The 72,089-nt window shown below is 34.7% G+C and overlaps 1 protein-coding gene and 1 pseudogene across 1 annotated transcript in view; both read right to left on the minus strand.

Moving 5' to 3' along the window:
* Nucleotides 1–3,977: 3,977 nt before the first annotated feature.
* LOC133765258 (ankyrin repeat family A protein 2-like) lies at nt 3,978–52,623 on the minus strand (annotated as a pseudogene).
* A 12,150-nt stretch (nt 52,624–64,773) lies between these two features.
* The window catches only part of PCDH10 (protocadherin 10), a 19,846-nt gene continuing 12,530 nt past the window's right edge, over nt 64,774–72,089 (minus strand). Inside the window, exons 4-5 of the mRNA XM_062199082.1 lie at nt 71,587–71,892; nt 64,774–64,814 (exon numbers count right to left, since the gene is read on the minus strand). Coding sequence (XP_062055066.1) covers nt 64,774–64,814; nt 71,587–71,892 — 347 coding nt within the window. The remainder of the gene's footprint in view (nt 64,815–71,586; nt 71,893–72,089) is intronic.

A 72,089-nucleotide genomic window follows, 5' to 3' on the forward strand; every position in this document is an offset into this window, starting at 1 on the left:
TTCTGTCCTGGTTGCTCCTCTTCCAGTCCAGTCCAGCTCTCTGCTGTGGCCCGGGAGTACAGTGGAGGATGGCCCAGGTGATTGGGCCCTGCACATGGGAGACCAGGAGGAAGCACCTAATTCCTGGCTTCGGATCGTAACAGCGTGCCAGCCGTAGCAGCCATTTGCAGAGTGAACCAACAGAAAAAGGAAGAGCTTTCTCTCTGTCTCTCTCTCTCACTGTCTAACTCTGCCTGTCAAAAAAAAAAAAAAAAAAAAAAAGAAGAAGAAGAAGAAGAAGAAGAAGAAGAAGAAGAAGAAGAAGAAAGGTTAGTCAGCATGTCATTGAATTGGAATACTATGAAATGTTTTAAGATATTTAAAGCTGATCTTGAAAGGTTAGTGGAAGGGGGAAAAAAAGTAGGTAGGGCAATTAACACATACAACAGGATGAGGAAGTTATTGAATCATGCAATAGAATTCCATAAATCAAGATAGTGATTGTGGAGATAAGGAATTTATTTCAAATTTCAGCCTTTGAAATTTGGGGACAGACACTCATTCACCAGGAGATACTGAAAGTAAGAAGTGACAGAGACAGGTATAACCAAGTTGGAATGTCTAGTGAGATGGGCAAACCTGGAGGAAGTTTGAAATCTAATCTTCAGAGCTTTATTATATCAGCAATCATTTGAGATATGACCAGAAATATAATAACTGAGCAAAAGTAAAGAGAAACTACTGTGAAGTTAGAACCTATGGGGAAAAATTATTATAGAGGAAAAAGAAAATGTGTATGAAACTGAGTAGAGATAGAGAGAGTTAAAAAATACAAGTGTGAGAGGCTCCAATGTTGTGAACACTAAGGGAGAGCATTCTAAGTGGAGGTAAATTACTACTGGCAGATGGCAGGATTGTAAATTTAAAAATTGGAGCATTTAAAATAGATTTTCATACAGTGATGTAAGATGAAGGGAAGTAATACCATAATTGGGACTGGAGTTGTGGTGTAGCAGATTAAGCCATTGCCTGAGATTCCAGCATCCTGTATGGGCACTGGTTCATGTTCTGGCTGCTCCAATTTCTATCCAATTGTCTGCTAATGCCCTGGGAAAAGCAGCAGAAGATGGCCCAAGTGTTTAGTCTCCCACCATGTGTGTGGGAGACCAGATGAAGCTCCTGGCTCTATCTATGGCCGGGCTCAGCACTGGCCTTTGCAGCCATCTGGGGAGTGAAGCAGTGGATGGACTATCTCCCTCTATGTTTCTCCACTCTGTCTCTTGTAACTCTGACTTTCAAAATAAATAAGTAAATCTTTTAAAAAAAATATCTGGGGCCAACGCTGTGGCATAGCAGGTAAAGTTGCTGCCTGCAGTGCCAGCATCCCACATGGGCAATAGTTCGAGTCCTGGCTGCTCCATTTCTGATCTAGCTCTCTGCTGTGCCCTGGGAAAGCAGTGGAAGATGGCCCAAGTCCTTGGGCCCCTGCATCCACGTCAGAGACCCGGAAGAACCTCCTGGCTCCTGGCTTCAGATCAGCACAATTCTGGCCTTTGCGACCAACTAGGGAGTGAACCAGCGGATGGAAGATCTCTCTCTCTCTCTGCCTCTCCTTCTCTCTCTGTAACTCTGACTTTCAAGTTTATAAATAAATAAGTAATAAAAAATGCCATATTTGTCCAGCTATCATTTGAAGTAATAGTCAGAATTTTGCCAAGATATTGCATAGATTATTGAAAAGTATAATCTTTAGCAAAGATTTGAAAGAGTTAAAATGCATGCATAGAGCACAGGTATAGAAAGTGGAAGAAAACAGAGACCTTCAGTCTACAGAAAGTGTGACTTAATGGAGCTCCTCAAGTAGTCCCTTTTAAGATGAAGGACTCTCCAATGGAGAGTCTCCTCTGAAACAAACCCTTGGAAGTCAGGAAGTTGAGATCAGAGTATTTGATACCTGAATATAGGTATTCAAATTCAGAAAAACAGAGCAAGATGTAAAGAAAAAGAAATTCTTATTTCAACCAGCTTGGTGTGGGAAGCACTAGGGAGGAATTATACAGACACATATTATAGAACCTAAATATTTTTAAAGATCTTATTTTCAGATGAAATAAATATTCATGATTATGATTGCAAATAACTTTAGTGTAGCATTTATTCATTTTTCTCTGATGCTTTTTTCATGTTAATGTAATATTAATACAAAGAGAACAGATTCAATGTAGTTCATTGATACAATTCTAAGAATATAAATATATTCCTTTCCTCCCTCCCACCTTTCCTCTCTCTCTCACTCTTTCTTTTTTAGTTTTTGAGATAACATATTTTTAATTAACATTTCAGTTAAGAGCTCAATGGTCAACAAAATAAAGAGATCCAAAAGTAAGAAATAAAAAGACCCTAGTTCAGTAGTAATACAAGGGCTATAAGTAATAATTAAGTAGAAGGGTGACCATTTCACTCTATACAGTAAATTTTATAATAACCACAGTTTATTAAAACTATGGCAGTATAATATTCTTACCCATTGGTTTGACAAAGATACCAAGCAAAGTTTGAGAAAAATTTAACAATATTGATACACACAGGCATTTATTTCTTTGTTCTTATTGTTTTTGTTTTATAATTTTTTTCTTTTTTACTTTTAGTTCCCCCATACTTGGGAAAACATGCACTTTTTGTCATTCTGTATCCAACTTACTTTACTCAACGTAGTGTCCTCCAGTTGCATCCGTTTTGATGCATATGATAGAGCTTCATTCTTTTCTATTACTTAATAATATTTCATTTTGTATATGTACCACATTATTTGTATCCATTCATCTGATCATGGATGGCTTGGTTGATTCCATATTTTGGCTATTGTGAACAGTGCTACTACACACATGGTGGTGCAGGTATCTCTTTGATACACGTTTTTGTCTTTTCGGTATACACCAAGCAGTGAGAATGCTGAATCATATGGCAAGTCTATTTCTAGTTTTTTTTCTTTAAGAAATTTCTGTACTGCTTTACACAGTGACTACATTAATTTACATTCCCACCAGTGTAGAGTGAGGTAATATCTCATTGTCATGTTATCTGCATTTTCCATATGGCTATTTATGTTGAAGATTTTTTCATATATTCATTAACCATTTGTGTTTCTTCTTTTGAGAATGGTCTACTGAGGCCTTTTGACCACTTCCTAACTGGATTGGTTGTTTTTTTCTTGTTGAGATTTTTAAGTTGCTGATATATTCTGTATACTAATCCTTCATCAGATAGAGAGCCCACAAGTATTTTTTTTTTCCCAATCTTCTGGCTGTCTCTTCACTCTTGATCATTTCCTTTGCCATGAAGAAGATTCTGAGTTTGATATAATCTAATCTTATATTTAGTTTTGCTTTTGCTGTAGTTGCTTCTTATCTAAGAAGTCATCCCCTACACCATTGTCTTGGTGTATTACCCCTACATTTTCTTCCATCAACTTCATAGTCTCAGATCTTAAATTTAGTTCTTCAATACATCTTGAGTTGATTTTTGTATGTTGTGAGACGTATGAATCTAATTTCATTCTTTAAATATATACATCCAGTTTTGAAAGCACCATTTATTGAAGAGATTAACCTTACTCCAAAGTATGGTCTGAGCAATTTTGTTGAAAAATCAGTAAGCTGTATGTATGTGGGTTAGTTTCTAGGCTTTCTATTTTGTTCCACTGAATTGTTTGTTTCAAAATTACGACACTTGATATAACCATCTACATAATAAAAATGTATATGCCATGAAACATTAATTTATAATTTTAAATATCCAGTGTACACATTTATAAAAGAAAAAGCATCCACATTAACTGTATTATAAGCCAGTGAGTTATTCAAGGAATATTTATTAAAATTTACTAAAAACAGTAAATATTGCAACTGAGGTAAAAATTGATAAGTAAACAAAAGTATCATTTATAAGAACCAAGAAATAAACAGAAGGGCAGAAGACATTTTCTGAGGGCTGCGTCGTCACTCCTTGATATGTTGAAGCAGCTTCAACAAATGAGACTCAATAACCTGTTGGACACTTCTATAGCCCAGGGCTACAGCCAAATCCATCGAATTATATCCAGAGTCAGTTTCAATTGTCGGGTCAGCTCCATTTTCTAAAAGCATCTTACGCACTTCACATGATTTCCATGGACAGCATACAGCAGAGATGTCCCTCCATTCCAGTCATACTCGTTGACATCAACTCCACAGTGGAGAAGCATTTTGACAATGTCTGTGTAGCCCTTGCTGCAGGCCAGTGACAGTGCACTTTCTCAACTTTTTTCTAAAAGTTGAGAATCGGCACCTTTTTTTTTTTTTTTTTTTTTTTTTTTTCCAGGCAGAGTGGAAAGTGATAGAGAGAGAGAGACAGAGAGAGAGGTCTTCCTTTGCCATTGGTTCACCCTCCAATGGCCGCTGCGGCCAAATAGAGCATCTCTCCCTGAGCTGCCACCTGGTGAACAGACAAAGAATTTGTTAACAAAGATGTGGTTGAGACCTCATTTCCTGTGTGTTTGTTGGTTAAGGTGGTTTACTGTTTTATGGGTGAGAAATGCTTCCTTGTCGAGGGAGTGTAAACGTGCCTTACTTGAATTCCCAGAGAAGCAGATGTGTGGATATTGCATTTGGTTTTAAATAAGACTTTAAATAAGCTTTAAATAGATGTCACTTCCAGGTCAGAATTAACTTGGTCTTGAATATTTTTACTATCTTCTTCACTTACGAACCTCACAAACCAGAGAACGCATGTTCATGTCAAATCGGTTTGGCAAAATTTCATTCCCATGGCGACACCCTGAGTGGACCTCTCTTCTGAATTTGGGTCCAGTGGATGTTCTAGCTTAATGTCTAGCATGCTCGGGAGAGTGTAACTGCTGGGACACTCTTACACTGTCAGCTATGCTCCAATATCCAGATTTGTGATGTGGCCATGTGGTTTTCATCACTATTTCTTTGTAGTATGTTTTGAAGTCAGGTTTTGTGATACCTCCAGCTTATTTTTTTTCTTCCTCAGGATCTCCCTGGATATTCTGGGTCTTTTGTGATTTCATATGAGTTTCAAGATTCTTTTTCTAACTTTGTAAAGAATGTCATGGGTATTTTGATAGGGATTTTATTGAATCCATAGATAGCTTTAGGTAGTATAGATATTTTAATGATATTGACTCTTTCAATCCATGAGCTAGGAATATATTTCCATTTTTGTGTTCTTGCTGATTTTTTTCATCAATGTTTGATAATTTTCATTGTCAAGATCTTTCATTTTTTGGTTAAAATTTTTCCTAAATATTTGATTGTTTTCTATGGCTCTTGTGAAAGGTATTTCTTTCTTTCTTTTTTTAACTTGCATTTAGCAAATATAAATTTCCAAAGTACAGCTTATGGATTACAATGGCTTCCCCCCCCATGACTTCCCTCCCGCCTGCAACCCTCCCAATTCCCACTCCCTCTCCCATTCCATTCACATCAAGATTCATTTTCAATTATCTTTATATACAGAAGATCGATTTAGTATATATTAGGTAATGATTTCATCAGTTTGCACCAACACAGAACATAAAGTGTAAAATACTGTTTTAGTACAAGTTATAGCATTAACTCACATTGAACAACGCATTAAGGACAGAGATCCTACATGAGAAGTAAGTGCACAGTGACTCCTGTTATTGACTTAGCAAATTGACACTCTTGTTTATGTCGTCAGTAATCTCCCTAGGCTCTTGGTATTTCTTTCTTAACTTCTCTTTCAGTGAATTCATCATTAGTGTATAAAAACATCACTGTTTTTATATGTTTATTTTGTAAACTGCAACTTTACAGAATTGGCTTACCAATTCTCACAGTTTTTTGGTGGAGTATTAAGTTTTTCCATGTGCAACACCAGATCATCTGCAAACCTCGTTATTTTGACTTCCCCTTTTCCAGTTTTGATGTCTTTTATTTATTCTCCTTTTAGCTCTTGCTAATACTTCCAGTATTATATTGAATAAAAAGTGGTTAAACTGGACATTCTTGTCTTTTTCCAGATCTAAAAGGAAATGCTTTCAGCTTTTCCTCATTCAGTATGAAACTGGCTGTTGGTTTGACATATGCAGCCTTTATAATTTTGAGGTATGTTCCTTCTATACCTAATTTGTGGATGGTTGTTATTATGAAGGAGTGTTTAATATTATCAAATGCTTTCTCCTCATCTATTGAGATTATGATCTGTTTTTTGTTCTTCATTCGATTTCACTTGCGTTGTTTCCAAATAATTTTTCCCATTCTGTTGTTTGTTTCTTCACTTTCCTGAGTGTTTTTTTTGCAGTATAGAAGCTTCTCAATTTGATGTAATCCCATTTGTTGATATTGGTTTTGATTGCCTGTGCCTCTGAGGTATTTTACAAGAATTCTCTGCCTGTGCCAATGTCTTGCAGTGTTTCCTCAATGTTCTCTAGTAATTTGATGGTATCAGGTTGTAGATTTAGGTCTTTAATACATTTTGAATGGATTTTCACGTAAGGTGTAAGGTAGGGGTCCTGCTTTATACTTCTGCATGTGGAAATCCAGTTTTCCCAGCACCACTTGTTGAAGAAAGTGTCCTTGCTCTAGGGATTAATTTTAGCTTCTTGGTCATATATAAGTTGTTTGTAGATGCTTGATTTGTGGCATTTCTATTCTGTTTCATTGGTTTATCTATCTGATTTTGTACCAGTACCAGGCTGTTTTGATTATAATCTTCTTGTAATATGTCTTGAAACCTTGTATTGTGATGCCTCTGGCTTTGTTTTTGTTATATGAGGTTACTTTAGCTATTTGAGGTCTCCTGTGTTTCCATATGAATTTCAGCATCATTTTTTCCAGATCTGAGAAGAATGTCTTGGTATTTAGATTGGTATCACATGGAAGCTATAAAGGGTTTTCGAAAGAATGGACATTTTGATGATATTGATTCTTCTAATCCATGAACATGGAAGATTTTTCCATTTGTTTGTATCTTCTTTTTTTCTTTCTTTAATGTTTTGTAATTCTCATTGTAGAGATGTTTGATATCCTTGGTTAAATTTATTCCAAGATATTTGATTTTTTGTAACTATTGTGAATGGGATTGATCTTGAAAATTTTTTCTTAGCATTGGCATTGTCTGTGTACAAAAAGGCTATTGATTTTTGTGTATTGACTTTGTATCCTGCTCCTTTAAGAAGCTCTTTTATGAGTTCCAATAGTCTCAATAGTTAGTGGGGTCTTTTGAGTCTCCTATATATAGAATCATGTCATCTGCAAATGGTGAGAGCTTGACTTCCTCCTTCCCAATTTGTATCCTTTTGATTTGTTTTTCTTGCCTAATGGCTCTGGCTAAAACTTCCAGTACTATATTGAATAGCAATGGTGAGAGTGGGCATCCCTGTCTGGTACCAGATCTCGGTGGAAATGCTTCCAACTTTTCCTCATTTGGTATGATGTTGGCCATGAGTTTTTCATAAATTGCTTTGATTTTGTTGAGGAATGTTCCTTCTAAATCCAATTTGCTTAGAGCTTTCATCATGAAAGGGTGTAGTGTTTTGTCAAATGCTTTCTCTGCATCTATTGAGATAATAATATTGTTTTTTTTGTCCTTCAATTTGTTAACATTGATTGATTCATGATATTGAACCATCCCTACATATCAGGGATAAATCCCACTTAGTTTAGGTGAATGATCCTTCTGATGTGTTGTTGGATTCAATCGGCCAGAATTTTATTGAGGATTTTTGCGTCTATGTTCATCAGGAAAATTGGTCTGTAGCTCTCTTTCTCTGTTGTTTGTTTTTCAGGTTTAGGAGTTAAGGTGATACTGGCTTCATAGAATTTTGGAGCATTACCTCGCTTTTAATTATTTTGAAAAATTTGATAAGAGGTGGAGTTAGTTCTTCTTTAAATGTCTGGTAGAATTCATTAGTGAAGCCATCTGGTCTTGGCCTTTTCTTTGTTGGGGGGGGTCTTTATTACTGATTCAATTTCCATCTTTGTAATGGGTCTGTTTAGGTTTTCTTTGTTTTCATGGGTCAATTTAGGTAGGTTGCATGTGTCCAGGAATCTACCCAGTTCTAGGTTTCTCAGTTTGTTGGCATACAGCTCTTTGTAGTAATTTTTGATTATTCTTTTCATTTCTGTGATGTCTGTTGTTACATTTCCTTTTTCCTCCTTAATTTTATTGATTTAGTTTCTCTCTCATTTTTTGGTTAGTTGGGTGAATGGTGTGTCAATTTTGTTTTGTTTTTTTTTAAATCAGCTCTTTGTTTTGCTGATATTTTGTACTATTTTGTTTCAATTTTATTGATTTATTTTCTAATTTTAATTATTTCTTTTCTCCTACTAGGTTTTGGTTTGATTTGCTGTTGTTTTCCTACGTCCTTGAGATGCGTTAAAAGCTTATTTATTTGGTGAATTTCCAATTTCTTGATGTAGGCATCAAGTGTGATAAACTTTCCTCTTAACACTGCTTTTGCTGTATCCCATAAGTTTTGTCATATTCATATGTTTTCAGAAATTTAAGAAATAGGCCAAGGACTTAAACAGACATTTTTCGAAAGAGGAAATCCAAATGACCAACAGTTACATGAAAAACTGCTCAGGATTTCTAGCCATCAGGGAAATGCAAATCAAAACCACAATGAGGTTTCACCTCACCCAAGTCAGAATGGCTTTCATACAGAAATCAACAAACAACAAATGATGGTGAAGATGTGGGGAAAAGGTACTCTAATCTATTGTTGGTACAAATGTAAACTGGTCTATCCATTGTGGAAGACAGTATGGAGATACCTCAGAAATCTAGTTCTGGACCCACCATATGACCCAGTCATCCTACTCTTGGGAGTTTATCCAAGTGATATGAAATCAGCAAATAAAAGAGTTATTTGCATCCCCTCAATGCTTATTTCAGCTCAATTCACAATAGCTAAGACGTGGAATCAACCTAAATGCTCATCAACTGAAGACTGAATATAGAAATTATGAGATATATACTCTATGGAATATTACATAGCAGTAAAAAAAAAAAGATGAAATCCAGTCATTTGCAACAAAATGGATGAATCTGAAATACATCATACTTAGTGAAATAAGCCAGTCCCAAAGGAACAAATACCATATGTTCTCCCTGATCTGTAATAACTAATAAAGCACCTAAAAGGAAATTTGTAGAAGTAAAATTGACACTTTGAGAAGCATTGACTTGAACAGCCCATGTCTTGCCCGTCACGGAACAGATTTTTGTTTTTTTCTTAATAGTGAATAGGATGGGGAATAGGAGAGGGAGAAGGAGGTGGGGTGGAAGTGGGAGTAGGAGGGCGTATATGATGGAAGGAATCACTATATTCCTAAAGTTGTACTTATGAAATTTGTACTCATTAAATAAACAATTTATTAGGGAAAAAAGAATATAGGTCTGTAGTTTCCTTGTCATGTTGTGTCTTTGTTCAGTTTTGACTGGCCTCATTAAATGAATTGGGCAGAGTTGCATCCTATTCAGTATTTTGAAAAATTTGGAAAGTATTGAGGTAAATTTCTCTTTAAATGTTTTGTATAATTCAGTAGTAAAGTCATCCAGGTCCTGAAGTTTTCCTTGATTGAAGACTTTGAGTTGTTGCTTCAATCTCACTGCTTATAATGGGTCTGCAGGATTTAATGGAGGTTGAACAGGTTTTGCTTCCAATTTATGAGTAATATTGTTACTTTACTAATTCCTCTAAGGTCTCAACTGTTGATGCAGCTTGGTTTCTAGAACAACCATGGTAAGCACAGTAAAATCTTGCTTTTCACCTTTGATGACTTTTGAAGCTGGAAGGTATTGTAAGCATTATAATCATTGTTTAATATTTATTAGTTGCAGTTCCCATACCCAGAAGAGTATATGAAGATTGAAGCCATAATTCAGTAACAAAAGTAAGTATAAAATTTCTAAATTATTTTTGTAATCCAAGAAAATAATGTAAATCTAAATTAGTGTGACAATTATGGCTTATTAAGCATATTTATGGATCTTAACAGAATGAAATAGCAAAAATGTCTGCTTATCTTTATATAAATACTATGTAGAGTGAGTGGTAGAATAGTATATTTTAGGGAGATATGATTGACCTTTCAAAAGTAATGGTTTGTGATTTATAATTTTACTTCCTATTATAAAAAAAAGGACTGTAAGAGAATGACAGATACTTAAAAGAAATTGAGGGTCTTCCTCCTGACCAAATTTACAATGACTTTACTATGCTTCCAAGAAGGAAAAGGATATCTTCAAGAATGGTCATCCTGGGTATAAATTTAGCCATTATTGATTATATTATTCTGTAGCTGAGGTAACTAATCCTTCAGCTGATGGCAAGTGGAAGTAAAGTGGTCTGATTATTTCACTTTGAATTTAAAAAGGCACACTGTCAAGTTTAAACTTAGCCAGCTAAAAATAAAATAATGAAAAAAGGTGTTGTCAGCTAACAACAAAAATAGAATTGTTTTCATTACTTAAAAATAATGAAAATATATTTTAGTAAGGAAGAAATCAACCATCAATTATTTAATAATATTTTGGAAACAAATCATAGAATGATAATTTAAGAATAACAGATGGAAGACAGAATTTAAAAATTAGACTTTCAAAATAAATTCAATCTTTTTATTTATTTAAAAGACAGATGCAGAGACAGTGAGAGGTATAATATACCATGAAAACTAACGCCATGTTTGTTAGTATTTATTAATTAATCAAAAGTCTACTAGTGATCCTTGGCAGGGCTTACATAGAAAAAAGTTAATGCATGTGTGTTTGTGTGTCTGTATCTATTTGTGTGTGTAATTTTAAATATATCTTTACCTCAATGAAGTGAAACGGAAAATGGAATTTTTCAGTTTTTGTAGATCTAGTATCAAATCACAAAATCTTTAAGTGCTATAACATATAGTATGATACTGATTTTAATCAATTATTGAATATTATAAACTTTTTCACTAATAATTTTCTGTTATGATTATAAGGGAAATTAATGCTAGTATCTTCCTCATTAGAATTTCTATTTGTATTTTAAAAGAATTCTAAAGAACAACTGCAAAGAACAAACCTGTACCACCTGATGTGAGATGCAATTGAATTGGCAATTGAACATATGGCCCTTGAAAATAATAAAGCCAATTGTTTCTTTTCAGTTCAATATGATAGAAGTTGCATGCCATCTAAATCAGGGCTAGTGCATTATATATTTAACGTGATATATTGGTAAAGGGGTCATTTACCTGAATTCAGTGTCCAATTTCAAAAATCAATCTGTAATATTTAATCAAAAGCTGCTGAACTAAGTTATTTGTGAACTTTTCACAGCTATCAAACATGATCAATACTCCACAGTTAAAACAATTTATTAAGCTATTTTGATAATGGAGATCAATATACCAACATATTTTTCATATGACACATTTTGCAAACTAGAAACAAATAAAAGAGAAGATCTTAGAATTGAAGTAATTGACAATTAATAGTATACCTTTATGGTATCAACTACTATGACTAACCCTAGAGAAATCTAGGCTAACATGATTATCTGATAGTCATCAGATTATTCGGACTATTGGTGTAGGCTCCTGAGTAAAATTCAAGCTACTTATAATAAAAGAAATTGCAGAGAACTTTGATATATTTATGTAAAGTGTTACCCTTAATTTACTCACTTAAAATTAACTGTTAGAACTATGCAAGACACTTAGAATAAAGAAAAGCATAAAATGTTGTTTCTGGACTGGAGTAATTAAATATCCCAGGCAGAAGATAACCATTTCAATCCAAATATTGTCTCTGAATCCATGATATAGCATACCCATTTTTTTCTCACTCTGTCAGGCCACAACAGGCTACTTTTATTTCTCAGATACCTCACCTTTTCTGTTTTCTTTCCTTTTATTTATTTATTTATTATTTTTGACAAACGTACTATGAATTCTTTCCCGTCTCTGCGAATTGCTTTTACACTCTGTGGATGGTGTCTTTTGAAGAATGAAGTTCTTGTTTTTAAAGCACCACAAATTACTATTTTCATGTATTATTAGTTCCCTTTCAGAAATTTTATCTATTCCAATGTTATAAAGGCACTGCCTAATTTTTTTTCTACAAATTAAGTTAATTTGCAATTAATTTTTGTCTATGGTGTGAGGCAAGAGTTAAGACCAGAATATACCATCCTGAAACCTACTACAGAAAGTTCATTACAGGGCCATCGCTATGGTGTAGCAGGTAAAGCTGCTGCCTGCAACAGCACTGGTATCACATATGGATGCTGGTTCAAGTCTTGGCTGCTCTACTTCTGATCCAGCTCCCTACTAATGGCTTGGGAAAAGCAGCGGAAGATGCCCCGAGTGTATGGGCTCCTGACATTCATGTAGGAGACCAGGATGAAGCTCCTTGCTGCTGGCATTGACCTGCCACAGTGCTGGCCATTGCGGCCATTTGGGAAGTGAACCAGTGGATGGAAGATCTCTCTCTCTCTCTCTCTTTCTCTCGAACTCTGCCTTTCAGATAAATAAATAAATCTAAAAAAAGAATGTTAATTACAATGTGATACAGAAGATCACGTGATAAATGTTGTTAGCTAAAAAGATTCAGAAACAAGATACATACACAAAAAAAAAGAAAAAAGGAGGTTGAGGCAGAGGCTAGGAGGTAGAGAATGGAAATACAGAAAAGAGATGTATTTAGGGGATTTTTTTTAATAGGAAGTGGAGCTTGCCATATAATGTAAATACTCTTTTCTCTACAAAAGTTTCTAACAATACCCACTTAATAAAGAATGCTACTTTGAAAGGATACTAAGCTTTTCATTTGGATATGCCGTTTATTTCTCTCATATGTCCATCTCCATGAAAGACTTCACTTCATGGATTTATGTCACTTAAGTAGCCCCCGTAATATACATCCTATTATGTTTCATATTTGCTTGCCAATTTAATACAATGTCTTACATTGTAAAGAATTTGATGTAAGATGACAGAAATAATGTCAGGAGCAAATTTACATGTTCTATTTCAGCAGGTTATTTTGTCCAACATAACTGCCTATAACTTATTAGATGGATTAGGGTATTTTTATAGCAAATAAATGCAAAGTATTAAAATTACATTGCTTAAAGTGTGCAGATCAAATGATATTGATGGTTTATGTTATCTGCAATATAAAAACACATAAAAAAGAAATATATTTTCAAAAATTAAATCTGACTTATCTTTGACAAAGGAGCTAAAATCAATCTCTGGACCAAAGACAGTGTCTTTAACAAATTGTGCTGGGAAAACTGGATCTCTATGTGCAGATGTTTGAAAGCAGATCCCTATCCTTGAACAAAATTCTCAAAATGAATCAAAGACCTAAATCTATGGCATGAGACCATCAAATTACTGGAGAACATTGGGGATACTTTGTAAGACACTGGCATAAGCAAACACTTCTTGGAAAAGACCCCAGAAGCACAGGATATCAAAGCCAGAATTGACAAATTGCATGACATCAAGCTGAAGAGCTTCTACAGTGTAAAATAAATACTCAGCAAAGTGAAGAGGCAACCAGCAGAACGGGAGAAAATTTTGGCAAACTATGCAACTGATAAAGGGTTAACATTCAGAATCTATAAAGAGCTCAAGAAATTCAACGACAACAAAATGTCCCATGTCTACACAGCACTTACGTTATTGCTGCTAGCATAAGATTGTGGGAACTTAGGGCTGGCTCTGTGGTGCAGCGGGTTAACGCTCTGGCCTGAAGAGCTGGCATCGCATATTGATGCCAGTTGGTTCCTCTTCCGATCCAGCTCTCTGCTATGGCCTGGGAAGGCAGTGGAGGATGGCCCAAGTCCTTGGGCCCCTACACCCATGTGGGAGACCTGGAAGAAGCTCCTGGCTCCTGGCTTGGGATCAGCATAGCTCAGGCTGTTGTGGCCAACTGGGGAGTGAATCAGTGGATGTAAGACTTTCTCTTTCTCTCTCTCTCTCTCTCTCTCTCTCTCTCTCTCTGCCTCTACCTCTCTGTAACTCTGCCTTTCAAATAAATAAATAAATAAATCTTTAAAGAAAAAAACATTATGAAGAGGGCTAACCCTGTGCCTGTGGCACTGGCATCCCATATGGACCCCGGTTCTAGTTCCAACTGTTCCTCTTCCAATCCAGCTCTCTGCTATGGCCTGGGGAAGCAGTGGAAGATGGCCCAAGTCCTTGGGCCCCTGCACCCACATGGGAGACCTGGAAGAAGCTCCTGGCTCCTGGCTTCAGATCAGCCCAGCTCCAGCCCTTGCAGCTATTTGGGGAGTGAACTAGAAAATGGAAGACCTTTCTGTCTCTCCTCTCTGTCTGTAACTCTACCTCTCAAGTAAATAAATAACATCTTTAACAACAACAACAAAATCATGAGACATACTATGCACTTGATGACTGAATGAAGGAATGCCACATCTCTTAAGATGCAACAGCATGATTTGAATATTTGTCCCCCCAAACTCAGTAGTTTGGTTCCTCAAATCTTTTTTTTTAAGATCTATTTTATTTTTTGAAAGACAGAGTTACCTAGAGAGTTAGAGACAGAGAGGTCTTCCATCCACTGGTTCACTCCCCAGATGGCTGCAATGGCTGAAGCTGCACCAACCCAAAGCCAGGAACCAGGAGCTTCCTTCAGGTCTCCCACATGGGTGTAGGGGCCCAAGGACTTGGGCCATCCTCCACTGCCTTCCCAGGCCATAGCAGAGAGCTGGATCAGAAGAGGAACCAACTGGCGTCAATATGCGATGCCAGCGCTTCAGGCCAGGGTGTTAACCCGCTGCATCACAGTGCCAGCCCCAAGTTCCCACAATCTTATGCTAGCAGCAATAGCATAAGTGCTGTGTAGGCATGGGACTTTAGAGAGGTGCTTGGTTTAGATTTTATCATTAGGATTGAACACTCATGATAAAATTCTGATAATTTTTTAGAAGACAAAATACACATTCTCTCTGTCTCTTGCCGAGTGATGCCCTGTGCTATCTTTAACTTTGAAAGAAAAAAGACCATGATCAACCTGAAGCAATGGGGCCTGGCCAGTCCTGGACAGTGAATGTTCAAAATCATGAGCCCAGATAAACCTCTTTACTTCTAAAGTCAGCCTGTCTCAGATAGTTCATTGAAGTTACAGAAAGCTCACGAATACAGCACTATAAGTGTGTATATCTTTTGACATCCATGTAGAAAGGATATTATTCTACACCATCTGATAAAAGGAAATAGTGAAAATTTCAGGCCAGATGGAAATATTTCAGTTCTAATTAGTTCATATCAAAGTATTCTTCACAATTATAGAAAACTTGCACATAATAAGAAAATTAGAAAATGATATTCTAAACACCAGAACTATCTTATTCATCATTGTATATCATGGTCTTAGTTCAGGACTTGCTGTGGTTGCTTGCTTAAAAATCACCATTGCTTACAAGTCATCAAGAAATGAAAGATGAATAGTTTCCCCAGATAAAAAAAGTGACCAAGAATACTCTACACAAAATTACTATCAGGTGAAAGTTCAGGGTAACAGAATGGAAAAAAATGCTTGTTCAGTTGGGGAAAACACAAAACAGGGTTTGTAGACAGAGATTTTTGATCCAATATTAGAAAAAAATAGTTATAGATGAGAAATGAGAGAATGAACAGAAATAATTCATATTTTACACAGTGAAGTAGTAGAGTTCAAATGTTGTTGGAAGTGAAAAGGTTTTACCACATTGTTGGGGGAGTGTATTTTGCTTCATGGTTGAGCTGTAGGTTAAGCTGTCAGATGCCTACTTCCCACATTACAATACCTGGCTTTCATTCCCAGCTCCAGCTCCTGGCTCTAGGGTCCTGCTAAGGCATATTTAAGAAGGAAACAAGTGATGGCTGTTGCAGTTGGGTTCCTTTCACCCATGTGACAACCTGGATTGCATTCCAAACTGCTGTCTTCAGCCCTGGCCCAGAACTTGCCATTGCAGGGCAGAGGGGAAAAGATTGGAGAAGTAAGGAAGAGAGCAAGGCATGCAAGGAGGTAGACAAGAAAAAATAGTATTAAAAGCCCCAATGAATGGGTTAGCCTTGCAATTTAAGAATTAGTCTTCTCATTTGGATCTGTTAAAAAACTCACACAGAAATCTTTCAGTTAACTAAGGCAATGCTGTCCTCTCTTAAGCCAGGGTGAATTGAGTTCTGTTGCTTGCAACCACAAGAATGCAGTGTATACTTTTCTGTTAAGATTTATTTATTTATTTGAAAGTCAGAGTTACACAGAGAGAGAAGAGGGAGGCAGAGAGAGAGAGGGAAAGAGAGAGAGAGAGAGATCCTCCATCCACTGGTACACTCTCCAATTGGCTGCAATGGCCAGAGCTGCATGGATCCGAAGCAAAGAGCCAAGAGCTTCCTCTGGGTCTTCCCATGTGGGTACAGGGGCCCAAGGACCTACGCCATCTTCTACTGCTTTCTCATGCCATGGCAGAAAGAAGGATTGTAAGTGGAGCAGCCAGGAGTCGAACCGGTACCCATTTGGGATGCTAGCACTGCAGGTGGTGGCTTTACCCACTATACCACAGCGCTGGCCTCCCAGGAATTTATTTTAAGATAGAAGGATGGGTTCAATGATGGTGAATTTATGAGATTTTTAGAGGATGGTATAGGATCATTTCTTATGTCTAAATTATTTTTCTGAACTGGAAAGTGCAATCATGTATTGCAAGGTATGACTTAACATTGCAAAGGAAGGGAAAGAGAATGAAATAAAACAGGATTTCAGAGCAATGTTTACTCTATTTGATAATTGATGTGTTGAAATCTGACTAACTATAGAGGATAATATCTGACAGGTTATCAAGGTCACTTGAAATCATTTCTTCAACAAAATCTTGGATTTTTTTAAATGTATTTTTATTAATTTCCATATCATTTGTTGCTTGAATTAGGAAAATATACATACTAGTATTATTAAAACTTGAAAAAGTTTGTTACATGATCTGCTATTACTGATAATTGTTCACATCAAATATTAATGAGGTAAATCACGTTAGAAAGGCTTCCTGTAAGAAAAACATCATCATTTCCTCCAATGCTTATATTAATTCCCTTCTCTCCATCAAGGTGTTCTTTCAATCTCCATCTTAATTAAGAATCAGTAATGAATACAATTTGTCAGTGTCTCAAAGTGTTCCTTATTGGCCTTACTTACAGCAAATTGATTACTAATAATGTGTTTTAAAACAAAGAGTATTATCTTCATATGACTTCTGAAGGAAGATTGATATACATTTAAATCATTAGGTAAAAGTCTATTAAGTAACAAATAAGAATATTTAGATACATAAAAGATACTTGTGTGTGAATATATGTATGTACATACAAATAAGCACTTAATACATGTGCAATGTGTGCACAGCATAAGGGCATATGCTACCTGAATACAACTTTATTAAATGTATGTGAATGAAAAATTGTACTTTCTGATGTTGTACATCAAGAGAGTTAATACATATTGATAAGTGTGAAACAAAAGTAAATCTGTGCCTACTTTTACTATATATATATATATATATATATATATATATATATATAAAATACATTATCCCATAACAGTTTTCCAGATACTAAAAGTCAATAAAAGTGTTTTATTCATATTTGGAGAAATAAAGGCATTTAGTTTTATTTTTGTCTACGCTATTGAAAACAAATAGTTTAAAATGACTATTTTTGATAGTTCCAAACTTATACATAATTCCTTCACTAAAAGCTAATTTACAATTTTTTTTAGAACTTGACATTTATTTTTCTACAGATTTAATATTATGAGTGTGTTCCAGAGTTTCCTGGCTATACCACATAAAGGCCATTTATTCTACAAGCAGTTGAAATTGTATACGCAGATAAATGAAAAAAAATTTATAAAAATATTATTATAAATAGAACATTTATTTAAATATGTTACTGAATATTACATATATAGTAAAATGTACATAACTGATTTCAAATATATATTGTTTATCATGTGATATGAGGAGCAGAATTGGGGAATTGAAAATCATCAATATCTCCCTGAAAAAAGTATAATAAAAACAGTTTTTTAAGATGGTTTTACCTGCAATAGCTGGGCTGAGCCAAATCAAAACCAGGAGTCAGAAACTCAATCCAGGTCTCCGTCTAGGTGGAAGGGACCTAACCTCTCAGGTCACTGTCCTCTGTCTACTAGGGTATGCATTAGCGGTAAACTGGAATAAGACTTGGAGCTGGGACTGCCAAGCTCTTTGATATGGAATGTGGATACCTCAACTGATGGCTTAACCACAAGACCAAACAGCAGTTCCTATTTTGTTTTCTTTTACTTTTAAATAACACATAAAAATTGTACATGTTTATTGAGTACCATGCAATATTTGTATACACATATGCATTGCATAATGTCCAATCATGGTAAACAGCATTTCTTTATGGTGAAAACACCTAAAATATCTTCTTCCAATTGTTATCTTTAATTTTTAGAGAAATTTACATTATCATTACAATTAAGATCATTTTGTATTCTCTTCTACAATAAAAGATTAACAGATCATTTTTCTTATCTCCATATACATTTAACAATCCATCTCCTTCTCTTTAATATTATTCTCTAAGAAAGACTTCAAGTAAGAAATACAAAACATCACTGACATCCATTAAGTTCATGATAAATTATCTGATTAACTTTGACTTCAAGAAGATAAATCATTGCTGTGTGCGGTGATGAGGACCAAGAAACATGAGTTTTAGCCTCTTATTGTATGCTGCAGTTTGCAAAGGGACTTTTATATAGTCCTCCAACAGCCTTCGCTTATGGCACCTGCTGCCCCATCAATGATCTTGTCAGTGGCTTCTCCAGAATTTGAACCAATGTGCAGCAATTACAAAGCCATGTCACTGTGGTAATTAGGTCTCCCTGTTAGACATGCAATTATTATAAGGCAGTGGCCAAAAGTTTCCTTCTGCTATATCAAAGTTTCATAGAAACATACAGATGAGATACTAAAGCTCTGTCTGCAAACTTAGGTAAATATAAAAAAAACACGGAACCTATAATACACTGCGATGTTTATTCTCATTTATTCAATAATCCATCTAAACCTATAACACACTACAACTGGGAGTAAAAAAGATCATCATTCTATGCTATACTTATTATATGGCATATTTAATATAAATGTAATAAGCTTTAATCCATGAAATGTGTCAAGAATCTATTGAGGAGGACCAAAATTCTAGTCCTAAGTAAACAAGAGAAAAAAGGCACAGTCTGGTTAAGTGATTTTTCAGATGTTACACAGATTTAATGTTTTAGAATATCAATCTTAACACAGGTTGTCTAAATTCACATCTGGGGCTTGATATATGCATGATATTTTCTGTCTGTGATTTTCAGTTGCAATTCTGATATTAGTTTGCCACATTACTTTAAGGTACTCTTCAGGGTCCAATTTTCATTTTCTGCAGATCATATGGAAGGAAAATCAGCATTTCCCAAATAATGTGCCTCATAATTCTTATTTTGAAACCCTAATTTTATAGAAAAAGATTTCTGTGGCCAGTGGTTAGCAATACTAAGCTAAAATGGATTAAATAATTTTTTGAGTTAATGGGCTCCTGAAACACTTTTAACAATTCTGAAATACTGTAAAACCTTCAGAAATTGGATTAGCATGCAACATTCATTTGAAAATGGAAAGAATTCCTCTATTTTTCTCTTTCCTGTTCACTCTCCAAATAATGGAACTTTATGGTACACATGATGGGAAATTTTATTTTTTTAATTTTTTAAGATTTATTTATGCGCCAGTGCTGTGACACAGCATGTTAAAGCCCCATCTTACAGTGCTGACATTCCATATAGGTGCCAGTTTGAGTCCCTGCTGCTCCACTTCTGATCCAGCTCCCTGCTACTGTGCCTGGGAAAGCAGCATGAGTGGTCCAAGTCCTCAGGCCCTTGTGTCTACATGGGAGATCCAGAAGCTCCTGGCTGCTGGCTTTGGATCAGCTAAGCTCTGGTCATTGAAACTATTTGGGGAGTGAACCAGCAAATGGAAGACCTCTCTCTGTGTGTCTCTACCTCTCTCTGTGACTCTGTCTTTCAAATAAATAAAATAAATTAAAAAAAAAACTCAAATGAAAATATTTTTAAAAAGAACTATTTATTTATTTATTTGAAAATAGAGTTACAGAGAGAGAGGGAGACACAGAAAGATCTTACATCTGCTGGTTCACTCCCCAAATGGCCACAATGGGGACTGGGCCAGGCTGAAACAAGAGCTTCTTCCCAGTCTTCCATGTGGGTGGCAGAAACCCAAGAACTCGGGCCATATTCAGCTGCTTTTGTTGGGGAATGTTAGACAAAGAGATCACTACATTTCATTTTACTCTAATATACTCTACTGTATTTTATTCTATACTATTTTATTTATTTCCAATACAGTTATCATCAATTCCTATCCCATTTTTGCTTCTCTCCCAGGAGCATTAGCAGGGAGCTGGATCAAAGAAAAATCAGCTGGGACTCAAACCATCACTCCTACATGGGATATCTCTATCACAAACAATGAATGGCTTAATGCCCTGCACCACAACAGTGGCCCTCTTACTTTATTTTACACACACACACATATACACTCAATATAGTGAAAAGTACTGGCATAGTTTGAAGATTTAGGACAATGAATACAACCTATCATTTAATCCCTAAAGCCTTTTTTATGCTTTCTATTACTTGCACTATAAACTGTCTTTTTAAATAACACAGCCATCGGTCTAAATGTAGAAGAAATTTGTGTATCTAAGAATAGATTCTCTTCAAAATGCACTATATAGGTTTTCTATTTTAGACCTTTCTAATGAAAGCTTATTTGATGGACTGCTTCATTTCATTTTAGCTTCTTCCCCATACTATTTAAGGTAATTAATAGTGGGGGTCCATAGGTCGTGGGTCACCACCCAGTTCTAACATTTACATAAAGTTTATGTGCGTCTCTTGGCTTCATTCATCATCTGTGGATATACTGAATCTATCTTTTTGTGATGACTGAACAGTATTTTTCACTGTATTTATCACTCAATAAAGATTTGCTTTCATGGTAACTGTAAAACGATCAAGTTTTTGGGGCCAGCGCTATGGTGCAGTGGATTAAAGCCCTGGTCTGCAGCACCGGCATCCCATTTGGACACTGGTTCAACTCCCAGCTGCTCCACTTCCCATCCAGCTTTCTGCTATACCCTGGGAAAGCAGCAGAAGATGTTCCAAGTCCTTGGGCCCCTGCACCTGTGTGGGAGACCTGGTTCCTGGCTTGGGATCAGCTCAGCTCTCGCCATTGTGGCCAGCTGGGGAGTGAACCAGTGAAAGGAAGGATGGAAGACCACTCTCTATAGCTCTACCTCTTTCTGTAACTCTATCTTTCAAATAAATAAAATGAATCTTTGAAAAAAAAACTATTAAGTGTTTATTTTAAGTAGATTCTTTTTTTAAAGATTCATTTCATTTATTTGAAATGCAGAGTTACAGAGAAAGAGAGAGGTCTTCCATCCGCTGGTTCACTCCCCAAATAGCCTCAAAGGCTGGGACCAGACAATACTGAAACCAGGAGCCAGGAGCTTCTACTGGGTCTCCCATGTTGTGCATGGGCCCAAGCATCTGGGCCATCCTCTGCAGCTTTCCCAGGAGCATTAGCAAGCAGCTGTATCCGAAGTGGAACAGCCAGGACTTGAACCACGCGGGATGCCAGCATCAACTGCAGCAGCTTTACTCTCAGCACCGCAACACCGGCCCCTAAGATGACTTTCATTCGATTATCTTGATTTGTGCCATAGTTTGGTGTTGTATTAAAAACAACTCATAACAGAGATCCTCTTTTATTATCTCTATCAAAAATAAATGACTAGTTATGCTTTCCAATGTACCTGAAGCTAGCATTTCCCATGACTTAGGGACCAGTGTTGTGGTGTTGAGGGTAAAGCTGCTGCCTTTGATGCTGGCATCCCACGTGGTTCAAGTCCTGGCTGTTCCACTTCGGATACAGCTGCTTGCTAATGCTCCTGGGAAAGCTGAAGAGGATGGCCCAGATGCTTGGGCCCATGCACACACATGGGAGACCCAGTAGAAGCTCCTGGCTCCTGGTTTCAGTATTGTCTGGTCCCAGCCTTTGAGTTCAAGCCTTATGGTTCAAGTCCCAGCTGTTCCACTTCTTATCCAGCTCCTTGCTAATGCTCCTGGGAAAGCTGCATTTCCCATGACTAATTTTGGAGATTCCTTGTTTGTTAGTTGCTTTTGCTGCTTTATTTCTACCCAGAACTTAGACTAACCACAGATTTCCATGAGTGGTTGAATATGCCTCTGAGATCATAAAATACTTTCCCTATAAAGTAGTGACTGTTTTATCTAAAATCCCAATTAAAATTCAATTCATGACCCTAAGTTAGATATGAAAATACATTTGAGTCTCCAAGTTAACTGCAAAACATTATCCAAGCCATATGATTTTAAGTAGCAAAATTTAAGGAGAATCCAATTTGGACTAATTTGAGTCATCATGCCATCCATTATACAGTGTCTATATTACCTTAGTATCAATTAATGAAAAGTCATACAAGTCCAAAATATACATTAACTGATATGTTTGAAACCTTTGAATTATTTTAAATTTACATCAATTATTTCATAAAAAGGATTACTTAAAATACTGGTATAATTTTTAAAGAATTGTTTCATTAGAGCTACTTAGCAATTATATGTTTTTCCAGCACATAATTTCCTTCCACATATAAGTTATAGATTAATACGTAGGGAACTCTGCAAAGTGCCAAACATATTGGAATTTACAGCCTCCATTGATTATATAAGAAAGCATTCTCTCCAATGCAATCTGGGTTGAATCTACATTAGTTCCAAAGCTTATTCCTTGTTCAAAAAAAATTTACCACATTGTATTGATTTTGATTTACCAATTTAATGTTGGCACACTCTGGAAACAGCAGAATGTAAGGGATCTTTTCACTTAAAATTTTTAAAAAGATTTATTTATTTATTTGAAGGGAAGAGAGAGGAAGAACCAGTGAGGAAAAGAAAGAGAGCTCTTCCACTTACTGGTTTATTCCCATAAGCGTAACAAACAGATCTGGACCAGTCTAACATCAGTAGCCAAAAACTGTCTCACAGTCTCTTACCTGGGTAGCAGAGACCCACATACTTGGGCCACCATCCACTCCCTTCCTACGCACTTTAGCAGGAAGCTGCATAGGAAACAAAGCAGCAAGAACTTGGATCGACGCTCTGCTACTGGATGCAATCATTGCAAGTGGTGGCTTGGCCTGCCGTACCACAACACTCACCCTATTTAATCTTAAATTTTGAGACATATTTCTCCTTATTAGTGAATGTCTATGCAGTGAATATTATATTTTTGGAAAGATAACTCAGAAGAAAAAAATATTCTTTATGTATAGCAGATGCAAAAGTTCAATTCTAAGATATATTTAACTTAATTCAAAACAATAAAGTAATTGCAACATTAAAATTTAGATGAATACACTTTTTCAATATAGTTAATTCTCTAAAAATTTATTTTTGTGTATTTTTAATTTTTTAATTTATTTGAAAAGCAGAGCAACACAAACACACGAGAGAGAGAGAGAGAGAGAGAGAGAGAGAGAGAGAAATGTTCCATATACTGGTTTTTTCCCCAAATGACCACAACATCCAGGTCAGGAACAGGTTAAAGCAAGAGCTAGGAATTAGATCCTGGTCTCCCACATGGGAGGCAGGGGCCAAGTACTTGGGCCTTCCTGGATGCCTTCTCACTTTCTAGAATTGATTTTTAAGTAAGCATAGTGTTAGCTTCAAGTTTTGCTCATGCAAAAACCCATCGTATTCGTTTTATCTTCCTGCTAGTGATAAGAAAGTATTCAGAGGCTTTAATACTCTTGATACATCAGTCACAGGCCACCACAAACTCCCCACCTGTGTGGAAGAGGCTCTTTTGTCCATCACTGAGACTTCTGGGAAGGAAAAGATTCATGTGAGTTTTCTGCAGGCTTCCTAGAGGTAGCCTCCTCCCCTCGGCCGCTGTCTCTGGAGAGAGAGATTGCGCTGATGCTTCTATCATTGGATCACGAGTTTTATCATTTAGAGCCAGGTGTCATTTTTGAGGAAGAGAGGTACAATTTTGCCAGAAAGAATTCCACATGTTTCACTTAACAACCACTCACCCTTTGGTATTGAAAGAATACCAAACACAAACTGATCAGGCTATCCCCAGGCAGTGTTCACGCTATCCAAAAGCAGACTCTGCAGTTCCAAGGATCCTTCAATAATCTGTCAAAAACTGACATCACTGTGTAAAGAGCTGTTCGTTTCCATATCTCATTTTGGATTGATGTACGTGCACTTTTATATCCTTCAGTTCGATATAACATTTGGCCTTTCATGTTCTCAGCTTAAGCTACCGGGAATTCAAAGCTATTTCAAAGTGTAATTATACCAATCTGCATATAAAAGGATATATGTCCTACAGAGGGTTCCATAGAAAAGCAAACTCTTTCAAAGAAGAAAATTGGAAGTAATTCCCACAACTAAAATTCACTAAAGTTAATACATTTTTCATCTGATAAGAGCAGGTTTTTTTTTTTTTCCTAAGCAAATAGGAGATTAATCCAGAAAACGGTAGAGAATTTTTTGTGAGGTAGGGAAGAGGTAAAGCAGAACTGAAAAGTGAGGAGGAAAGCAAAGGAACAGTGGGTGCACATTAAATATATTGTTCATGAAAAAATGGCTACATCATACCAGAAAAATCAGTGTTTCCCATTACTGCAAAAGACAATAGGATTCTCACTTACAAATTGTATTAGTTATCTATTGCTGCATACCAATATACCCCCAAAACATAGCAGCTTAAAACTGCAAACTGTATCTCACAATTTGTGTGATTCAAGAATTGTAGGGCAGCTTAATTGGCTGCCTTTGGCTAAAGTCTCTCAGGAGGCTGAATTCAAGCTGCTTGCTGGGCTTGTAGTGCTGTCTGACTGCCCAACTTGGGAGCCTACTTCCAAGCATACACATGGTAGTGTATCAGCCTACCTCCCTTGACACATGGGTCTCTCTATAGACCTACCCCTACAGACTTTCTGCAAGCAATTCAAACAGGAATAAGACAGTGCATAAGAAGGTCCCCCAGATAGAAAACATAACCTTTAAAAAATAATCTAATTCAGATGTGACATGCTATCATTTCTACCACACTAATTTCATAAAGGTGGATTACTGGGGCCAGCACCGGGGCTCACCAGGTTAATCCTCCGCCTGTAGTGCTGGCATCCCATATGGGCACCGGGTTCTAGTCCCGGTTGCTCCACTTCCAGTCTAGTTCTCTGCTGTGGCCCGGGAGGGTAGTGGAGGATGGCCCAGGTGCTTGGGCCCCTGCATCCACATAGAAGACCAGGAAGAAGCACCTGGCTCCTGGCTTCAGATCGGATCGGCTAAGCTCCGTCCGTCGTGGCCATTTGGAGAGTGAACCAATGGACGGAAGACCTTTCTCTCTGTCTCTCTCTCTCTCACTGTCTGTAATTCTATCTGTCAAATAAATAAAATCTATTTTAAAAAAGGTGGATTACTACATTCCACCTACATTCAAGAGTGTGGATATCAAGAGATGGAAATTATCCTGGGCCATCCCAGTATCTACTATCCTACATACACACATTTGAGATAAGTTGTTTTTGGTATCTTTTTATATTATAAAATACTCTTTAATGTATAAGTCCTATAAACACAGCTTTAAGCTGACAATCTCTTATATGCATTCTTCAGTTTTATTTTTTCTTCCAAATATGTTGCTCTCTAAATTTACTCTTGCTAATAACTTTAAAAAAATGAGGATAATCACTTAAATCTTTAGGGTAATAATTTTTGCCTTTTTCTTTTATTATGGAAACTTGAGATTAAGGAAAACTTCGAAAACATAATTGTGTAAATTCTAGAGCTAACAAAATACGTAGCACAGAAGTTATGTAGCATATGGTTATCCTGGTCCCAAACAGTAAAATGTGTCTGTATGTGCCAATTCTTAATTACCAGCTCATTAACACTCAGGTGTCAATTGCTGGTGGCAAAGGCAATACCCAAATGGCCTACTTTCTGTCATGCACAGTGTAATTAAATTGACCTCAAGTACTGAAGCTTGCTGGTTGCCTGATACTATGTGGACACTAATTTCAGACATTATTCAAAATAGAGTAATTTGGCTAATAAGCCAATGAAATGAGAGAAAAGCTATCTTGAGTCTTAAACTGTATTTCATGTGTAATTATAACCTGGAAACCAGTTGAATAAATCATTGCTGTTTTAATCTATAATAAACATAATGCAAAACACACATTTGATTTTAATATTATTGATGTATAGTGCCATTAAATTTATTTTTAATTTTTATTTTTATTTAATTTATTTGAAAGAGTTACACAGAAGAGGTAGAGACAAAGAGAGAGAGGTCTTCCATCAGATGGTTCACTCCCCAAATGTCAGCAATGACCAGAGTTGAGCCTATCAGAAGCCAGGAGCCAGAAGTTTCCTCCAGGTCTCCCACGTGGATGCAGAGGCCAAAAGACTTGGGCTGTGCTCTGTTGCTTTCCCAGGTGCATTAGCAGGGAGCTGGATCAGAAGTGGAACAGCTGGGATTGGAACTGGGATTGGAACACAACATTGGCCCCTCCATTATATTTCAAGATAAGGAGAAATTTATTACAAAATGAAAGTGAAAATAAATTATTGTAATAATATGGTGTGAACTTGAATTACATAGCATATTATCAATATGCAATAAAAATAATTTGGCATTTTGTAATACTCAAATGTGTTCTATCTCCAAACACTTGAATGCTTTTCTATACACCTCTAACAACAATAATAAAGAATATACTGGGCCTACACTGTGTCACAGTGGGTTAAAGCCCCAGCCTGCAGCTCTGGCATCCTATACAGGCGCCAGTTCAGAGTCCCAGCTATTTCACCTGCTATCCAGCTCCCTGTTAGTGCACCTGGGAAAGCAGTGGAGGATGGCCCACGTCCTTGTGCCTCTGCACCCATGTGGGAGACCCAGAAGAAGCTCCTGGCTCCTGGTTTCAGATGAGTCAGCTCTGGCCATTGCAGCCATTTGGGGAGTGAACCAGTGAATGGAAGATCTTTCTCTGTGTGTCTCTACATCTCTCTATAACTCTGTCTTTCAAATAAATTAAATAAATCTTTTTTAAAAATTGTATTATCATGAATCCCATGTTCACACTATGAATAATGTGGGATTAGATTTTCTCATGACGTTATCTGCAATATCCATACTCTTTTCCCATTATGTCCACTGTTCTTTGTCAAGCTTCCACTTACAGAGAAGAGATAAATTCTTGTAGTAACCTTTCTTCCTCCTACACTAAAAAGAAAAGAAAAATGAAAAGCCTGAAAGGACAAATAAAAGACAAGCGAGGAAACAACAATGACAACATTTGTGAAGTATTACTTTTGAAATTATTTAATCTTCAAGTTATGGGGGAGAGCATGAAGAAGAAATTTGATTTACTTCATAAGAAATTTCAAAGACTCAAGGACTTGTGGGATGAATTAGATCTGATGTAAGGGTGAATATAAAATTTAAAAGAATCAACAATGTTATCTAAGATGCAGTTAGGCCTCTCTGATGTCCTCACCAATTGTGCTCATGTAGGTGATTAGAAGACAGCAGATTTTCTCTAGTTAGAAGACAGGAAATTTATTCTCTAAGGGAGATTGAAGCAGAGGCTACACCAGGGTTAAGGCAGCAGGAGAAGTTTAGTGTGCAATCATCATACTAAGAAAAGTTTGTATCTTGAGTTTCCCAGATTTCTTTCTCTAATTAGTTTCCAGAATACAAATGCCCAGAGTTATACCTTCAGGCAGAAGATCTGAAAATATTTCCCTAATAGCCCAGAAGAAAAACATACCTAACCATATTGACATTGGGAGTTCCCCAATTAAATGGCTGAGCCAGATCACCCCAGAGACAACCACAACTCACAAACCCTCCACAGAAGCAGTTTTCCTTCAGCATTTTTATAGTACTCACATTCTCAGTTATGAGCAGGAAACCAAGTTTAACTGAATGTTTCAGAAAATCTTTACAAGAATCTCAGGAAAAATATACTATTCAGTAAAAACCAAATGTAGAACAATCAACTATATATTAGAACAATAAGAGAAAGTATCACACATGGGGAAAACAATTCAAAGTACCTTTAAGGGGAAATGTTTAGTAAACAAAAAGAACTCTTAGAATTAAAATAACAGGAATGGCACTGTGACACAGTGGGTTAAGGGCTCTGGCCTGCAGCACAGGAATTCCATATGGGTGCTGGTTGGGTCCTGGCTGATCCAGCTCCAGTCTACCTCCCTGCTGGTGCACCTGGGAAAGCAACAGAGGATGTCCCAAGTTCTTGGATCCCTGCAACTGTATGGGGAACCCAGAGAAAGCTTCTGGCTCCTGGCTTTGGATTGGCTCAGCTGTTTGGGGAGTGAACCAGCAGATGGAAGACCTCTCTCTCTCTCTCTCTCTCTCTCTCTCTCTCCCTCTCTCTCTCTCTGTGTCTCTACATCTTTCTATAACACTGTCTTTCAAATAAATTAAATAAATCTTTAAATAATAATAATAATAATTAAAGCAATAGCAATGGTAATAATGAAGTAAAAGGCTCAATAGAAAATTAGAAGATAAAAATTTTGGCAAGTAAACACCTTGACAGTAAAAAGATCAAAGTAGAAGATTGGAAGATAAACATGTTATAAATATTACAAAATTTCCCAGAAAGTAAATTTTAAATAGATATGGAAGAGCTGGCACATGGTGCAGCAGTTTGGGACCTGTACAACCCATATTCAAGTACCTGGCTTGAGTCACAGCTACTGCGCTTCCAATCCAACTTCCTGCTAATGAGTACCTTGGAAGGCAACAGATAATTGGCTTTTTGTTACCCACAAGGAAGACTCAGATGGTATTCTAATCTCCTGACTTCAGCCTAGCCCCCATCTGGCAGTTGCAGATATTTGGGAAGTGAATCAGCAGATGGAAGATTTCTCTCTGTTTGCCTTGATGTATCTCCGCCTTTCAAATAAAATTAAAATAAATAGCTAAATACATAAATAGAAACATTTTAAAAATTAAATGTACATGTACGTATATGGATAATAAAGAAAATCAACTCAAGAAATTTGGTAAGTTTGTAGAGAAGGGTCAATAGCCAAACATTAAAGGATCCAAAAAGCTGAAGGAAAATAGGAAAGAAATGATGAAAGTAGTAATTGAAGAAACTTTGTAAAAACTCAAAGGCATGGGTTTAAAGCCTGAAACACGAATGAATACAGGTCCACATCAACCCACGTATTAGGAAATTTCAAAACTCAATAACAGAGACTCTCCCATCGGTTTACAAAGGATTTAGGGGAACTATTTGAATTAAAAATTTCTTTTTTAAAATATCTGACTTTGAAAGACAAGTGGAAACCCTTCAGAGAATCTAAGCTTAACATTAGAAAAATTTGGCTTGAGTCATGTCTGACTAAATCCTAAATTCTTCAAGTGTTCTTAGTGACTTCAAGTGTTCTCACACTACATATTGCTCATCCTTGAAATAAAAAACCTAAAATTAAGGCTCAATGTTATGTGTTGCCTTGACATCTGGCATAACTAGGAAGGCCATGAATAGCCTAACTTCAAGTTCCTCTCCCACTCTACTTCAGAAGATAAACTCTCCTAGCCAGACAACCCTCTTTATCCAGGGGACAGGTGCAGGTCCTGTTTATCTGGAGTAACGCGTTTCAGGACTCTGATGACATTCAGAATTATTTGAACAAGACAATCACATCATCCCACCACAACCATGAGCATCTCTCTCTCTCTTTATTTCTCTCTCTCCTCTCTCTCCATCTCTCTCTCTCTCTATCTCAATAATACAAACTATGCTTCCCACAATCTGTTGGTATTCCTTCTATTTCCACATGAAATTTCCAAAAGGGCTCTCAACCGAGCCCAGTGTCCTCCTCTTCCAGGATGTGAGAATAGGAAACTAACAAATTTCTCTACATCTCATCTGTCCAGTGTCCAGTGTTTTATGTTCTATATCCCCATAATGCTGAAGCAGAAATCTCTCCTTCACCAATAGGGTAAATAGAAGGCAAGTAAAAAAATAACCGTTTATAAGACAGTACAATCCTGATTCAGGACACATGGACAGCTTTACTTAACTGTCCTTGTGTAACTAAATGGTAAGTGATTTCATGATACAGGTAAGGCTGAGACCAAATTCCAACATTGTTAGTGGTCTTGCACTTTGGGCTCTGCAGAACAGTGCTGTCTTTATTGGGTGTTTCCCTCTCTTCCCTCCCTAAAATGCTCTTGTCTCCAAAAGAATTATTAACTGACTATACTGGGTGTGACTTACTCTTTGTTTCAATCTGTTTTGGGCAGTATAATAGCACCTTAACAGTAGGTTAGTTTTCGAGTCCCACTTACCAAAGGTAAGCCAAAATTCCCTGGTTGCTACATATATCTTGATGACCATCACCAACTGCTTTGGCCAGTCATATGAATATTATTTGTGATTTTTTAGTCCAAGAGGAACTTAAAGATGATACAGTGTGAATGTTATTTAAAGGAAGAAGATAGACACCATATGGAGAACTAAACATGATACAAAATTGCATAACAAGAATCATTGTTCAGGCAAAAGATAGTGACCCTGTCGATTTCATGTGCTCTTGTTTCATTTGCTGCTGTCACACACACACTCTCCTGATTCCCAAGAGTATGAAGGTACACATCCCATGGTCCAACCACTGATGAAAGAAATAATGAGAGAGGGTTACAGAGCATCTGGTAATAGACTCTGCCAATATAGTGATATAAAACCCAACTACTATCCTAGTGAAGAACCCCTACCCAATGTGCCTACACTCTTCTGAGCATTGCAGCTTATCAGCATGTGAGAGATTTTCATTGCTTCATCACACCAAAGGCAAATTGCCTCACTGGATGTAGTCACTGACCCCAAGGGAGATTGCCTTGCAGTCTTCTCTCCAAAGGAGAAAAAAGCTGTCTACAGGCAAGGACTGACCTGACTATTCCAACTCCAATCACTCGAAGTCTGCACTGAGGATAATTAGGAGACACACTGAAAGCTGTGACTACTGTACATGTGTAGAAAGACAAACTATTTTCAAGAAATTTTTACAGAGAGAAAGAATGAAACAAAAAGAAAAAGAGGAAGTTAAAAAAAGAGCTCTAGGAGTTGATGGGTTTAAAGAATTGACCACTGTGGCTTCAAAGCCTCCCCCTACACTATTCTGTTGACTATTTCTCTATTGCAACAAAAATCTTGATTCTCAGTATGACAGGGAAAAGCACCCATAGCACCCCTATGGCATAGTGAAAGCATTAATTCAAATCCAACTGAAGTTTTGTCCTTAAACCCTAGAATGCAACCATTGCCCTAGAGGGGTGCCCACCCGATAATAATTCTTTGAGGCTTCCTAGAGTAAAAAATAATAATAAATATGGGAAAAATACGTAGACAACCTTGCACTACCACCCCCAAGAAATATATACAGTAACAAAAAACAAAGGAAGGGATGAAGGAAAGAAGGATGGAAGGGAGGAAGGAAGGAAAGAGGGAAGGAAGGAGAGAGGAAAGACAGGAAGGAAGAAAGGATGGAAGAAGGAAAGAAGGAAGGGAGAGAGGGAGGGAGAAATGAATTCTGGATTTGGGGGAAAGAAACAAAAACATTTAAATTGATGTACACAGTTTGATCTCTTCTCATGGCTTCTGGAGTTTCTGGACCACTTATGATGGCTGTAAATTTCCCATAGACTTCTAATGTAAGAGAATGTGACCTTAGTCCTGTATCACACACTATTAGTGCAGCAAATATTGGTCACATTCTGGACTTTGTAAATAAAGAACTCTTACAGACCCTGAAATCCTAATTATCCATATCGAGAATTACGCCTTTGATCATGGGCACAGCATTCCACAAGCTCTGCATAGCTACTGAGACTATCTTTCTACGTGCTATACTCAAAACTAGATATTTTAACACATCGCACTTGAAGAATACAGTAGTCCCATCTCTTCTTGGTCCTGTGCCCTATGTTGTATTGATAAAACAGGTCAGCTTTCTCCCAGAATCCTTGGCAACTTGGAGATTTTTTGGGAAACAACTGAATGATTGGGAGTTTTGTTGGGAACAACAACTACATAAACATTATGGAGAGTTTACACACTTATGAGTCCTATTGCCTCCATTATTAAATATAATAGAGATCAATGGAATGTTGATTTTTGTCTCCTAGCCAAAGTACCTTCAATAAATATAGGAACCAAGTTCAGCACAATTGGCCCCACATTAGGCAGTCATCTTAGCAATGGATGTTTCAATCAAGAATTGGGCCACTCTGTATGTGTTTACAATCTTTTTGTCTATTGTCTAAGAGTTGACTCCTTTGAAGTAAAGGATACTGGAACTTCTTGCCTCACAGAGAGTCACAATGTAAGGTAAGGAAGTAAGCATCATTATACACACTAAGGCCGTGGTGATTCAAGGCCCCACCAGAACACTCCTTGTTCCCTTTAGATTTAAAGACATTAATGGTGGGCCAGGGCCACGGCTCACTAGGCTAATCCTCCGCCTGCAGCGGCAGCACCCCGGGTTCTAGTCCCGGTTGGGGCGCCGGATTCTGTCCCGGTTGCCCCTCTTCCAGGCCAGCTCTCTGCTGTGGCCCAGGAGTGCAGTGGAGGATGGCCCAGGTCCTTGGGCCCTGCACCCTCATGGGAGACCAGGAGAAGCACCTGGCTCCTGCCTTTGGATCAGCGCGGTGCACTGGCCGCAGCGTGCCGGCAGCGGCGGCCATTGAAGGGTGAACCAATGGTAAAGGAAGACCTTTCTCTCTGTATCTCTCTGTCTCACTGTCCACTCTGCCTGTAAAAAAAAAAAAAAAAGACATTATTGGTACCGATCAAATTATTTATTTTGTTTCTTAAAATATATAACACTGGGTTCTTTTAACAGGATTTCAGTGCAACGTCCATATTCCTTTACACCAAGGGAGTCAAGTTAAATGAAAGGCATAATGATCTCTTCAAATGAATTACTGTTATAAAGGGGCAAACAGGCAAGCATGAGTTAGAGTAAGCCTACATCTCCTAGGGCATACATTCTCTATACCATTGTCACATATGTCCCCACATGCTCTTATTAGCTTTAAGAGAGACATGTTTTTCATGAGTACTTCAACATTTGGCCTTCTTTCCCATGGTCAAGTGCCTATTTCAAGTCCTTAGAGGTTCTTCTACTCAATCATTTTTAATTTCAATTGTTGTTAAGATTTCAATTAAAAACAAGAAAGAGAGCCTGGTAATGTAGGTTGGCACAAATTGAAAACTGAGAGTGAAGAGAAAGTTTTAGGGTAAGTGTGAGGTTTAAGGTTAGGGTCTACTGCAAGTTGGCTTATATTTGTCTCATCTCTTTCATGGGAGGGATTAGGACCAAAGTATATTCAAGAATCTGTTCTACATTAACATTCTGCAATTCAGTTTGACTGAACTAGAAATCAAAAATAAGATTAATCATAAGTTGAGATTAGATAATATCTGATGCATACAGATTCAATACCAAGAATGTGTAATGAATTTTTCAAAACTGTATGTGGAAAACATGATTTGAACTCAGATGGAAAGGGAAAAAAATGAACAAATAAGGATTTTTTTTCAATTTTCATGTACTTTATTTATTTTTGTTAACATTTCTTCATCTTCATTATGTGTTGCGTTGTTAAAAGGTCTGACTTTCTTATGTTCTTTTCAAATAGATCAAATTGTCACATATGCTAGACAAGGTTGTACTGAAAAAAAAACTGTATGAATACTTATACTTTGAATGTTATATACTTACAGAATTATTTCCAAACATAATTAATGAGAAATTTTAACTTGAGATAAAACTATGTAGTAATACTACTCATTAATTATTATACAGAGAATAAAACAATGTATAGTGCAGATACTACCACTGACATTAGAATAAGAATCTAAGATTCTCTGGAATAGTTTAAGCTTAATGTCGTTGAAGTCCTACTTAGAGAACAAGCATAAAACTTAAAGTGAAAAATTTTAAAAATCTTCCTACAAATAAGATTACCTCTCTGCATACTTTGTCCTTTCTTTTATATTATGTTGTTTGAATGCAGCAAGATAAACCCAGCAAAGAAAAAAATAATAAATAAAAAAACCTCTTCATCTAAATTCTCCATCTGCCTTAACACCATTCAGATGATCGACTAATCTGCAAAGAAAGGCAATCTATTTGTATTCAGAAATGTCTCTCAATTATGTACTTTTGTTCAGTTTTCACAAGCCAAGTCTTTAATCTTGCACATTTGTATCCTAGCTAGATATCCTCAATAATCTTTTCTTACCTAATTCCTTGTTTTAAATTTTTGATTTATTTATTTGAGAGAGAGATAAGAGATTACTCTCATCCACTGGTTTACTTGCCAAATTCTTGGAAATGTCAGCTAGGACATTGGACTCAAATCTAAGTACTCAGATATGGGATACAGGCATCCTAATCAGTGTCTTAACAGCTAGGCCAAGCACTCCCTCTCAATTTTTTTATTCTTTTTTTTTTTTCATGTTATGATTTAACCTACTAAACCTAAGTCAGACAAAGATTATTTATATACAGCATTTATTTTCATCTTTTTATTGGTATATTTAAGAATAGGACAGATTCTTCTCGAGTATAAAAAATGGTTTATCACAAGGAAATATTGCAGCTTAAAATAAACCCTGTGATAATACCTAAACTTTAAAAAATAGGTAATATACCCTTTTCACTCCACATATCTAACTTTTGTTAGGTAGGAAGTCAGATATGAGCTTATGTGTGTGTGACATAAAGGCCCAAAGAGTTGACATCTATGCATCTCAAAGTTATCCAAATAACGTTTTTGGGGGCGGGGGGGGGGGGCAGTCCAGTATCTGCATTCTGCCCTGCTCCCTTCTACCCAATAACGTGCCAGTTGGGGGTCTCCTCCCCTTCTGCCTGATAATCTTCCAGATGCAGCCCACTATCTGCATTTTAAATACCCTGCTTGGATCACAATCCTCCAGTGGATCTTGCTCACCCTTCCTCTAAACCCAGGGTGGCACCAGCTAGGCTTCCTCCTGTCTGATACCTTCAGGGGGAAAACTTAGATAGGAGTTTTTTAGTATTTACATCCATAAAGTCTTTTGTTTCAGGAGGAGATGTGTGAAGACAAAGACCCATCTCCTTAACACCCCCCTATCCCCCACCCCCACCCCCAGCCTCAACCAGACTGCATGCTCAGTCCTCTGCCTCCATGCTGAGCCACCCACCAGGCCTGGTCAGGTGTACTCCACTCATCCACGTAACCTCACTCTTCCCCCAGTCCGAGCGACTGGGCACTCTCAGGTTCTGTCTGGAGAGGTGCCCCTCTGTTCTTACAGATGTCCCTACCCTAATAAACCTTGTTATTTTACTTTCCACTACTCTGTCTCATGCCTGAATACTTTCTTGCGCAAAGACAAGAACCCTGCCATTCACCAGTAACACTTTCAGTAACAATGTCATTAATAATCACAGTGATATAGTTTTATGAAATGTTATGTCACTATCACATACTTCTGCATGGTATTGCCAGTTTTTTTCCTGTTCTGATTCATGAAATTACAAATATCTTATCTTAGGATCAGTGTGACAATTCTGAGTATAGTTGCAAATATATCATGTGAGTCCATATATCTATGTGAAAGAAACAACAGGAACAAAATATACATCTTCAGAGACATCTGAAGTGGATGGTTTGATATTGTATTTAAAAATAAAATTTACTGTACCTCATATTTTTTATTTTTTACAGCATATTGTATTTATTTATATTTTGAGAGGTTTTAACTAGAATCACCCAACTACCATTTATTTTCATTATTTTTCTCTTTATTTTTAACTCACATATGTTGAAATGTAACTCTCCCTTTCTCACATACACACATCTTGCTCCCTTGGTTGAATTCAGTTTCACTTGAGATATTTTATTAATATAATTATTATGTAGTCTCACTATACCCTTTGTAGCCATGTCATAAATATGAGTGGTTTTTCCTCAATGTCAAAAGAAATCAATCATTTATTTCACAGTGCTGAAAAGTGCAAGCCAGCCCTCTGACTAACAAATGTTGTTGCATTCCAATCAGACATTTTGAAATTCTAAAGACTAATGAAGAGGGACACAAATTGTAGGGGTTCGCTAGTGGGATGATTCTCATTCTTCAGGTATTCCTTCATATGAGTTTCTTTTTGCCCATTAATATCCATTCACTTTACACAAACACAGGCGTGTTTTGAGAGAAATATATTGCCAGAAAACTTGTAAATTGGCCATTTCCTCCAGTATTAATTAGAAAACACAACTAAGAATAAGAGAACTCTCACACTTTTGCAAAAGAATACAGAGTGTAGGCTTGTTCCACTCACCATGCCAATGCCTGTTTTCTTTCCTTTTTAATGCTCAAAAGAAGAATTCCTCACAACGACCAAGATACACAGGGATTAGAATTTTGTTCCAGCTTAGCTGACTGCAATGTTAATTGAATGTTACTCTGAGACAGATTGGTTGAAGAATTGCCCAGTGATTACCAACTGCCCTCAAATAATAATAAAAAAAGAAAGAAAAGAAAATGTATCTTCACCTACAGGATTTTTTCAGAATTTCCCACATGAATTAATTTCCTACATGAATTAATAAATTTCTTTTAAAATATAAATGTTCTCTTAGAAGCATTCATTTAATTACATATTAATATAGACTATTTTAATTGGGAAGTTTAAAGTCTAGTTTTTATGACAAGGAAATAGAACTTTAATTGACTCAAAAGAAAAGTGATAACTGCGCAATTTTCAAAGGCCAAATTTTAGGTCTAGGAGCCAGGGTCTGCCAGACTAAGGAACGCAACTTCAAGAAGCCTACAATCAGAATCATTAAAACAATCAAATTCTATCAAGCATACACTAAAAATTGCCCATATTCCCTCTTATAATAGTTTTGCCAAAAATTATGATTCTGCCAAATATGTAGTATTCTCCACAAACATTTACCTGTACGAAAATAGATATTCAGAATGGACAGTGGAAAAATCAGGTAACTGTGTCCTGCTGCAGTCACACCTGTGTATTTTTCGTTAGTAGTGAAAGTCACAAAGCAGAGTTCAGTGAGATGACTAGCACTCAGTGAGATTTGAGTCTTATTTCCTGGAATCTTTACTAGTGATAGATGGAGATGTAATTGTGAACAGGGCTGATAAGTGGATATGAAAGGCAAGCCTACATTCATCACAAGGTTTTGAAATAGGCACTGTTTAGATACAACCCTACAGCAGTCTGTAATTTTTGACAAAGGGATTATTCTCATGGTTAAACTTTATTGTGTACTTTCAGTAACCAGGAACAGTGGTAAAGTGATGCAAAATGATATTAATAATAACACATACCACTTACTGTGTTTAGCAGTGTGCCACGCTTTTCTACATCACCCAGCTCAAGTAGTTCTCAAAAAATCCTACAAATCCTACAACCAGTTGCACTTATCTGTATTTTATGAAGGGTAAAGATTAAGATTCAGATGTGAAATAACTTTTCAAAAATATCTTCTCTGACTTTCCACAGCATTAAATAAGTTTAAATTTGAAATAGCGATCATATGGTGCAGTGCTTTTCAAACATTTTGGGAAATGATTCACAGTAAGAAACGTATTTCACATTCTGACCTATTTCACACATGTATCTCAAAAAAGTTGCACAAAGAGCTATTGCTTTCACAAGAATGATGTTTTTGATACTTTTCTACTTTATTCTACTTACTTTTGCTTTTACATTATCATCTTGATACATTAAATCGATTTCATAATTCACTGATGGATTTTGATGGCAAATGTTGATACTTTATTATTTGGTCATTTAATTTTTAGATATTTTCCTGTAGTTCCCCTGGTTCCCAAAATGAACTAGAATTTTCTTGAAGTCAGATACTATCATAATTTTGATACTTCCTCATTATCAGGTCTCAGTAAATGTGTGTAATCTAATACAGTTTAATTTTACTTCTAAAAATAATAATCTTGATTAAATGAAACAGTGAATGGTATGATTCCTAGCAAGAATAAAAGTCAGGAATAGGAGGTTGAGATCTGCAGGGGAACCAAGGCAACCCACAATTACAGCTGAAAACATTCCCTTGGGAACTGTCATTCCTATATATTTCATTTAGCGCCTTTCCATCATAGAGTTGTTTTCATTAGATCCTCAAAGTGAGAGGAACACCAGTTCTCCCCTTATTTCCTTTAAAATGAATCATGGTCAAGACGGTGTAGTTTGACCTCATGAAAACCATTTACACAAACCACAGATGAGATTAGGAAATATAACTTTTTGTCTACTACATTCCAGCTATTTTAGAATCTAAATTTATAAAGAGTTAACGCAGATTATATTAAGAATGTAAATAAAGCCTATACCTTAATTCATATTCGCTTCTTGGAAAATGATATCCATATAGATTTTATGTTTTTCCTTAGGGATCTATCAACTTCAAATATGAAATGATGTGTTTCTAAAATTTGAGATAAAATATTTTCCTTTTATTATTTGAAGGCACCACTATCTGATGTATAATATAGTGTTTTTTTTTGTGGAAGCTTGGTACACTATAAATTAAAAAAAGAAAGTAATTAAAGCAGCATCATGTGAAAACATATATACTTAAAAGGTTCATTGTTGGCATTATGGGAATCATATGAAACTAAATGTCTACTTTCAAACTATAAATACAGTGAAAGCCTTTAAAATCTAACATATGTTGCTTCAAATAATACTCAGTTTTGAACAGATGTCCCCTTAGACCTGTTACATTAACTCTAAAATTACTAAATCATCATTGTTTTTAGACCTAGAGACATATTTTGCTACTCATTTGTATTCAAAGCTCCCACAGACGTCAGTGGAAGATCCATGCATGGAAAAATGTCATGATATGTATCCTAGTTTTATTTATTTCATATGTATACAGCAGTATAAAATAATATATTGCATTTACACTCATTTTACTTATGTATTATTATAGCATTCACAGTAACAAACACTATAGTTAAGATTGAAACTCATCTTTTAATACCCTGTTTTCACTCACAGATAACTGTCTCAAAAATGTGTTTAGAGCTGAAATTCCCTGCTTACCTTCAGCTCGAGGATGTATAGATGTATTAGAAGTCCGAGTTCTGCCCTTCAGAAATCTTTGAGCCTCATGAAAATTTAATATTTTTGCATTCATGAATGCAATATTTTCACACAACTCAAAAACTTCTGGAGAGTAAAAGTTCAAACTAAGAATGTGACAAGATTTCAAGAAAGAAAAGCCATGTTTCTAATTTTACAAATACTTATAAAATAACAATGATTAGAAATACATGCATGCACACGAAAGGTATTAGAATTTTAGTCATATTATTGCCTGCAATACTCTGGCAGCGCCCACCTACTGGCATTCTTAGGGAATGCAATAATCTAAAACCTATACCAAGTTTGAAGAAAATACTCTACTGAACAGTTTCACAAATTACTGTATAAGGATTTTGTTTTACTTAGCAGAGGGATACTCCTTGAAATCCTAACAATATATAAAATAATTTTACTACTCCATGGTGTAAAAAATATGGAATTTTATCATTTTCTGTTTTTCCTTGTTAAAAAGGAACATAAAAAGGATGTTAAGTGCAAAGCCTTTACCGCTATAAAATTAGAGTTGAAAATGATAAAGAACCCAAGAAATTGTAATATGAAAAATATAAGATTTTCAATAAAATCATCAAGTATACCAATGTTTTAAGTGTTTTAAAATCCCTTGGGTATTAATAGCACATTTAGAAATATGTGTGTGGGGAGGAACACATGTCATGACAAATAATAGTGCTATTTTCAGTAAATAACACACATATTGTTCTTTATCGTGCTTGACATTTGCCACATTCCAGCTAAGTAGTTATAGAAAATTAGTTAAACTCTAATAATAATTTTAGAAAGGTAAAATGATACAGTAAGTGCACAGTTACCAAAATTTATGTTGGGGATTGTAAAGATGACTTGTTCTCCCGGTACTGCAGAAGCAGGAGAGCTTCTATATTACAGAATATTTCAAAGCAAATCACAACACAATGAAGAAATGCAACAGAGAAGGAGTAACTGAGATATTTAAGTCTTTCAATATAGTTCTTAATTTGCAATGTTTGATAAAGGCATCGCATTTAATATCTTTATAAAAAAAAGTTATATGTATTTCCTTAACATTACTTAAGAAAAGATGGTACACGGATATTATTCACATCATTATATCTGTAAATTAATTCTGATGTAATACTGAAATTTTTGAGTAAAAATTATTTTGCAAATGATGGTCACAAGTTAAAAATTATAATTTTAAATATGGATGAAACATTTCTACAAATTGTCATTTGACATACTTTTGAAACATTAAAGACACTGTTTCCACAGGAAAATTCTTTTTTGATTTTTACTGCTCTAAAATTAATGATGTTGACATGAAGTAACTGCCACAATTATTGTTTTATGAAATAGTTTACTAATGAAATACTACTTAATCTGCTGGATATTATTTTTCTCTGCTGCGCATAAAAATTATGGAAGATCAGATATTAGGATGATCAGATGAAATAGAAAATCTATTCTAAAGTTTCTTGACATTCTAATCTAATAAATGTTTATTGGAAACTCCCAGTATTCATTGGTTGCCCTTTCCATTTTATATACTCCCTCATTGGTTGATAACATTTTCCTCAATTTACTAAAGTCATACCCTTATTGTGTTGTAACTTTTTGGTTATTCTGGAGAAAACATGACTGATGATGTCAAGAATTAGTATTTTATTTTTTAAAAAAGTTGTTCCATAAATTGGGTAATATTTTTGTTTTTCTTGTTTTTACAGATTGAATATGTAATTTAAAAACTAAATTGAAAATTAGTGTAGCTAATAACTAGGAAATGTAAGACAACTAATCCAGAAACACATGGCCTGAAAAGACAGTGCCTAGGAGATTATATACAACAATATTAATGATCAAATAATTAAAGAAAAGTAATATAAATCAAAAGAATTAATGTAGCTATCACATATGAAGTGAATTTTAGGTCTGATGAATTAATACAGCTATTTTATATGAAGTGAATATAATCTTATTTTCAGTGCATATAAAGAGGAAGATGGATGTAGACTTTCCCCCATGAAAAATGATGCCTGATAGGTTTTAATTAAAGTCGAGTGATTCAACAAGAAAAGTATTTTGTTGTTTAAAAAGCAAATAGAACAGATTTTTTCCACTTAAATTATATATATAAACATTTCCTTACTAAAATAGTCTATCCTTCAAAATACTAATGCAGTAATGCCGAGTTTGAGAAAATGTTACTGCTGCACTTGGTGAATATATGTGCTTTTTGTATTACATACAGTTGATTAGCTTTATATATTTTTAAAGGGTTCCCAAAATCCGGAACATTACACACAATAATTTGACATAAAAACTGATTGGGATTATGACATGAACATGTTAATATCTAATTTGATAACTATCAACAAATCACTCTAAACATATACATCCAAGACCTATGATTATATGTATGCATTTAAAGGTCAAACCTAAGAAAAAATTTTCCATTTACGTTACATAAAATTAATGTAAAGTATACTTGTGTTAAATGTTAGTCTATTCTCTAATAACAAAGCACAGCTCAATCTATCATTGAACATAAAATCAGTTAAAAATTAAGGGAAGTATTTCAAAATAGGTCTATAATTGGAAGTGGGCAAACATTTTGATATAATGTTGAAGACATCAAAAGGGATGCTTAACAATTCTGTTTTTGTTGTTCTTGTTGATGGGAAGATCAGCTCACATTCTTTAGTTTTTTCTCTCTTATTTGTATTTCAACAAGCAATAACGAACACTATAAAAAATGTGTGAAAGAAAAGAAAATGCGTCTTACTAAATTTAATAATTAGTCCTGTAACATCAAAGTAAAAGACAAGCTTAATTTTTCAAAGTTGATTCATAAAGAATTTTCTAATTAATAACACTGACTCTATTTCGAATATAAATTTTTCACACATAATACTGAAACAATGATGTACCATGTTTCTATCTCCAAACTTATTTAATTTGTTATAAATTTAGAGATCTGCTAGATCGTATAGTTGTTCTTTACCAGTTCAGGTATTCATATGTCTCTATATATTCATATAGAGTTATAAATAGATTTTATGCGCATGTGTAATTAAAAGTCACAAATCTATGTAAAACTACGTAAAATAAAATTCCGCATGGAATCTATGATTGAAGACCTTTTAAAATAGTCATCTTCAAATACATATTTTACACCACAAAATGTACAGACACCCAGTTTTTTTTTCTAACAACAAATACAGGTGAATTTATAGATTCTTTATAAAAGCTTTTAAGTGATTCTAAGTTCAAAGCCATAGAAATAGAATTGGAATTATGTAGATTGTTAGATAGTTTGATAGTACATATTCAGTGCTCCGTCTGATAACATTGACAGCTACATCTTTGGCATTGAAAATTCGTATATGAGTTCTCAACAAAATTTCGTAGCTTAGAGCTTCATTTTCTTTTAAACAAGGAAAAACAGGGTTGAATAACATATGCAAACTGGGAGGACACCACTTATGATTTTCTTTCTTACTATGTTTATCTTTGGGACCCTGAATTACCTTTTACTTTATTGTATGATGTGGACTGTATGAATCCATTTAAAAACCAACTGAGTTGTACCACATTTTAGGAAAATTATATAATATAATATATATATTTTATATTTATTTAGAAGCTTTGAAATAGTACAGTAAACACTTTGCAACACGGTGTATAAACTACAGAATGTCTTTGATATTTTGTGGGTCTTCAGAATACAACATTTTTTATAACCCACAGGTGAAAAGAACATAATCACAATCTCTCTTGTAAAGTTGGAATAGTTTGGGGAACACTTGATCACACAAAAATAATATAAAACAGTCAAGTTTAAAACAGTGATATTGCATTTATAATGCACAAATTTTCCTTTATCTTTATGACTGGCTTCTCGTGGTGAATATAAACATCTAAAGGGCTCAGTGACATTTGGAGAGAGAAAGATATATAGTGCTGTAAACAGGCACACACTGATCGGAGAGGCAAAAGTCAGTTGCCTCCAAAGTTTCTACAGTTCTGCACATTTCAACTCATTTCTCAGGCCTGCTGAGAGCAATTAGGTCCTATAATTGGCCACGATGACTCCGTTGGAAATCTAATACTCAGTTACACACACTAACTGGATGGCCAAGATAATGAAGTTGAAAAGTTGATGCTTTTGTTGGTCGACTTTGTGCAAATCATGCTGCTTCAGGTAAGTTCTGTAGAATTGACTAGCATATCCTTTTCCGTGCTGTGAAGAGAAAAAAAAAATACTCTAAGAAAAAGTGGTGGAATTTAGGAGCTTCTCACTGCATGTTATTGGAAAAACAATCAGTACTATTGCAAACTAGTTGTATCCCCACCCCAGACCTACACTGGGTTAAAATATTTCAGTGCTGCTGTGGGTTCCAGTGGTCACAATCATCTTGCTGTTTGCTTTTATGAAAACGACAATTTTGACACATAAATCAGCTTTGCACAGTATATGTAATTTTATATACCAAACATCGATTATGTGCAAATACAAAATTATTTTTACTTTGCTATTTATGCAAAATCGAAGTATAAAAAAGTGACCCCTACATTTCTGACACGAGTATTTAGAAAAATCTGTGAATAACTTGACACATTTAATTTAACAAATTCTAAATATTGTGTATTAAAACTAATAGATAAGTGTACCAGAAAGTGTGTAGATAATTTAAAATTTTTGAAATGATTCACATTTTCTTGGCTTATTTGATCTCATTTTTTGAAAAGATTTATTTATTTGAAAGTCAGAGTTACAGAGAGAGGAAAGGAGAGAAAGAGACAGAGAAATCTCCCATCTACTGATTCACTTCCCAGATGGCCACAACTGATGGGATAGGTCAGGCTGAAGCCAGGAGCCAGGAGCCAGGAGGTTCACCTGGGTCTCTCATGTGGATGCCAGGGGCCCAAAACACTTGGGCCATCTGCTGCTGCTTTTGCCAGGTCATTAGCATGAGCTGGATTTGAAGAGGAGCAGCTGAGACAGGAACTGGCACCTATATGGGATGCCAGCACCACAGGCCATGGCTCTAACCACTATACCACAATCCAAGTACCCATCCCATTTTCTTGTTTTTAATAGAAGGCAAGCTTTTTTTATGACCCACATTATTTTTAAAAAGTAAATTTAATCTCTAAAAGGTTGCAGTTTTTTTCATTAAGAGGTTTAAGTCAAAGGGAATTAAAAAATTAATGGGCTTAATCCAGTCTAATAAGTATTTGGATTAATAAAGTAGAGTGCTTAGATACAATTGCTAAAATTCATTATCTATTTATAATGATGCAGAATATTTCTTCCTACCTATCCATATTCTATACAATATTTAACCATTAGCACAATGAGATCAGAAACTGTATTCCCCTAGATCAATATCTTACAAATAATTGTATAATAAAATGTTCTGAAAATCAAGACAGTGAAACTGAAATCGAAATCACAAGTAAGTGTATCTCATTAAAAATTAAGAGTTTCATCAACAATATAACTGAGCATTTTAATCTGATAAATGGTAGCTTTTAGTTTATGAAATAATAATATGTTAATCAGATCAATTCTTCTCCTCTAGTATCTCCACTCATTTTAAGTAGATTATCTAGTTATCACATTTTTCTAATTTATTTTCCCTAATTTTCCAACTTGTTTTCCTTCAAAATTTCACTTGCTGACCAATAAAACATTTCTTCACTAATTCACCATTAAGCAGGCATATCAAATATAACTGTAAAAGTAGGGACCAGTAGAGTGACACAGTGAATCAAGCCACTGCTTACAACATGGGCATCCCACATGGGCACTGGCTCCACTCCCAGCTGCTCCGCGTCTGATCCAGCCCCCTGACAACACACCTGGGAAAGCATCAGAGGATGGCTCCTGCACTCACGCGGGAGACCTGGACTGAGTTCCAGGCTCCTGGCTTTGGCCTGGTCTGGCCCTGCACATGAAGGCCATTTGCAGAGAGAACCAGTGGATGGAATATCTCTATCTCTTTCTTTTTTTTTTTGTTTCCCTCTTGCTGTAACTCTACCTTTCATATTAATAAATAAATCTTAAAAAAAAAAAAAGGTCAGGGACCACACTGAAAGAAACTAAAGTGAAATGAATATTTGTATGTATTGCGTAGTAACCGATATTAAAGTAATCAAACATATCTTGTTTTGTAATATCATATGACATTATGAATGACAAAATGAGTTAGCTACCATAATGCACCACATGGTAGTTATTACAACTTACCTGATTATGATACTGTAGATAATATTTTATCAACAAATAGAAACTTTCTCTTTTAAATAGAATTAAATGTCTTTCAATGAAAATTAATGATAAATATCAATGGTTTAAATATATTTGGTTATACCAATCAGAATTAGAAATTATTCAGTAAATTGGAATGGTACAATCATAGCAATTAAAGTTTATAAGAAATGGACAATTAAAGTTTATAAGAAATAATTACTTTGTTCCAAAATAATCTATTGTCCAAACCAGACACCTTGATGAGTGAAAGGGAGCATTGTTAATAATTGCACAAGATTTTGTTCTTTCCTGGACCAGGCAAGAAATATGATCATCCTACGAGTGATGCTACCTTTTTTAAACTAATATGAAAATATTCCTTGCAAGTTGAAAACTTTTAATAGTATAAATTAGAAAATATTTATTTATTTGAAACATTATTTTAGTAATTTAAAGGCAAAAGAAACTCAGGAGTGACCTAAATTCAACCTATCAACTAGTTCATTACGTGAAAAAAACTAGTATAATGGAAAACTACATTTTGGTATAAATACAGAAATTAGTCAACTAAGCTCTGTGTTTATATCACTAAAATATTATCAGGTTAAAAGGATAGGTATGAGGAAAAGCCAATAGATATTCTATACTCTTTTGAATAAGTCACGATGCACAGAGAAAATACATTATTAAAATGGTTCAGTTGGAAGAACAGTCGTTGAGTACGTTAGACTCATCATCTTAAGGAAAAGCATCCCTAAAAGACATATATTTTTTGCTGCTGTTTAGAGTTACATGTGAGTTGTTTTTTATTCAAAGTGACCCACCGTGCTGGCACTGTGCAGCAGGTAAAGCTGCTGTGTGCTGTGACGGCATCCCATACGGGTGCCTGCTCAAGTTCTGGCTGCTCCACTTCTGATCCAGCTCTCTGCTATGGCCTGGGAAAGTAGTAAAAGATGGCCCAAGTCCTTGAGTTCCTGCACCCACATGGGAAACCTGGCAGAAACTCCTCGCTCCTGGCTTCGGATCAGCAAAGCTCCAGCAGTTGCGGCCTTTTGGGAAGTGAACCAGCAGAAGGAAGACTTCTCTCTCTCTCTTTCTGCCTCTGTCTCTCTGTAACTCTGTCTTTCAAATAAAATAAATAAATCTTAAAAAAAATAATAAAGTGACCCACCCATTCCAATGGTTGTCTGAATAATACTCTCATCTTTGATTATATCCACCCCTCTCATCCACCTGCTAATTAAATTATGCGGTTCTATATAGGACAAATAGAAAAGCAGACATTAAAGGCCATAACAAATTGGAGAGGGAAGATTCATCACGTATACTGCCAGCAAGAAACAGTTTATACAATTACTACAATTATAGTCACAACCGCTTTTATTTCAATATTGTTAAGAAACTTTTGAATACTGAATGCTTTTAGAGCTGAATGGTTAATATCAGACAAGTTGCAAGCAGATGTTATTTTTTAAAAATGTGATTATATCTTAGAGGTAGAGCTAAGGACAATTTTTCCAGTGTTAGGTTTGTGGCTATCCATTTGCTGAAGCCTTTCAGGCTAGAGAGAATGGGTCAAATACATTGAACTGCTGAATTTTCTGATATATGTGTGTCTTGAAATTATTAATGTATACTTAATAATTTCTATTTTTCCATTTCAAAAATGCATTTCTTCTAGCTATGAATTAACATATGTGTGGAACTGGTAATGATATGAATGAATATTTTCAATCAAATCATGAATAATCAAAAGGGACTGTTTGTGTTTCTCTGTAATTTTATTCATTCACTGTATTTAATCATTTTAGTGGGTCACAGAAATGTTAGATGTAAGGCAATTTTCTTAATGTCTGAGCTATAGATCAAAAAGTATTTTTAATGAAAAATAGTCAAATAGCTACCCTCTTATAATTTAGCACATATATATAATTTCAATAAAAGTGACATCTAAATTTAATACTGTGGAGTCTTATTTTTTATAATTTGCAAAGTGTGTTTTTAATCTGTGGGGGAAAATGTGGACATTTAAATAATTTAAAAATTTATTATATTAAATTAATGACAAGAATGAATTGATATGTATGTTATAAAAATTATTTAAAATGTAATTCTTGGTATACTACATGTAGCATGCAATTTTCTGTTCAAAATTATTTTAGATAATACATTAAAATGACCACTTAATAACTATAAATGTTCGTATTTGCATACTTGTTCAGTAGGAAAAAAACATTCTTTATAGTTTATGACAGTATAAACCACAGAAGAAGGCAAAGCAATAAATTAAGCTTGTGAAGCTGCCTGATCTATTTTTGTAAGTGAAAGAAGGAACAGCCTACACTAAGCTTACGTGATTGCATGAGGCTGCGCTCCAGTGACAATTTCCAGACTCTGAGATCAGTAACCTACTCCCGTGCTCATTCAAATCTGTAATGAAGTTCTCAGTCAGCACATTTCTTTACATATAAAGTGAACCTATCATATAAGAATTTGAGCCTGTAACTCCCTGTAGAAGTTAGAAACTCCTGCCCTTTGATTCTCTGTGTAACAGCCTATCCTAAAATCACAGTTTAAAAGTAAGCCTCCAATTAAGGAAGTGCCCAGTTGAATAATCGTTTTTTGTTTTTTTTTTAACTTCCTTCTGTCTTATTCTTACACCATTTTTGAGGATTCTCTTTAAAATCTTTTTAAATAATTTTTTTATTTAACCCCATGTCCAGAAATGAATAAGTGTTAAACTGTTAAAGAAGGGCACCAGATTGACTTCTACCTTATCTTACAATTTGAACATTCTTCTACACACTTTCATGTTTGAAACTACAATTTTATATTGTTCAAATGGCAAATCATGTTTTTAACTTCACAAAAAATTTAAAGATAGGTGTAAAACGTACACACACACACACACATATATATATATATGCATTCTCTATGTGTGTGTATGTGTGTGTACCTAATTAACTATTGTGATTTGTTATGGATCATAAAAGGACTGAAAGTCTTCTGTCTGTATAATGTATTATTTTTTTTTTTGACAGGCAGAGTGGACAGTGAGAGAGAGAGACAGAGAGAAAGGTCTTCCTTTTGCCGTTAGTTCACCTTCCAATGGCCGCCGCGGCCGGCGCCCTGTGGCCGGCGCACCGCGCTGAACTGAAGGCAGGAGCCAGGTGTTCCTCCTGGTCTCCCATTGGGTGCAGGGCCCAAGGACTTGGGCCATAGCAGAGAGCTGGCCTGGAAGAGGGGCAACCGGGACAGAATCCGGAGCCCCGAATGGGACTAGAACCCAGTGTGCCGGCGCCGCTAGGCAGAGGATTAGCCTAGTGAGCCACGGCGCCGGCCTAATGTATTATTTTTTAGTTCTTATGTTTCATTTAGGATATTTCATTATCTTATTGCTAAATTCACTTTTCTCCCTCCATGAAATAGCATGCCTTCATATTCTAGAGTGACTGCATTAAGAGTTGTAAAATCTATGTGGAAAATGGGAGCTTGGAGGAGGTCGCAATACATAATATATTTAAACTTAATTACTCTTTCACTTTTTAAAACTACTAATTTGAGATACAGAGAGAGAGAGAGAGGGCACCCCCATTTGCTGTTTCTTTCTCCAAATGCCTGCAGTTATGCCAGGCTGAAGTTGGGAACCAGGAACTCAATCCAGGTCTCGACATGGTGGCAAGGACCCAGTTTCTAAGCACCGGTGCTACCTCCCATGGTGTGCATTAGTGAGAAGCTGGAGTCAGAATCTGAACCAGGTGTGGAGCCCAGGCACGATGATGTAAGACACGAGCATCTCAGTCAGCATCTGCACTGCAAGCTCAATAGCCACCCACATTCATCTTTTTTACTGGATTTATTTATTAATTTAAAGTTACAGAGAGAGAGGGACAGAAAGGAGAGAGAGAAAGAGCTTCCACTTGCTGGTTCACTTCCCACAATGGCCAGGATAGGGCCAGGCTGAATGGAGGAGCCAGCAGCTTCTTCATCCAGCTCTCCCACATACGTGGTGGGGGCCTAAAACAGTTGGGCCATCTTCTGATGCTTTTCCAGGCCATTAGCAGGGAGCTGGATCAGAAGTAGAGCATCAGGGACACTAATGGGCCTTTGCCCATTATGCCACAGTGCTGGCTCCCTCGTTATTAATCTTTATAAAGGATACTTTGTGACATAAATGACTCAAGTGGTTCTTTAGGCCTCTAATTATAAGAAATACTTAGTAAAGCCAGCGTTTCCTTTTCGTTTAGTATAGATAGGTATGCAATGCTTTCAATATGGTTTGCAATTAATATTTATAAATTAGAATATAAATGTTTGAATGTTATCAGAAATAAAAACATTAGCAAGTATAGTTTTGTGAAATAGAAATGTGCACCAAGGAATGAGTAAAATGAGACATTTCTAAAAGAAGAGAGAAGCATGTTGGACATTGTATTCTCCTCATGGACATGCCAAGGCCAGCAACTCCAGCACTGTCAAATAACCAGCCATCTCTCCCTCAAAACTAATGCTGTCAGTGTGACAGACTGCTTTCCAATTTGAGACTATGGATTACAGGGAATTAAGCCTCTTCTCACCTGGCAGGGTGTGTACACTGAAGGAATATATTAGATAATCACAGGAAGATATCCTCAAGACCAAGGAGAGCTGATAGCAGTGCAAAGCTGTGAATTTAGTACCAGCGAAAATTTCAAAACTTAGCATTCTTCAATGCTTATTTTTAAATCAAGCATCCTTGCTCTGAAAAGGACTTAACAGCCTTGAAAATAGAGGCTTCTACTTGTCACAAGTGTAGTTCACAAATACAAGGGAATACTGTGACTGTCACATGGCTTTGCCTGAAGTGAGTCCCCTGAAACATCCTGGATTATTTCTAGACAGAGGAGCCTACATTATATAAAATATAGAGAGAGACATATATATATATATATATATATATATATTATATATAATGTAAAACAAGTCACATATATGTATATGTATATGGGTTGTATGTGTGTGTAAATTAAAAGAAGCGTCTCACAAAAGTGACAGTACATTTACAGCTGGTTCAATAAGAATTTCTCACATTGTGGGGGACTAAAGCCATATTAACTACCTTTAATATCAATAACAGAATAGATACAGTGATGGTAACTCAATTTTGTTTGGTTTTAAAATGTTCATCTCAAAAACTCAAATAAAAATTGACAATATTTTTGCAAGCTTTCAAAAAGTGTAATTTTTATATTAATGACAAATTTTTTTGAAGTTTAGCAATAATTAGTGATAGCATATTCTCTGCTTTATACAACTCACTTGAGATATTATGATCTGAACTGATTGAGCAAAATATCCAAGACCATATGAGTACAGTAACTAGTTATAATTTTACCATCTAGAAGAAGATTGTCAGTTTTCTGAAGATGTTTCTGTAACCATCAAAAATATTAAACTTTTATATTAAAATATTTCTATAAAATGCTAAGACAATATGATTACATAGAACTGTAAAGCTTGAAAGGATCTAGTTCAAATAAAAATATTGCTTTGAAGCTTAATAATTTTCCCCAAAGGGAGAAAAATAATGGCATGACTCTACCTAGGGCACATTAGCCACTATACCAGCCTCTCTTTGCCAAGACCCCATGCCTCATCAGTACCTGAAAATCTCATTTGGAAATTGAATTATTTTTTTAAATACTCATCTCACATTGGCATATAGTTAAGAAATGAAAATCTACCATATATTACTCTTCACGTTTATAATGTATTGAAAATTTTTCTGAAATTTTTGTCATATTCCACCAAAAATGGAGAGTTCAATTTGCTCCAGAAATATTTGAAAACAGAATCTTTGCATTTTCAAGAAAAACATTGAAATTTCTTTTGAAGATAATTAATTCAATTACCTTATTTTAACAACAACGAATAATTTAAGTTAGACAAATACCTGTACTTTGTGCATCTGAAATTCTAACAAGATATCCCTGTATTTACTTAAAGTATAAATGGTCACTTTTTTTTTTTTTTTGTTAAGCAGAGTTAGACAGTGAGAGAGAGAGACAGAGAGAAAGGTCTTCCTTCCTCTGGTTCACCCCCCAAATGGCTGTTACGGCCAGCACTGTGCCTATCCAAAGCCAGGAGCCAGGTGCTTCCTCCTGGTCTCCCATGTGGGTGCAAGGCCCAAGCACTTGGACCATCCTTCACTGCACTCCCGGGCCACAGCAGAGAGCTGGACAGGAAGAGGAGCAACCGGAACAGAATCCTGCACCCCAGCCAGGACTAGAACCCTGAGTGTCGGTGCCACAGGCGGAGGATTAGCCAAGTGAGCCATGGCACCGGCCTCCACCTTTTGTTTTTGAGAATCATGGACCTGATAATCTCTACTGCCATTTAGATACTTATTTTTTTAAGTGGCTTCTTGCAGAACAACGTGTTATAAAGATTAACCCACCTATTTTCCTGTAAGGTTTAAATTAGCATTAATTTTCAAAGCAGAAAGCATGATAAACACCTGAATGGTACAGATCACTGCTATAAATACAGGAATGTTATTCTGTATTCACCTCTTCACACCAAACAACATCTCTGCATCACAACATTTAGCCCAACTCTTCATGATGTGCAGAACTTTGTCTTTTATATGAAAACAAGGTGTAATTTCTAGTAATATACAATGGAAAAACATGAATAGATAAGGCCTTCATTCTTAAAATATGTAGTCAAGTAATTTACTTATTAACCTCCAGAACCTTAGCGTATTAAGCAATGAAAATAAGTGGAAAATCTTCTGTTTATGGTACAGATTATTCAAGCATATTTTCAAAAACACACACCACACACACGAGTTACGGACTGCATGTAAAGTGCATGACTATTTAGTAGACTTGATGATCAGATTTTTCCTTACCTAATTCAATTGCTTCTATGTCAATGCAAGAGCTGATGAAAAGCAGGAAGGGCAGGCTCAGAGCAGGGATTGAAAACGACATACTTAAGGCTGACCATAGCATGGGGATGCAGAGAAAACACCCAGTTACTGAGCAAGTTAGGACCTGCAGGGCTGAGTCCTGCAGTAAAGTTGCCAGATAAAATGCAGTAACACTTCAATTTCAAATAAATAGCATTCAGTTAATTAGTATACATATGCCCTGGGCAATATTTAGGTGTCATGTGTTTCTTTTTATGTGTGAGATCTGGTAACCCAGTCCTCAAGGAATCTGCTGCTTGATAGCACAGAGGGTACTGTTTACCAATAAGCAAGGGAAACATCAAGCTGTGCTTTCACATTATTTTGTTGACTTGTTTGTATAATAAGTTTTCTACATATTTTCTCAAAAACAATTTAAAACTAAGATCTCGGAGTTCAAAGGTGTTAAAAAACAAAATTCATTCCTGTAAAATGACATTTAATTATTAATTATGTGATCATCATTCATGAGTGTCATCTTAATCATTATTTGAATTATCTCTTCATGTTGTTATTAACATTAAACCATGGTGTTTGAGTGAAATCTTTGTTTTTATGAGTTAGATGTAGTACATTAAATAAATGTTCTTTGCTTAATAAACATGTTTTAAGTACTTATTCTACATTCCAGACCTAAATACATACTTGTTTTATCTTAGAAACTCATTAAACCACATCCTTCTCCCTCTTTCAATTTAACCTCTGGTTTAACAATTTGAAAATTATGGGCAGCTTTTAAAAAAAAATCACAAAAATGGTAAATTGTTGAAACCAGTTTATATTGTGCTTCTAAAAATTCAAATTCATTTTAATTATATTCTAGTTAGGTATCAAGGTTTCTATTGTTAAATTATTTTATTACTTTCCATAGTGTTAGACAAATAATTGCAAATATTTAACCACATATTAAAGTAAAAACATTGATTTATACTCAAACATTTGCTATCTATGCAAGGTACTACAGTACTTCAGGGGCAAGTTCAAATATTAGGTAATACTAGGAGCAATGTTCTTTTAAGCAGTATTGATAATGTATATTTATGTACAAAAGTCTGTATCATTATTAAAATGTAACAGATGTGCAAACTTACCTTTATATCTGATAATAAAGTTTTCACAAGAAAAATAAAAATTTTACAACATTATTTTAAGCAAATCATCTGAGACCTCCATTTGTTGCTCTAATCCCATAAATCAAAACAAGCAAATATCTAATAAAAAAGTGAAATATAACTTATGCAATAATGATAATATGTAAAAATACTATGTTTCATGAAACCTCAGAAATCTAAAGTCAAGTCAAGTCAATTGCTGCCAGCCATAACTGTCCAGTACTGTCAACAACCTCCTGTTTAATCCACAGAGCCACAATAGCACCTCCTCTATATTTAAGATTACCTAATATTTACATATATGGTTGTAATGTTATATTGTACACGAGTGAAAAGAAACAGATTCATGAAATAAGCAGTAGGTGATGGTAAACATGAGCTCTAGGGAGCTGTGAAAAAATGATGTATGATATAAAAGAATAAAAGAACTAGCATTTTTAAGGCCAGAATTAAAAATTCATGAAAGTCAAGGAAATGTGAAAGAAGATGACACTCAGGGGAGAGTATTTAGGGCTGGAAATGTTCTTCTCTTCTTTTTCTTTGATCTGGGGAGAAGGAGGACAGCTCTCAAAGACTTCTGTAATTATATTATTTATCTATGTCGGGGTAGGTGCTTCAGTAACTTTCTTAGAAGACAAAACTGCACCTCACCTCCCTTTCAATATGTTTTCTTTATTGATTCCCTAATGTAGCCTCTATGCATATATGTGTGTCTGCTTTGCTCCAGACGCAGTTTTGGCACATGGGCCTCTACAATGCATGCACATAGACTGTGCTGGGAAAGATGTTCCATCCAACTGGCAATTGGTTTACCAACAATTTTAAAGACAGCAATCATGTATAAGCATTTTTGAGAAGTTACAGAAACAATGTATAGATCTCTTCAGGAAACTTATCAAAAACATGAGCTGGAAGGACTGAATATGCAGAACAGAAAAGAGTATTGTGTACCTTTGCAGAGCCCAGCAAACAACCCAGATATTATATTTTACACATCTGGAAAGCATCTGCCTTCTGTCACTCTAAGTCATCAAAATGTGTCAAAACATCCTGGAAAAAGAATGCTTGGCTAACTCAATTCTAAGCATAATTGTGAAAGAAAAAAAGTAGTGAAACGAGCTGCTCAAAGAAGCAATTCTATCCCACTGTCTCAAGCCTCGGGTAATGTCAGCAGCAATAAAAGCTAGGGACCTATGGAAGAGCACTGCACATTTTATCCATAACTTTTAACGAAGAGAAAATAAGGGAGATAATGATCACAGACTAATATTAAATTCACTTTATAACTCTGAGACTGAATCTTATATATATATATATATATATATATATATATATATATATAAGATTGCTTCTGGGTTCATTCTTTCATAGAGACTCTCACAAGTATATTTCACCCTAGGAATATCTGGTCTGTAACTCAGAATTAGTGAAGACAGTGGGACTATTTTAATTATCCACTTTAGGTAACATATTTTAAGTGATTAAAAGTCATATGCTTTTGATCTATCTTTCCTATGCAAAAGTAACTGCTGCCATAACTCAATCTACTAGAATTTCCAATTACGATCTTTATTTCTGTCTACTTTCCACTTCCACAAATCTTACAGAAAGCACACTTGCTCCTGACCCTTACACATACACACACACACAAACACACACACATATACAAACAGACATTACTAAGCCTCTTACCCTTTACATTCTACCAAAATGTCCTTGCAAGAGTCTTCCAATGGGATATCACTTTTAGAATTAAAATAGACTCTTTACCTGCACAAGAAATTTTATTATTATTATTATTATTATCATCATCATCATCATCCATCATCATCATCTTCTCTCAATTCTCCAGTCTTAGGACTGGAGGATTAGCCTTGATAACCACTTTCCTTACTTTTTATTGCTACCTTTAGATTTCTAACCCTTTTTAAAAATATATTCTATGGGAATTCTTTTTTTTTCCCTTTTCACTGAAATCATCCTTCTTCATGCCTAATTGCCACAGACCTTGACAACTGCAATATTCTATGAATACAAACACATGCACACACACAACCCACGCATACATACACAACCAAAGCAACGAATCGTTCCTAACTGCCTTCTGAATGGTGTGACATTTCCTCAGCCAAAAATCAAGCAGTGAATTAGTGACAGAAATCCACTGTAGGGTTAGATGATCTCAGTCGAAAAAGCATGGCTCTCCTACACAAGCAATGAGAATGTAGAAGTTACCAGACATCGCAAAATAATACTGCAAGTTGAAGACTATAAGAGTACTTTATTTGATAAGAGTTAATGTATTCAAATGTGAAAATGCATAGCATAGTGCTAGGTACCTTATAAATTCACTGTTAGCTGCTATTATTGTTGCTACTTTCATTCATAACATATCACAATCTACTCAAAATATAACTTTAAAACCTTAACTCCCACTACATCTTTGGATTTTAGAGACCTGGCATTCTAGAATGTTAACCTCTCCATATTTATTATTTTCTCTCTAATTCTGCATTTCCCTTCCATCCATTTGTGTACACCTAGAATGTCCTTTGTCTTTAACAGTTAAAATCATAGGGATATTGCAACGTAAGTGGTCCCAAAGTTGGCTCTGTAAAGCCTTCCTTGATTATACTATAAGGCTCCTTTCCTTGATATCCAAAAAACATTTTCTTCTATTATAGTGCATACCTTATCCCTCTGTTAATGAGATGTGAAACTCAAAACAACAAGAATCCTTCGAAAATAGTAGTCCATTTTGAGAAGTGGTCAACTGTTTAATTGCAGTGGGCAACAACAATTTTATTCACAAGCATATTAAGTGAAGAAAATCTGCTTTAAATTTAATTTCTTCCATAATTCAAAGCAGCATTATTAGATGCAGGGAGTCTTACCATTTCACACGCACACACACACACACAAAGTGGAAAAAACCTTACTTTAATATGAGAAATGAACGTAAAAAATGAGAATATTGTGATTCTGAAATGAAATTGGACACCCGAACTCTTGTTATTGAGGCAAAATAGTTATATTTATATGCAAAATAGATGTCGAAAGTGGAAGACAAAAAACACACAGAATCATAAAATCATGAGAATTACACAGAGAGTCCGATGAATAAACCATAAGCAAAAAGCAAAGTCTGGAGAGTTTCTTAGGTGGTTTTAAAATAGGCTTGTGACATCATTTGCTAGTCCTGTTTGACTTTGAAAGACAAAGGTACAAAAATACAAATAAAAGGCTCACTGAAAGAATCTGGTTTATCAGATAATAAGGTTTTAGTGAAGAAAAACAGTGGGAGCAAAATATTTGTGTTTTTGTGCATTCATATACGGCTCTATGGCAGACTTAGATATTTTGGTATATCTTACAAAAGGATACAATTTCCCATGCCAAGAGATTATTTTCACATAGTTTAGTGATTTCAGGGTATGTGTGTCTCTCACACAATATCAGAACTCTTTGAGGTCACATTATTCCAAGGCCAGAATTTAGACTAATAAGCAAGTGCAATTTTCAATATACAGATGAATCAACTTATATATGGACATGGACTAGTAACACTTCTTAAATTTTTTGGCTTAAAGAAATATAAATCCTCTCTTTTTGTTTTTTAAATTATTTATCTATTTCCTTATTTATTTGAACACTAGAGCTACAAAGAGAGAGGGAGAGACACAGATAACGCAATCTTCCATTCTCTGATTCACACCACAATGACTATAATGGCCGGGGTGGGGCAAGGCTGAAGCCAGGAGCCTAGCCTGGACCTTCACCTAGGTCTCCCATGTGTGGGGCACAGACCAAAAAGTACTTGAGCCATCACCCTCTACTTTCCAGGTGCGTTAGCTGTATCCAGGGAGCTGGATGAAAAGTGAAATAGCCAGAATTTGAGCCATGCTCCCGTAACAGGATGCTGGTGTCTCAAGCAGCAGCGTAATCTGCTGTACTACAATCCTTTCTTTTTCTATAATCATCAATTAATATGCATTTTCCTAAACTGAAATAAAAGCTGCTGCTTCGAAAATGAGTATTCTTGTTCAGATTATCCTCAATGTTTGTTGTACATAATCAAGTATCTTCGTTCACAGGGAATGTTCAAGTTAAATACAATAATGAAAATATGAAATTTCAAATGTTGTAATCATGCATTAAGACTAACATAAACATAAAATGAATAAAGCTTAATCATTACTGGGCATTATATGTTTGGTTCTATAATATCTGCCCATTGCTTTCATAGATAAGTAAGGAAAATAAAAAGACTGTACTTTTAAAACATGTGTTATGTGAATATATATATTGCAGATGTAACATAGTGATATATTGTGAAAAGAACATTTGCAGTCTGATTTTCCTTGAAAGTAAAAGAGAGGATAATTAGTTCTATTTAAGCTCAGAATTTTAATTTTGTCCATACTTAGGCTGATGTCATTGTTCCAATTTTAACTGGATATATGGTTGCCTTGAACACTTAATGAGTGCTTCCTTTGGACCAGGCACTCACTGCTTTAAATATGTTAAATAATTTAATCTCCACAATGAGCTTTTGAGGATCAATGTCACAGATGAGGAAAACCAGTTACAGGAAGGTTAAAGAAATTACAGAGGTCACACAGCTAGTAACTGGCTGGATCAGTATTTATTCCACAGCAGATTAGCCCTATAATGGGATACTTAAACTGTTCCACACTACTTGTTTAACATAGGGTGTGTACAAAGACCCCTCCTGAAAATCCACAGTAGGTTCTGATTCTGAAAGAAGCAAGTGTGTATTTTGAAAATAAAATTTCAAAAATGATTAACTTCTAATATTTGAAGTTCCAAATTATAATAAGGCCAAAATGAAGTTAATGATGCTTGGGAAAACTTATCCTAAAAGCTATACACGCACAGTATTTTTTGAATATTTACAAAGCATACCAAAATCCAGCTAAGTGAGCAGATTGTGTTTCATGTACCTTGAAAAGGATGTTGAAAACTTTTCACTAGTACTGTAAAATGCCAAAGGTTGGTTTATTCTATTATTTTAAAAAAGGTCTCAAAGGAATTATGGTGGTTGTTACGAGCACTGGAGGAAGAAAGGGTGATAGAATCATTAAAAATGCTTTTCCATGTTTCTAGGATAACCTACAGCATGTGACACTGGGATGAACTGACGGGATTGTTTTGATCTGGGCAGTATGAACAGATCACTTCCGTCCAATGAAGCTGCGTTCCGTCTTTCATGACCACTACTAATTAAATTGATACCATCCCCATTATATTTTTAACCAGAGTTCTGATAGTATTTTTGTTTTTTTTCTTGGAAAAATACTTTTTTTCAAAATATGAATTCAAAGTACTCTCAGAAGTACTTCAGTTTGTAGAGTTATTATGTTTGTATTTATTATTTTGTATCTTACACATCAGTCTATGGTTAGTTCATGGAATAATAACTTTTTAAACACTGGGTCTTGACAACATACATTTATATAACGTAATTTTTGGCCAAAAAATGGAAGATCACGCATAACGTTTCTTTACAATAAATAATAGTGATAAAAATAACATATGCTATTGATAGGCCTGTGGAATTAGAAAGGCAGGTAAATTAAATATGAAGAAAATTAAATGTGAAGAACTTTAAAAGATTAAGAAAAAAGGAGATAGACTTAAAATTAATTTCAAAACAATATGAAGTGTCTTTTGTCACTATTTTAAATGTTTTTATTGAAAGGGAAGGTGATCATCCTCCATATTAGATAGATTTGCACACTTTTTATAAACCTTATAAAACTTAATTTCTATGAAGAATTACTACAAATGGAGCAATTTAATATATTAAGAATTATGTGACAATCTCAAATTTAATGGAGAGGTGAAAATTAATTGAGTCAATGTCAAATATTTCCTAAAAATAATTCTAATGTAAGCTTGAATTAGAAAATAATTTTCCCAGGGCCGGCGCTGTGGCGCAACGGGTTAACATCCTAGCCTGAAGCGCCATCATCCCATGTAGGCACTGGTTCGAGACCCAGCTGCTCTACTTCCTATCCAGCTCTTTGCTATGGCCTGGGAAAGCAGTAGAAGATGGCTCAAGTCCTTAGGCCCTTGCACCCGCGTGAGAGACCTGGACGAAGCTCCTGGCTCCGGCCACTGCAGCCATCTGGGGAGTGAACCAGCAGATGGAAAGACCTCTCTCTGTCTCTCTGTCTCTCCTCTCTCTTTGTAACTCTGACTTTCAAATAAATAAATAAATCTTCCAAAAAAAAAAAAAAGAAAATAATTTTCCCACTAATTTTGATAAAAGTAAGTATTTTGGTATTATAACATGATAAATAATTTTCATTCCATAATATAAATTAAAAATTGAGTTTCCCCAAATTTTTAGCTTGATTCAAACCCTAATCTGTTAGAATTTTCTCTGATTTGTCAACAGGTTACACTGTCTTATACAAATAATTATTTTTCCTGTATAAATTAAGTATTTTTACATAATTATATAAAATATTCTTTATCCGATTCCAAAATTATGTACTGTAACCTGAATTTCATAGGGCTTATTCCATAATCCTGTAACAATTTATGGAACTGGTGTCTTTATTATTTGCATCATCTAGTCATGCCTAGAAAGAGCACTCAATAAGTTACTATGGTTATTAAATTTAGCATCAATGTTCAGCCAACACAGTTCTCCTTTTGGTTAGTTTCCCTTTCGTTTTATTTTTAAATCTGTGAGTAATTAATGCTTCCCATTAGAAAGCTAGTGCTACCTTTTAATTTATTCTCCACAATGTTAATTTGAAATGCAATGTTCATTTGTAGCACATATGATTTGATTGCTATATTTCCCAAAATAATGAACAAAGCATACATTGCTACTAGATTTAAGGACAGAAGACAACTTTACCTTCAACCATCAATTGGGGGTATTTCAGTTTTATTTAATTGTGAGTCATTTCACACTGACAAAATGGATTTTCTTTAAAATTTATGACAAAAGTGGGAAATCCTGACTATAAGGAAAGACAATATTTGATGAAGGAAGCTATTTTAAATCAGTAATCATCCATCTTCATTTTATAAAATATTATTGTATATAATAAGAAATCATAATTTTAAAGTTCTGATGCTTAGTTTTAATATATAAAATTTAAGTTACTTATTACGTGTGTGTGTGTGTGTATAAATTGACATTTTCATACTAATTTGTACACTACACAACTACCCAAATTTTTCCTAAATTTTTAAATTTTTGTTCCTGGACATATTACTTCTCCTTCAATTCAATGTGTGTGACTAAAATAAAGCTTTGAGAAACCAAATTTACTCCTCTTCAAAATTCCAATGAAAGAAAGAAGGCATCCACCCACAGAGAAACCGGAAGGAAGGGAAATAGGCAAAACCAAGGATTTCTCAATTGCTTCTCTTTTATCCTTCGAGTAAAATGAGCCTCTTTACTCCTTTGCCAGAACCATCTTGAGAAAAGCATCTTGCAAAAAACACATCAAAGGGCTCCAAAGTGTTATTCCACCAAATTACAGATGATATATGCATACGTTTGTAGTTTGCAAAGCTTACTAGGTAAAGTGTTTCCATATCCCTTAGGAGCAAATATGAGAGTCAGGGTCAGGCTCTCTCCTATACAGTGTACCTTAAGCCTCTCAGAATGCCAACTAGGTACATTTCTTGGTTTCTGCTCTCCAGAAAGACAGATGAACTGATCACTATCTTATCAGTTTAGCATTTGTTTAAATGCCTCACATTTATTATGTCACCTCTCCTCTTTTCTTCTTAAAGATCCTCAGTCCTTTTAAATGCCCCTAAAATATGTTATTTTCCAAAATGTTAATCTCTTTACTTTTCTCCTTTAAACATCATATCTACAATTTGCCCCAGTCATCTAATCTGGGCTCAAAAGAAATATGAAATAGAGACATCTCAGTTTTTTGATTCTTGTTAGAATCCGGTATTAAAGTTAACACATTTAAGAATTTGCTTTTATAAAACTAGGAAGTTAACAGGTTACATTTCAAATAGTAAGAAAGAGATAACAAAAAGTATCAAGCATTTTAGATAAACTAAACATGAAGAAAACTCCAGAGATGGTAAGAGAGATCATGTGCTAGCAAACACATAACTAAACTGTCTTTTTGGCTTACACATCAGTGCATGTCAGGCTCTGCTGATAGTTTTGCCTATGTGTGTAGACAGATAACTCTCTGATAATATTGCATTTTAGTGGAACTCAAACACATTCTATTATTTCCGCTTTTTCCACTACATAAAGTTTAAAAACCCAGAAACATGGATCTTTGGTTCAAGAACAGGGTAGCTGAATTCCTGGGGGGTTATAGGAATTGGAAATGGGCAGAATGATCGATTTCTTCCGTTACTAGTTACATTTCGACAGTTGGACACAGTACTGAGAACTGTTGTCACTATTCATACAGATGTGCACATTGTGTTAAAATTTGTTGAGCTACAGATTTATGATTTTTGTGCTTTTATTTATACATAGCATACCTTGATAAATTTAAAAATAAAAGCCAACAATAAAAAATATCGGTTTCTCTCTGCAAAGCTTATTTTAATCAGGAATCAAACAAATTAACTGCATATAAAAAGAACATTTGTGAAAAATTATCAAAGTTTGAACAATAATTAAACAATGACAGTAAGAAAATCCATTTTTTAAGAAGGAACATTGTTCTTGTAGGTATGTTAGAATAAGTTAATAAATGCAGTTGAAATGTTAATGGATTAACAATAGGATATCTGGATTTGCTTTAAAATATTCAAGAGAAGTAGCAGTTGTTTTAGTGTTTGGATAAAACAAATTTGGCCAAGAGTTGATAATTGTTTAAACTGAGTGATAGAAAACTTGGAAGATTTAGCACACTCTTTTCTCTACTTTGCTGTGTTTTTGAGATTATCATTTTTGAATTCCTTAAAATACAACTTAGTTGAACTTTAAGGATTCTGTATAATATTGTCCTCTATGACCATTTTTCTTAACAAAAAGATTGAGGTAAGTCAAGAATCAGGATATAGCTACCAAAATCATACCTAAATTTTCTGACCTCAAACATAGTCATCTGTTGGGTAAGCCAAAGGACATAAACCTCAAAACCACACTGTTAGTGATTAACAGGGGACTCATTCTAGGATCAGACTTAACAATGGTGCTAATTTTTTTTTTTATTAAATTTTCAGGTTTGCTTCCAGGTTTTCTACACATTTTCTAAGCATACAATTCACGGCTATGTCGAACTACCACACTGACTCCCACAGCCATGGATCTGTTCCTACCACCGCTTAGATTATATCTACACATGAAACATTTTAGCTTCCGTATCATCAGGGTAACTTTATTTTACATACTTTGCCCATTGTGTCATTGTCGACACAAAACTTTCTGCATGTGCTCTACTTTAAGAAACAAACTCAGTGACATGTTTAGTAAGGTGTAAGAGAAAAACTCATCTATTCTGACAATTTCTTCATCTAAGGTGACTCAAAATGTAAACAGAAATATATATTTGATATTTATTTTAGTCACATATAATTTTTATGAATAGTATTTTGAAAAGACACTTATTTAAAATTGAAACAAAAACATTTACAACTATGTTTTTATGGAATAAAGTATTAACTATAACTTTAGCCGAAATATATTTATTAGCATATATAAGCCTTAAATCCCTTGATGATAAACCAAAGCCAATTTCCTAGTTTGTGTAAAATATATGATAATTAAATATCCAATACAGATAATATTGGAATCCAGAGTACGATTTAGCTAATACTAAGCTTAAAATGTATGGAAAAAACCCTACTGACTATTGGCAAAAGAAAATAATGTCTTCCTCATAATACACAAATACTGGAACCAGACCTATTTCCTCTAAAATATCATGGTTAATTTCTGTACACTTAAACAGCATTGAATTGTGAATTGCTTCTCACAGACATACGACAAGTGCCTTAAAAACAAAGGAACTGATTAAAATGAACTATATCTCTATATGTTTCTGAACGACCACTATATTTTCACTTGAACAGCTTTTAATAATGAAGTAGCCATAAGTTAAATATATTTATTCAACATTATCATGGTCTTTCTTTCTCCGGTAACTAATGGATTAATTAAATTATATTAGATTAATTAAAAACATAAAGTTTCTGTATGCAATGTATCCGTGTGTTGATGCATCCACACAACTGACTCATAAACATAGAAAGCACATTGTTGATCTTCATGAGTTAAAGCTGTTACTGATAATTAACACTCTAGTGCACGTTTCTGGAAATCTTATTACAATTAAGTTAAAATATTATTTCTTCAGTCTATAAAGTATTTCTTGGAGGCAGAATATGAGATAGGTGCCTTGCTATTTACATAAGTAATGTACACATGTATGAAGTCATATACCAATTATATAGAATCAAAAATAAAATGGCAATTTTTACTTGTGAAACATATACCTTACAATTTCTTTCTATCTATATCCTTTGGTCTTCCACTTTGAGGTTCAGTGTTTTCAAATTATCTGCAGTCTCCCCACTTAAAATGAAATAAGCCAAGCTTTGCAACGGTTAGTAAGTTTTATTGAATCTCAATCTAAAACTTCGAAGATTTTGTATTACTCTAGAAAACATAAAATGACTCACAATATGCTGAGTTTAGTCTTCATTCAGTAGTACTATTTAATCTTGAACAATGAATTGCGCAGTGTGAAAGAATGTCAAGCTACATTATCTAAATAGCACTATCTAATTCCTATTAAAAAGATTTAAGAAAACACAAGCTCACCCAAAAAATGTCTGGCACATTGAGTATTGAATAATGTTTAATGGTATTTATAGGCATTTGAAGTTGTATATTCCAGACTTATTTACAATCTCTTTATAACTTAATGCATTTAAATTTTGACTTGTAAATCCTCAGTATGATGAGACAGAAAAAATATTTCCAAGTAGGTATTCCTTCCTCAATGAATAATTCTATTCGTGTTTTAATAGGTAATCTTCTTTGTGTTTGGCTCATATGATGGACAAATGCTTAGAAGAATTTACCTCCAATGGACAAAATAAGAAAAAGGATGGAAATAATCTGTAATATAAAATGAAGTATATAAACAATATTAATATTATAAATGTTGACTCAATAAAATGCAAAGTATTCATTAAATATATTTCTTTGAATAACAGCTGAAACTGATACTAAGAGACTATAAAATATTGAATAAAAATAAATAACTTATCAATTAATTTTTCTGTATATACCCTTAAAATGATATCTTACTTAATCATGTGTGTGTGAACTGAAATATTTAGTTAAGAATATGTAAATAAATAACACCTTCATAGGATTTAAATCAGAAAAAAGTGGTGAAACCAGAGGAAAATATATGCTCATTAGCTTTCTTAAAAGGTGAAAAATGAAATTTAATATGTAAACCTTTGATTAATAAAATACATGGAAGAAAGTTGGTCTCCCAGACTAGGTAAGCAAAAGAGATTACAGTTCTAAGAGTGTCAAGAAATATGAAAGAATTTAACTCCTCCCTGGGGGTATGAAATAAGTTCTTAGAACAAATCAAAAGAAGTTTGAATCTTAAGGTGTTGAAAAGCACCATTATATTGTATAAAACATTCTGGCTGGGGCCTTTCAATATCTTCAATTAGTTCAATTTTTCTTCTCTTTATAAAACATGTAAGTAATAGCTAGCAAGGAAAACAACTGATTTAAAACACTAAACTAATTGCAAGAAATGAAGATAATTTGCTTGTATATATCAAAAACTAAAAACTATGTGAATGTATACAGATGTTTGTAAACAATTGAATGATGACAGAATTAAAGTGCCTATTCATCCACTTTTTGTCACATTATTTAGAATTTATAATAGTATGACTGGGTAATGAGTCTAAATATGTCAACAGAGTGATTGTATTGAAACAAAACTTAGTACAGCAGAGTAGATGTTAGCAAAGCTAATAAATGGTGAGAAATTACTTGCAAAAGATAGTATTTTATAATAGTCATGTATGCCTTTCTAGAATGTGAAGATAATAAGTATACTGGTAAAAGAAACTAAGAAACTATTCTTCAATGAAAGGAAGAGAAACTTCTTGAACACTAACTAATATCAAATAACACAAAGGTTCAAATTTAAACATGAGGTAACTCACAGATGAGCATTGCTGTCTGAAAAATAAAAAACAAATCGCAAACAGAAATGGCCAGATGTAAAGATATAAAATGAACTGCTGTTTCCTATCTACAGCTCAAAAAGATTCTGATAGTTTTTACTCTATATCACCTTGGTCAATGACGGCAGTCCATCACTCGACAACTAAAGAATAAGAAACAAAATAATGTTGTACCATCTCATTTATGTAGTTCTAGAGAAGTTCCAGTCAAATATCACATAAGTTAACTGGAGTAATGATATGAACTCTGAATAGACTACCATTTTTCAAATAAATAGAATACAATAAGAAGGCAGTGAACATTAATTTAGTGGATACACAGAATATGAACAGAGGTTGGGCCTTTTTTCAGATGCTGATTGATCATTTCTTTCTTTCTTGGAGAGTTGAAAACAGTAAACTATTTTGATTATGAGAGATTTATTCATACTTTATGAATTAAAGCATTTAATGGAAAAATAGAATGACTCTGATTCTAAGAACAGATCTTGGTCATAAAGACATAAGCTAAAAAGTCAGAAGATTAGGTTTACAAATCTAGATGTTGAAAAAAAAATAATGGAACAACAACAAAAATAACTCAGGAACAGGAGGTTACAAATAAGTAATACAACTTGGAGGGAAAGTGAACATAAATTAACACATCTGGTAAAAAAGAAAAATATCCTAAACACAATGTCCACTTACTTAGTGGGCCTATATGACAGAAACTTTCAAAAAACTTTCTATTAAAAAACTTATTTGTGATCTTAAACATTGGCTACTAATGCCATTATTTGTGATATTAGAGGAATATACAAATCCTAGAAAAAATATCTCACAGGAGTATTTAAATATGAGAATAGTGTGTACCATTAAGAAAAGTTATTTTATTTTGAATTCTATATTTGTCTTACCACACTATTGAGTTCAACAAATTATGAAAACTCACAGAAGGCAGACTGAGATAATGAAGGGATTGGAAGAAATGTTACCAAACAAAACATGTTCTACAAGTCTAATCAACAACTTGCAATTCTCATAGAAATAATAGAAATGCCTGAAAAATTTTCCCCAGGAATGAGGTTTATTGAAATGAGGTTTACATAAAGAATCATCAATGTTTGTAAATGAAATGTTTCACAAATTTTAAATCTTTTCTTTTGTTATGACATGAGCTTAGGTTGAGTTAAAATTTCAAAAGGGATCAAAATTTGGCAAAAGGAAAATTAGTACAGGAAGCAGCCAGAATGATCTTTTCTTTTACACAGACTAGTCTAGTTGTTGTATGATGTAAGGACAGGGTGGGCCATAGCATAGTCTTCTCTTTAATTATTCTAGAAAATTCCATGGATTGAGAAATTTAAAATGGCATTATATCAATAGATTTTTCACTTTATTCACTGTAAGTTTTTATTGTATGATATATTAAACGAATAAGAATTTCACAAATGTATTTTAGGTGAAATTTTGTTGGCTATTTATATTCATTCTCTTAGTTTAGGGGGAGTGATTATGTTTGTTGGCAAGAAATCAATTTTTCAAACAATAAATCCTCATGTCTTTATCTCTGCATTGTTTAGGCTGATTGGAACTGAATGATAATCTAATTCACTGACAAAAGTCTTATGAGATGATGTTGAAATGTAAAAACAAAATCAAGAATAATAAAGGGGCTTTTCTAAATTATATGAATAACAAACCTTTGTCAAATAAATAATTTTACTAAAATTACTTTTGTTTGTATTTTGCTGAGATTATGTGGGCTGTTCTGGAAAGCCAAATTACTTCAAGTCAAATTCTAAACATATCCTTGAAATTTTCATGATTAAAAATCTGTTTATTTTAATAAAGACAAGATGCTCTGTTTATTTTAATATTACTTGAAGTGTTGAAAACAATTATTTTAATTGAAAGGTAAAGTATGTTAGCATTTTTAATACTTTAATAAGAATTAAGATAAAGCTAAGATAAATCTAAATATGGTAAATGTAACTATAGCATTTAAAATATAGGATCATGTTCTTCATGTTTAACTGTATTTTCAGTGTATCACTTGGCTTTCTATCAAGTATTAGCAAACTATAACATTTTAACAAAAATAAAGGACAGGGACCTCATAGTGTTCATAGCTAACTCCACAAGTACTGATAGATGTGTTCAAAACTATTCTTGATTTAAACAAGGACATTTCAGTTCATGAAATGTATAATGTATACCCTCTGTGAATCTTTTCTTGCAAACCAAAAAAAAGTGACCATAGGTATTTTTAAATATCATAAGCTGTGTTTGTTTAAGGTGTGTATATACATGTTTCGTATAAAATTGGTATCTTGCAGTTTCTAATTTAACTTCAAAAAATCACAGGTATAGAAATTCAAAGTTCTTGATATAGACACTGATCTCACTTGTATTTTTAAGCATATCACCCTTTCCTTGTTTTATTATTGTAAAAATGACAATGATTGACTTATTATGCTTTTGTAGGGCTTTACAAAATAAATAAACATGCAGATATTTATTTGAACCTTAAAGCGTACATTATGTTCATTTTAAAAATAAATGCTTGTTTAGCAAAAGAAAAACTGCAACCTCAATAATTATTTAAGCATTCTGATTAAAAGCAAGTAATTACTGTCAATTTTTAGCTTCTTTAATTACGTAAGGGCTGTGTTTTTTAATTTAGAAGATGAGCATATTTTCTTTCCTGATGTTAAATGACATAAGTATTAAGACTATCACCATATGGATTTAGTGGGGGGAAATAATCAGGAATAGTTTTGGTTTATAGTTTGTACCATTAGATTAACCACAAAATTGAATTGACTATGTCAGAGCTATGGTGTAATTTTAAAGATAATTGCATGAATCTATGATGACATTAAATCCTAAAAGTTAAGAAAAAATTAACTTTAACATAATTGAAATTGTATGAAGACTTAAGGTGAACAAAACTAAAAATAACAAACTAGTTATTCTTCTTATAATTCTTCCCCCCCAGGTCACACCTTAACCCCATTTCTTAATTTTAGTTAGTGTGAGTTGGTTAAGACAGATAAGGAAAAATGAAAGTTATTAGAACTAATTTATTGCAACACTTACATCTGGAAAATATGCAACCAAATTCTAAATATTTCCTGGAAAACAATAGACACATTCTTTGATTTCTAGCATTACACATAATTGCCAATAAATTGCATAATTCTTGAAATCAAATTTCTAAGTAAAAAAATCTTAAGAGGTAGAGAAATTTTTACTAAAACATATGCAGTATTAATATTTCATTAATAAAAACCAGTATGCTAATCCTTAGAATAAAAAGAAAACAGTGGAGAAAAGATACTTGTAGCTGTTTAAAATTTCAGATCCATATGTATGTGTAACTTGCCACAATTGGTACTAAGAGTAAAAAGGAGCAGACTGACTTTTCTACTATATCTGAAATAGAGTTACCTGTTAACAAATGCTAAATGCAAATATTTACATTTCCTTAGGAATGCAAACTTGCATTACTCTGAATCATGTGCCCTTTCACATTTTTTTTTTGCCTTGAAATCATTGATAATGAGTTCCTATAGATATCCTATGTTTTCCCTGATTCCAGGTAACTAATAGAGTACCCGAAATGTGATGGAGTGAAATAGAAATTTTGAGATTCGATGATTTTTTTATAGCCCTTGTCTATTCCATTGAGGAACAATGGGTTTTTTAGTTGGTTGTTTTTGTTTTTCTCTTCATACTATTTGTAGGGTTAACTATATGATCATTAAGTATATTGAAAATAGATCTTTGTAAAAATTAAGAGCGGGAATATGAGAGGGAAGGGAAGGAAGGGTTGGAGTGTGGGCAGGAGGAAGGGTAGGGGGCAAGGGTCACTATGTGACTAAATCTGTATATATGAAATACATGAAATTTGTACAATTTAAATGAAATTAAAATTTAAAGATGTAAAAAAAGTATATTCTTCACTTAAGTGAAGAAACTGAAATTTGCTGTTTAAAATTTAGAAATGTTTTATGTTCAATAATAAAATTTTAAACCCAGAATTCAATTTGAGGAGCAAAACCTGCATCCCAGTTCTTATTGAACTTTGATTTTAAGTCTCTTTGAGTCACTAATATATATATGAGTTAAATATGGCAACATCAGCATCCAACTTACATTACAGACATCTTAGGACTCTTTTCTTTAGGTATTTGTGCATTCTTTGTACATTATAACTTCAAAAATAAATAAATATAAATATCAATGATTTACAGGGTGACTAAAGTGGATTTAAAGTGCTAAAGTACATTGGTGGAGTAATAACATTTCTAAACAAGTTAAAAAGCTGTACACAATCTTTCATGAAACCATATGATTACTGTTGGGATCACAAGCTAATGAAAGGTTCATCCTTTAATCACACGACACTTGTCTGTTCTCTTCATCAGAGTTCAGACAAGTAACCATAATCTCAATGCATTCAATCTGCGTTACTCATGTTTTCTATTCTTAAGGGATAAAATATATGTTCATCAGGTTTTTCCTTTAAGTTTTTAAAAAAATGTTTTCCTATCTATTTCATTAGTCATTGAAGAAATGGTGCATGTACAACCTGCCTCAATTTTTTTTTTTGTTTTGTTTCTAGCTTATGGTTCCACAATCTTTTGGTATTAGTAGATGAAACAAAGCATCATGTAGGGTGGATCTGCAACACAATGTGACAGTCATTATTTGGGTGACTTGTTAGAAGTGCCATCTTTATCACATATTAATGTGCTTCATAGACAGTGAATTATCAGTAAGATTTATCCATTAACTAAAATGAAAAGATTCCTATATAGCAGATAATAAATAGGAAAATTTAATTACCAAGATCTTCAAAGGAAATATTCTACAGAATCACACACAGAGCATTTTTATTTTTTAAAATGGTTGTATAAAATAATTCACTTAGAGAATATAGTCCCAAAAATATCGAAAGAGTTTAGTGCAATTATAAATGTCTTCATATTAGAAGAACCTCTAGTTTAATTAGTAAACAAATTGAATGATTAAAATTCCAGTACTATATGTAAGTATACTATGCCATGATTAGTGCTCACCAAGAGCAAAAGAGGGTGAGTTGATTTCTCTGCTATGTTTACTGTACTGATACAGCTTCCCTGATGGAGTTCCAGTAACTCTGATGAGAGATTTCTATGTCTCCCACCACATTCCTAAATCACGTTGAATGGCAAAAATGATGGCTACACTGCTTTGTGGATAAGACCTAAAGTGTTTAGCATCACTACGGTAAAAGGATGAATCGGCAATAAAGCTGATAGAAATAAGAAAAATGAGGTCATTCAGTGATTCAACTTTCAAGACATTTCTTTCACCTTAATTTAATCCTTCAAAACACATGAAAATCAGGCAAGCAAAAGTACAATATTCAAGAAAATATGAAGAATATTTGAAAAAAGATTTCTTCAACAAAAGCAAAAGTCATGTTTTGTTACCCACAATGATGTCCTAACACAGGAACCTGTCTTCCTGTTAAATATATCAGTTTGTCCATGCTTAAGTGGTGCCTGCATCCAAAAGTTACTTTTATCCTTGATTCTAAAATCAACCTTGATGCAATGTTTACCAAGAAGAGTAGTAGCATGTTGAACTTTATTTCCTCAAAGACAGCACTTTCATACAGCCTTTTGTGTAATACTTACTCAAATATGGTGGTTTGTAAGGCGCTCGTGTATTAGACAGCAGTCCATCCAGCTCCTTCCTCTCCAGCGTGCTGTGCAGGGCCTTCTCTTTGCCAAAGGTGGAGAAGGACCGCTCTGCCCCAGGCTGGGCTTCTGGAGTTTCAAACACCTCGGTGTCTGGAACAGAGTCCATGCCGGGAACATGCAGATTGCTGCGATAATCGGCAGCCTGGCGTCCATCAGAGGGGACAAAAGAAGGCATCCAGCACCGATCGGAGTGACCCAGTGCTTTACATTCCTCGGTGCAGTTGGAGAAGAGATCCATACCTGCAAGCACCAAGAGAAAACCGCAGATGTGGACCTCGGCAGCACCATCACCAACTCGGCACTTCGTTCATCACTTTACAAAGAGAAACGAACTGCAAATGTAAAGGGTAAGCTTCTTCTGGCAATAGATAACAGTTTCTAGACCACTTAGGATATTGGGAAAAAATGCTGGCTCTTCACTCTTTAAATAACTAGGA

This window comes from Lepus europaeus, chromosome 8 (genome assembly GCF_033115175.1).
Source record: "Lepus europaeus isolate LE1 chromosome 8, mLepTim1.pri, whole genome shotgun sequence".
Taxonomy (NCBI): domain Eukaryota; kingdom Metazoa; phylum Chordata; class Mammalia; order Lagomorpha; family Leporidae; genus Lepus; species Lepus europaeus.